General features: G+C 37.1%; 2 protein-coding genes, 1 long non-coding RNA gene and 1 pseudogene across 3 annotated transcripts in view; 3 read left to right on the top strand and 1 right to left on the bottom strand.

The window, feature by feature from the left end:
* The first annotated feature begins 21784 nt into the window (after positions 1-21784).
* Positions 21785-29424, top strand: LOC107798245 (uncharacterized). Its single transcript, XM_016621219.2, has 6 exons — positions 21785-22394; positions 26169-26331; positions 27937-28113; positions 28216-28299; positions 28625-28706; positions 28820-29424. The coding sequence occupies exons 1-6, from the start codon at positions 21973-21975 to the stop codon at positions 29257-29259; spliced, it is 1368 nt and encodes a 455-aa protein (XP_016476705.1). The 5' UTR covers positions 21785-21972; the 3' UTR covers positions 29260-29424.
* Positions 29425-30155: 731 nt separating this feature from the next.
* LOC107798246 (uncharacterized) lies at positions 30156-33896 on the bottom strand (annotated as a pseudogene).
* Positions 33897-66217: 32321 nt separating this feature from the next.
* On the top strand, positions 66218-68438 carry LOC107799742 (acetolactate synthase 2, chloroplastic). Its single transcript, NM_001425890.1, is given in 2 exon segments — positions 66218-66288; positions 66421-68438. Coding segments are annotated over 2 exon segments (1863 nt in total). The 5' UTR covers positions 66218-66235; the 3' UTR covers positions 68231-68438.
* A 2344-nt stretch (positions 68439-70782) lies between these two features.
* Positions 70783-72089, top strand: part of LOC107799744 (uncharacterized) — a 5618-nt gene continuing 4311 nt past the window's right edge. Inside the window, exon 1 of the long non-coding RNA XR_001651201.2 lies at positions 70783-71575. This is a non-coding gene — a long non-coding RNA (uncharacterized LOC107799744). The remainder of the gene's footprint in view (positions 71576-72089) is intronic.

Raw genomic sequence — 72089 nt, 5'->3', positions numbered from 1 at the left:
ACCCGTATTTTATGATTATGAAATGAGGTGTCACATGGTGACTTTTATTTGAAAGTATGTTATATTCGAAAGATATATATTTGAAAGAATTATATTCGAAAGATATCTATTCGAAAGAATTATATTTGAAAGATATTTATTTGAAGGAAGTATATCCGAAATATATTTATTGGAAAGGATTATATTCTAGAGATTTTTATTGAAAAACTTATAGATGAAAGGTGTATATTTTGAAGGGCTTGATTATTGGTTGTACTTGTTTTCATTATCTGTTTGAGCAATATTTATGGAGTTCTTGCTGCTTTGTTATTTATAGCACTAGTTGATTATTGTTGCTATTACTTCTATTTGTTTTCTATTACTTTTGTATACTATATTGCACAGGTTATTAGACTAGTGAGTATCTTGATTGTACCTCGTTACTACTCCACTGAGGTTAGTCTTGATACTTACTGGGTTTTGTCACGACCCAACTGGAGGGTCATGACTAGCACCCGGGCCATACTTGCCGAGCACCAACGTACATTTTATCTAACCTTCCTTATTATCTTTAAGGGCCGACAAGATCAATATAAATAGTAGACATGGATCATGAACATCCAACAATGAAAGATAATGTCATGAACATACATAACATGGGACGACAAGACTGTCAAGAAACTATATATAAGGTACGAGCTATCATGATGCCATGAAAGACTATACAACAAAAATCAGCCGAAAAGGCATTTTAAACCATACATAAGTCGACACCTGTCTATGAGCCTCTAAAGGAACATAAGTGCTACAACATTGCCGGAACAGGGCCCCGACATACCCATAATGTCTATAACAAAAATGCATACCAAGACCACGGCAAGTCCGGAGAAGGGATCTCGCCAATAACCGCTGAACTGGACAGCCTACTGTGGTGGGGGAGCTACGTCTACCTGTCTATCAGGGCCTGCAGCACGACATGCAGCGTCCACAAATAAAAAGGATGTCAGTACGAATAAAGTACTGAGTATGTGAGGCAAGAAAGCATAAGTAAGAACAGTAATGTAAACAGGGATAGAGAATATACAACCTGTGACATCTGGGTACCTCTGAGGGCTACTGACATGAAATACATGATACATACATATATATACATAAACTTTTAAAACATACGCCTTTGTGGGCATCACCATCATCATATCGTACCCGGCCATAATAGGCTCGGTAAAACGTACCCGGCCATCATAGGGCTCGGTAGAATCGTACCCGGCCACGTGGAGCTCGGTAAAACCCAACTGATCAGTGGTTGCACAATAGGTGTCGTACCCGGCCGACTATAGCGTGGCTCGATAGGTAGAGTAAAATAGATACATATATATATGATGCATGCTGGACTCATTGGAATCACATTTTGAACCTTTCGGAGTGACATAAGGTTGGTATCCTTCGTACACGTTATTAGGATTAACTCTTCATCAAGAATCTTATAAGAATCAGGAACTACCAACAACATTGATAATATAAGAATAAGAGAAGTAACATCAATATCAATCGTTTCATAAGAAGGGCAGCAATGTAAGTACTGCTAGCTTCTAAGAGTAGAGTATCTTTGGGAGCTCGTTCATTACATTATGTACAATCGGAGTCGTGCAAAAGAATGAAGGGGATAGCCTCACATACCTTGTATATACTGCCCAACCTCAAGCTATGCAAATGTCACGACTCCTTAGTCTACAATAAGACAAATGACACTATCATTATCGTTTAAGCGTCGTAACTATTATGTATCGACCACAACCTATTTTACGATGAAACGGACAGCACCTCCCCTATTTATATGACTTCCCACAAGTCAATACAATCACCAAACAGCCCAAACAACATCATTAATAATCATATTGAGCCTCCAAAACAGTCCACCAACCAACAACATTACTACCAAGCCTTTCGATATATATTTCACAAGTTCTAGCTTCAACGACTTAGCTGCAACTTGGATAATCTTAAATATATATAGAGTAAGAGGTTCCTTACCTTTAAACAGAAAGAACAACTCCAATTTGACCTTAATTTTCCACGAAATATTTCTTCAATTCTGCCACAAGAACAAGGAAGCGAAACTAGCAATTAATTCGGGTTTTTCGGCACTAGAATTACTTTAGAAGACTTGAAATCACCTAGGGTTGATATTAAAAACTTGAAGGTGTATTTACAGGACATAAAACACTTAAAACAACCTCCCACACGAGCTGGAACAACACAAAAATCAGCAACAACAAGAAGAACAAGAAACTTACTAGCGCCACGGGATTCCCGACATTTGATTTGTGTTGTTTGCCCTTTGTTTGGGTCTTGGATCATGAGAGAACCTTGAGAGACTGTTTTTAGGGTTATAAGGTCTGAATATACTGAAAAATAATGACTTAAAACGGGGTTGAGGTATCTTATATATGTCCATATGTCTTAAATCGCCTTTGTGGGCTCCATAGAAAGCAGCTTGGCGCACTCTCGCGAAAACGCAAATATCGCTCTATTCCGAGATCGTATCGACGAACGGTTTAATGAGTTGGAAACTAGAGTCATAGATCTTCAATTTTATAGGTAGATCACCCCATAATTCCAAGCACATTGGGAGAAAAATGCAGTAACATTCGACCTAAAGTTTAAGTAAAATTATAAACCTAAGTTGCGACAACTTTTATCGACTTTTGTTTCATAACTCGCTTGACTTCAAGACTTATGATGCGGATATTATATGATTCAAATACATTAAAATAAGACCTATTGGGACAATTAATCACCTTTAGTGTTACCCGAAAATACGGGTTACAACATCCTTGATTCGTTTAACTTCAAATACTTGTTAACCACTCTTATACACCCTTGTATCGTTTAAGACCAATAGGATTAACTTCTTATCATCTCAAAGATAATATCTTCTTGGATTTACGTCGACTAACTTACGGCGTGATCTATGGTATGCGAATTTGGGTTTTAACACCCTCTCCCCCTTAGGAACATTCGTCCTCGAATGTAAGGGATTTATGGGGTGTCTAACTCATTGTGGATTCCGATGGAGATTTCCGGCTGAGTTTCCCCTATAAAATGGACACTAGCCAAACTTGCAAGCAGTTAAACCTAACCTATGGCCTTACAAGACTATACAAAGCATTATGGATATGTACATTATCTGCATATTACCATTTTGTATTAAAAAAAGAGTATTCACAAGCTATTGCTTACCTCATAGAGCCGTTTCACCTTATAATGCGTCCTTCTTTCCCCCGGCATCCTCGTTATCTTCACTCTGGAATAGGTAAGGGTATTTATACTTCATCTCCTCTTCTGCTTCCCATGTCATTGCTTCTATATTCTTGTTCCTCCATAATACTTTCACGGACGCTACATCCTTTGTTCTCAGCTTGCGGACTTGTCGATCTAATATAGCCACTGGCACTTCATCATATGATAGATCCTTTGTAACTTGTACATCTTTGATAGGGATGACCCGAGAAGGGTCTCCAATACATTTCCTCAACATAGATACATGGAATACCGGGTGGACAAATTCCAATTCAGATGGCAATTCTAACTCGTAAGCAACCTGTCCAATTCGTCGAAGAATTTTGTACGGCCCAATATACCGCGGACTCAACTTACCCTTCTTCCCAAAACGCATAACACCCTTTATCGGCGAGATCTTCAGGAAAACCCAATCACCAACCTCAAATTCCAGATCACGATGTCGGACGTCGGAATAAAACTTTTGCCTGCTTTGTGCCGTCCTCAGTCGCTCTTGTATCACTTTCACCTTCTCAATGGCTTGGTGAATCAAATCTAGCCCATATAATTCTGTCTCACCGACTTCGAACCATCCAACTGGTGATCTACATCTCCTCCCGTACAGTGCCTCATACGGGGCCATTTTAATACTGGAATGGTAGCTATTATTGTAGGCAAATTCTATAAGTGCCAGATGGTCATCCCAATTCCCCTTGAAATCTAGAACACATGCTCGTAGCATATCTTCAAGCGTCTGGATGGTACGTTCAGCCTGTCCGTCAGTCTGTGGATGGAATGCAGTGCTGAGATTTACTTGTGTGCCTAAACCTTTCTGAAAAGACCTCCAAAAGTTAGCCGTAAATTGAGCTCCTCGGTCTGATATAATAGATACCGGCACACCATGAAGCCTAACAATCTCCTTGATATACAACTTCGCATAATCTTCAGCCGTGTAAGTTGTCTTAACTGGCAGAAAATGGGCAGATTTTGTAAGTCGATCAACTATCACCCAGATGGAGTCAAACTTATGATAAGAGCGAGGTAATCCAATAATGAAGTCCATATTAATCACCTCCCATTTCCAGGTCGGAATCTCTATATTCTGAATCAATACACTAGGTTTCTGATGCTCGATCTTTACTTGTTGACAATTAGGACACTGGGCTACAAATTCTGCAATAGACTTCTTCATGTTATCCCACCAATACTGCTCCTTAACGTCATGATACATCTTTGTCGAGCCAGGATGGATAGAATATCGGGACTGGTGAATCTCAATCATAATCTTCTCTCGCAACCCTGCCACACTAGGTACACATAATCGGCCCTGGTATCTCAGTGTCCCATCTCCTCCGATCTTGAAAGCTGTAATCTTACACTGCTGAATTCCCTCTCTCAATCTTACTAAGGTAGGATCTTCATATTGCCATGCTTTTACCTCGGCTACCAAAGATGATTCTGCTGTATTCTGTACAGTAACACCTCCGTCATCAGAGTCCAACAATCTGATTCTCATATTGGCCAGCTGGTGAAGCTCTTTGGTCAACCCTTGTCTACCTACCTCAATATGTATTAAGCTTTCCATTGACTTACGGCTGAGAGCGTCTGCCACAACATTAGCTTTACCGGGATGGTACAATATCTCGACATCGTAGTCTTTCAGTAATTCAAGCCACCTACGCTGCCTCAAATTCAACTCCTTCTGCTTGAAGATGTATTGTAAACTCTTGTGATCTGTGTAGATGTCAACATGGACGCCGTATAAGTAGTGCCGCCATATCTTCAAAGCATATATTACTGCAGCCAATTCCAAATCATGAGTCGGGTAATTCTTTTCATGCTTCTTCAATTGTCTTGATGCATAAGCAATCACCTTCCCACGTTGCATCAATACGCACCCCAAACCTATACCTGAGGCATCACAATATACCACATAACCTTCTGTTCCTTCTGGGAGAGTGAACACTGGCGCGGATGTCAATCGATTCTTTAGCTCCTGAAAACTATATTCACAAGCATCAGACCACTGGAACTTGGTAGCTTTCTGTGTTAACTTAGTCAATGGTGCTGATATAGAGGAAAACCCTTCTACAAACCGCCTATAATATCCTGCTAGCCCCAGGAAGCTGCGAACTTCTGACGGTGTTGTAGGTCTCGGCCAATTCTTTACTGCATCGATCTTCTGAGTGTCGACACTAATACCCTCATCAGATATCACATGGACAAGGAATGCTACTGAGTTCAGCCAGAATTCACATTTAAAGAGCTTAGCATATAACTTATGATCCTGAAGGGTCTGTAATACTATCCGTAAGTGGCTCGCATGTTCCGCCTCTGAACGAGAATACACCAGAATGTCATCAATGAATACGATCACGAACACATCAAGATAGGGCCTGAATACACTATTCATGAGATCCATAAAAGCTGCTGGGGCATTTGTTAGCCCGAATGACATCACCAAGAACTCAAAATGCCTATATCTTGTCCGGAAGGCCGTCTTTGGAATATCCTTCTCCTTAACCCTCACCTGATGATACCCTGAACGCAAGTCAATCTTGGAGAAATACTTGGCACCCTGGAGTTGGTCAAACAGGTCATCAATTCTTGGAAGTGGATACTTGTTCTTTATTGTAAACTTATTCAACTGTCGATAATTGATACACATCCTTAACGACCCATCTTTCTTCCGTACGAACAAGACTGGCGCACCCCAAGGTGAAGTGCTAGGCCTAATGAAACCCTTATCCAGTAAGTCCTTCAACTGTGCCTTCAACTCTCGCAACTCTGCCGGGACCATCCTGTATGGAGGGATAGAGATCGGTTGAGTGTCAGGCAATGCATCAATGCTAAACTCAATCTCCCTTTCAGGAGGAAGGCCTGGGAGTTCATCTGGGAAAACATCTGGAAATTCATTGACCACGGGGATTAATTGTAGAGTAGGCGGCTTCGCCTCCGCATCCCTAACGCGAACAAGATGATAAATGTAACCTTTTGAGATCATCTTCCTTGCCTTAAGATAGGAAATAAACCTACCTTTCGGCGTAGCAATGTTCCCCTTCCATTCAATGGCGGGTTCACAAGGAAACTGAAACCTAACCATCTTCGTACGACAGTCAACATTTGCATAGCATGAGGCCAACCAGTCCATTCCCATTATCACATCGAAATCAACCATTTCTAACTCAAATAAATTTGCCGAGGTTTGACGACTACAAATCATCACAGTGCAACCTTTATATACCCTTCTAGCAATCACAGAATCTCCTATCGGAGTGGATACCGCAAGTGGTTTACTTATCAATTCAGGTTCAATGCCAAACTTATTAGCCACAGAGGGTGTAACATATGATAAGGTAGATCCTGGATCAATTAGCGCATATACATCATAAGAAAACACAGACAATATACCTGTAACAACATCCGGAGATGACTCGAGATCTTGTCGACCTATTAGAGCATAGGTTTGATTTTGAGCACCACTCGAACTCGGCACTGAACCTCTACCTCTACCACGACCTGTCGACTGTTGAAAACCTTGTGCTGGAGGTCAAACTGATGAGGAAGAACCAGACACAGATCCAGTCAGTTGAGCCATACCACCACCTCCTCTGTTAGGACAATCCCGCATTATATGGCCACGCTGTCCGCAAGAATAGCACGCATCGAAACCTCGACGGCACAGTCCAAAGTGGGCCTTGCCGCACTGATCACAACGAGGTGTTGGGGGTCTCGTCTGACTAGTATCTCTATGAAATTGTGAGCCTGATGCCCTCAAACTCTGACCTGAACCAGAATAGGTAAATTGATCATACCGAGGCCTCTGAAACTCTGGAGGAGCACTAGCTACAGGTGGCGCCGAACTCCTCGAAGATTGGGGCCTGATACTGCCTCTGAACTCATCAGAATACCCTTCAAATCTCGCCCTCTTATGCTGGCCCCTATCCTGCTCCCTATCTGCCCTTTGCTGGCGCTTACGATCCTCTAGGGTCTGGGCATAAGCCTGAATACGAGAAATATCCATGCCCTCTACCAAGGAGGCTGTTGTGCACTCATTTATCAGATATGGTCCCAACCCATTCACGAACAGATGCACCCTATCACTCATCTCGGCCACCATATGGGGAGCATACCTTGCTAAAGAATCAAACTGTATACTATACTATCGTACACTCATATTACCTTGTCGAAGGTTCAAGAACTTATCAGCTCTAGCTCGTCGTATCTCAACTGGCAAGTAGTGACGAAGAAAGGCCTTAGAAAATTCCTTCCACACGGCTGGAGGAGCGTTCGGACCCCTAGATCTCTCCCATCTATCATACCAGAAAATCGCTAAATCCTATAACCGATAAGAAGCCAACTCTACTGCCTCTGTATCACTAGCATGCATAACCCGCAATGTACGATGAATCTGATCAATAAATGTTTGTGGGTCCTCCTTGGGGTCTGATCCGGTAAACACTGGAGGGTCTAGATTAATAAAATCACGAACTCTCGCACTAACCGGTTTATCAGCAGCACCGGTATTCTGCCTCTGAGCCTGAGCAGCTACCAAGCTAGTCAACAATTGCACCACACTGCGCATATCGTGGTCTGTAGTGCTAGACGGAGGAACTGGATGTACTGGGTGCCTCCTAATATCCTCTGGAGGAGATGGAGAGGTATGAGACGGCATCTCATTCTGAGCCTCACTTTGGCCTGCTCTGGCTGGAGGCACCTGAATGTTACCCTCTCCCACAGCTGTATCAAGCCGTTTACTAATTGCTTGCTTCCTAGTCGAAGGCATCGCTGAAAGAAAACAAGGTGAATATTAGATATGAACACTTACTACTCAACTCTACGCACGATCTAGATTCAGGAAGAAGGTAACAACCCTAGATGTCACATAGCCTCCTGATTATAAATGTGGCGCGCTACACATCCATAATCAAAACTCTACTAGACACGGCTCATAGACATCCCCTAGGACAGACTTTCTCTGATACCAAGTTTGTCACGACCCAACTGGAGGGTCATGACTAGCACCCGGGCCATACTTGCCGAGCACCAACGTACATTTTATCTAACCTTCCTTATTATCTTTAAGGGCCGACAAGATCAATATAAATAGTAGACATGGATCATGAACATCCAACAATGAAAGATAATGTCATGAACATACATAACATGGGACGACAAGACTGTCAAGAAACTATATATAAGGTACGAGCTATCATGATGCCATGAAAGACTATACAACAAAAATCAGCCGAAAAGGCATTCTAAACCATACATAAGTCGACACCTGTCTATGAGCCTCTAAAGGAACATAAGTGCTACAACATTGCCGGAACAGGGCCCCGACATACCCATAATGTCTATAACAAAAATGCATACCAAGACCACGGCAAGTCCGGAGAAGGGATCTCGCCAATAACCGCTGAACTGGACAGCCTACTGTGGTGGGGGAGCTACGTCTACCTGTCTATCAGGGCCTGCAGCACGACATGCAGCATCCACAAATAAAAAGGACGTCAGTACGAATAAAGTACTGAGTATGTGAGGCAAGAAAGCATAAGTAAGAACAGTAATGTAAACAGGGATAGAGAATATACAACCTGTGACATCTGGGTACCTTTGAGGGCTACTGACATAAAATACATGATACATACATATATATACATAAAATTTTAAAACATACGCCTTTGTGGGCATCACCATCATCATATCGTACCCGGCCATAATAGGCTCGGTAAAACGTACCCGGCCATCATAGGGCTCGGTAGAATCGTACCCGGCCACGTGGAGCTCGGTAAAACCCAACTGATCAGTGGTTGCACAATAGGTGCCGTACCCGGCCGACTATAGCGTGGCTCGATAGAGTAAAATAGATACATATATATATGATGCATGCTGGACTCATTGGAATCACATTTTGAACCTTTCGGAGTGACATAAGGTTGGTATCCTTCGTACACGTTATTAGGATTAACTCTTCATCAAGAATCTTATAAGAATCAGGAACTACCAACAACATTGATAATATAAGAATAAGAGAAGTAACATCAATATCAATCGTTTCATAAGAAGGGCAGCAATGTAAGTACTGCTAGCTTCTAAGAGTAGAGTATCTTTGGGAGCTCGTTCATTACATTATGTACAATCGGAGTCGTGCAAAAGAATGAAGGGGATAGCCTCACATACCTTGTATATACTGCCCAACCTCAAGCTATGCAAATGTCACGACTCCTTAGTCTACAATAAGACAAATGACACTATCATTATCGTTTAAGCGTCGTAACTATTATGTATCGACCACAACCTATTTTACGATGAAACGGACAGCACCTCCCCTATTTATATGACTTCCCACAAGTCAATACAATCACCAAACAGCCCAAACAACATCATTAATAATCATATTGAGCCTCCAAAACAGTCCACCAACCAACAACATTACTACCAAGCCTTTCGATATATATTTCACAAGTTCTAGCTTCAACGACTTAGCTGCAACTTGGATAATCTTAAATATATATAGAGTAAGAGGTTCCTTACCTTTAAACAGAAATAACAACTCCAATTTGACCTTAATTTTCCACGAAATATCCCTTCAATTCTGCCACAAGAACAAGGAAGCGAAACTAGCAATTAATTCGGGTTTTTCGGCACTAGAATTACTTTAGAAGACTTGAAATCACCTAGGGTTGATATTAAAAACTTGAAGGTGTATTTACAGGACATAAAACACTTAAAACAACCTCCCACACGAGCTGGAACAACACAAAAATCAGCAACAACAAGAAGAACAAGAAACTTACTAGCGCCACGGGATTCCCGACATTTGATTTGTGTTGTTTGCCCTTTGTTTGGGTCTTGGATCATGAGAGAACCTTGAGAGACTATTTTTAGGGTTATAAGGTCTGAATATACTGAAAAATAATGACTTAAAACGGGGTTGAGGTATCTTATATATGTCCATATGTCTTAAACCGCCTTTGTGGGCCCCATAGAGAGCAGCTTGGCGCACTCTCGCGAAAATGCAAATATCGCTCTATTCCGAGATCGTATCGACGAACGGTTTAATGCGTTGGAAAATAGAGTCATAGATATTCAATTTGATAGGTAGATCACCCCATAATTCCAAGCACATTGGGAGAAAAATGCAGTAACATTCGACCTAAAGTTTAAGTAAAATTATAAACCTAAGTTGCGACAACTTTTATCGACTTTTGTTTCATAACTCGCTTGACTTCAAGACTTATGATGCGGATATTATATGATTCAAATACATTAAAACAAGACCTCTTGGGACAATTAATCACCTTTAGTGTTACCCGAAAATACGGGTTACAACATCCTTGATTCGTTTAACTTCAAATACTTGTTAACCACTCTTATACACCCTTGTATCGTTTAAGACCAATAGGATTAACTTCTTATCATCTCAAAGATAATCTCTTCTTGGATTTACGTCGACTAACTTACGGCGTGATCTATGGTATGCGAATTTGGGTTGTAACAGGTTTCGACTGTGGTGTACTCATATTACACTTCTGTACATTTTTGTGTAAAGCCAGATATTGAAGATATCGGACTCGGACAAAGTTAGAGTGTGATCGCAAGGACTTAAGGTAGAGCTACTTGGTCGTCGCAGTCCCTTGGAGTATTTTCATTTTTATTGTACTGTTAATTTCTTATTAGAACAGTATTGTATATTCGGTCCTCGAGATCATTCCATGTATTCAGTTAGAGTTCGTGACTCAGTATTACCAGTCTTGGGAGGTTGTTTGAATATTTCTGTTGTTTGTTTTGATACTTGTGTTAAATTATATATTTTTAAAAAATGGCTTGAATCGTTATTATAATTGGCTTACCTAGTCTTAGAGACGAAGTGTCATCACGACACCTGTGGTGGGATTTTGGGTCATGACAAGTTGGTATCAGAGCTCTAGGTTCATAGGTTCTATGAGTCACGAATGCATTTAGTAGAGTCTTGTTGATCGGTACGGACACGTGCTACCAGGTCAGCTAAGCAGACACCCGCGCATACTGCTAGTGCCTCAAGAGGCCGGGGTCGAGGTAGAGGCCGAGGAAATGAATGTGTCACAGCTAGAATATCAGTCAGATGAGCAGTTCAAGAGCCGCCAGTAGCTCCAGTTGGGGGACAGGCACCAGAGACACCTATTGTTACCCCCGAACTTCAGGAGACTTTAGCACAGTTCCTGAACATGTTTGGTACATTAACACAGGCGGGATTGATCTCTGTTGCACTAAATATTTCACAGATTGGGGGAGTAGATCAGACTCCTACCGCCCATACTCCAGAACAGCAGGTTCACATTGGTCAGGTTCTGGGTATAGTACCGGTACATCATATTATCCCGGTTCAGCCTGAGGTCAGGCCAGAGGCATCAGAAGAAGAACAAACGAGACTTGAGAGATTTAAGAGGTATAGTCCACCTACCTTCAGTGGAACAGCTACCGAGAATGCCGAGGGATTTCTAGAAAAGTGTCACCGTATTCTTCGCACCATGGGTATTGTGGAAGTGAGCGGAGTTGCCTTTACTACATTTCAGTTGTCAGGAGTAGCGTATCGATGGTGGCAACATTATGAAGAGGGAAGACCAGCCGATGCAACACCGCCAACTTGGGCTCAGTTTTCGAAAATATTTTTTAAAGAGTTTGTTCCCCGGACTCTCCGGGATGCCTGGCGCATAGAGTTTGAACGGTTACATCAGGGCACCATGACGGTGTTAGAATATGCTATCAGGTTCAGTGAGTTAGCCCGTCATGCACCTATCTTGGTTCCTACAGTCAGAGAGTTTGCAGATTCATTGAAGGGCTCGATTATGATTTTAAAATAAGCATGGCTCGAGAGTTGCAGACTGACATTCCATTTTAGCAAGTAGTAGAGATTGCCAGAATGTTAGAACGTGTTCGAAGTGACAAAAAGGAATCTAAGGAGGTCAAAAGATCTCGGAACTCTGGAGGATTTAGTGGATTCTACTCTGCAGATATGACTCATCATGGCAGAGGCTCGGGCAGTCGGTCAGCCCAGTCCGTAATTCAGAGTACTCGGAGTGCTCCAGTTAATATTTATAGTGCACCACCGGCACGAGGTTCTTACAATGGTTATTCCAATTATCCGGCACAGATTCAGTACGAGCAGTCGCGACCTCATAGGGGTTGTTATGAGTGTGGTGATACCATGCACATCATGAGAGAATGTCCTAGACTTAGGAGAGGCAAATTTCATCAAGACACTCAGGCTACAGGCTTTATTCCAGTTAATACTCCACGTGCACAGCCAGTTAGGGGTGGAGGACAGGCGGGTAGAGGGCGCTCAAGAGGGGGAGGCCCGGCCCGTTGATATAATTTCTATGAACTGGTTGAGGCCGATACACCAGATAGTGTCGTCACAGGTATGAATTAATTTATAATAAAAGGAGCACTATTCATATTTTGATTTGATCTCGATTATCGAGGTGGGAACTCCTATCATGCTCCTTATATGGTGAATTTGTGAATTTGTACTCCACTCCCGTGTTTATCCCTGTTGGGAGACTTGGTGGTGTTAGCATGTGTCTATCATTTTTATTTTGTACATTATTGTGGGATATGAGTCCAAAAGGTGACTTTTTATTACTCACTATAGTGGGTTTTGATGTAATTTTGGGATAATTAATTATAATTTTATGAATTATATGCTACCAGTATGGGTTCATTATGTGTTGTGAAATTATTTCAAGAAATATTTTTAAAGAGAAGAAAGAAAAGAAATGGAAAATTTCAGTTGGCACAATGTGCAAAGTACATGTGATTCAGAGTTGAGGGCGAGATCCTCGCATTTTTTTATGATGTGAAATATTTAAACCGGGCTACAAGCCGCGGTGAAAGTTATATAAGGATGAGGTCCTTGTGATGAAAAATTATGTGTTTAAATTCTCTCTTGTGAAATTAAAATTGTACTATAGTACTAATAGGGAGTCATGCCTGTTAGGCTTATTTGATAATTCTTGTATGTGTTTTTCTCTGCATATTTAGTCATTTCGTGCTGTAATTATTGAGTTTTAGCCTACGAGGTGAGTGCCTAGGTGGCGTTAAATGTGACTCGTTAATTCGGGTAAGTAATTATGAGGTCTTCATACCTCGCGTGTTGTTGTCAGTGTTGTTTAAATTTGAAATGAGGTTTTGGATAATGTGAGGTTAATTGACGATGCTGAAATTAATTATGAACAACTATTATAACTAGAGATGTGGTTATGGGTATACGTATGATGTGTGCGCAGGCATGAAATCGCTACAACCGGTTGAGACTAATACCGTGTATTGATGTGAAAATTAGACCTTTTGAAAATGTTTGGAGTGTAAGAAATTGATTTTAAAGTTTATAAATATGGATAAAAGAAATAATTTTAACTGAGATGGTGTTGTCGGACCATGTTAAAATTTTGATGACATAGAATCACCGCGAGTAGGTGTGTAATAGTACACTCAGTAATTTAATATCCTCAGACAAGGCAGGGCAGCTGAACAAAGAGATACCTTCATTAGAGAAGAAGCTTGAAAATTTGAGGGTACAATTGCAGATTGCTCAAGGGAAACTTGATGTGGATCCATTTAATAGTCAGCTGATCTCAGAAGAAAAAGAGTTGTTGCTGCAGATAGAAAAATGGGGGAATTAATGAGCAAGTGATGCGGTAAAGATCTAGAGCAATATGGATAAAAGCTTGAGACCAAAATACTAAGTTCTTTCATGCGCATCTAAAGGCTAGGCAGGCTAAGAACAGAATTGGTTCCATCTACAATGATCAAGGATCCAGAATCACTGAGCCAAAACTGATAGAGCAAGAATTCACAGTATTCTTCTAATCTTTATTGGGAACTTGTGCTGCTGAATTGCCAGGTATTGATATCGATACAGCCAGAAATGTACCTTGTCTCACCAAAGAGCAACAAAGAGAACTTAATAGCCCAATAACATAAAATGACATAGATGAGACACTCAAAGAATTGCCTAATGAAAAAGCACCAGGTATAGATGGATTTCCTGCTGAATTCTTTAAAACATACAAAGGTCTTATTGGAGGAGAAGTCAAACAAGCTATACATGAACTCTTTGCAAATGGAAAAATGTTGAGAAGTATTAACTGTACCACAATTACACTGGTTCCCAAAGTTAACAGTCATATATCTGTTAAGGAGTTTAGACCCATAGCATGTTGCTCTACAGTTTACAAACTCATTGCAAAGATCATAACGGCAAAATTAAAGACTGTGGTTGACTACATTGTTAGGCCTTCTCAGTCAGCATTTACAGAAGGGAGGAACATATTGGACAATGTTATTATTGCACATAAGTTGGTTAAAGTACACTCAGAAAGGGGTCTCCCCAAGGTGTTTAATCAAAGTTGACATACGAAAAGCATATGACTCAGTCGAGTGGCCATTCCTAAAAATGATATTGATAGAATTTGAGATGCCTGTGAAATTTGTACAGCTTGTGATGGAGTGTATGACAACTGTCAGTTATTCTATGCTGATAAATGGAGGATTGGTTACCAAATTTCAAGCAAAGAATGGACTTAGGCAGGGACATCCAGTGTCTCCCTACCTATTTGTATTGGTGATGGAATACCTGAATTGATCACCGAAGACACTAGAGTGCATTCCAAACTTCAATTACCATCCGAGGTGTTCCAGAAAGAATATAGCCCATATATGTTTTGCTGATGACCTGATCATGTGCTGCAAAGCAGATAAGCTATCCATAAGCTTACTTATGAGCAGGTTTCAACATTTTTCAGAGGTGTCAGGGCTTAAAGCAAATATGAAAAAAAAATCCATTGTATCTTGCAGGGGTATCAAGGGAGTTCAAAGAATTGATCCTCACAGAAATGCAATTCACAGCAGGAGAGTTGCCATTCAAGTACCTTGGAGTTCCTTTGTCCTGTAAGAAGTTATTTATCCAACAATGCATGCCATTGATTGAAAGGATTACCGCACGACTCAATTGTTGGACTGCTAAACTCCTATCTTATAGTGGTCAGTTATAATTGATCAAGAGTGTGATATTTGAAATGTAGACCTACTAGGCGCATGTATTCTTATTGCCAAAAAAGATAACTAAGCTGATTGTGACTGCTTGTAGTACTTTCCTTTGGACTGGGAGTACTGAACCTTCTAGGAGAGCACTTATTGCTTGGGACAAAATCTGTATGCCACTTTGAGCTGGAGGTTTGAATGTCCTTGATGTGTCTAACTGGAACAAAGCTGCTTTATGTAAGCTTCTATGGGCAATCAATGCAAAAAAGGATACCTTATGGATCCAATGGATACACAGTTTCTATATCAAAGGGAAGGGCATACTGACTATGTATACTCCTAAGCAGACCTGTTGGCTAGTTAGGAAGATCTTTGACACTAAGGAATGGCTAATACAAAAAGATTCCTCTGCTGATCTGAATAAATATTGTATAAATGGGAAGTTCAACATTAAAAAGATGTATGCTGAAACAATGCCCTAGTGCCCTAAGTGTCATTGGAAAAGGATTGCAATTGATTCAAAAGCATTACCAAGGCATCAATTCATTCTGTGGTTGGCCATGCATAGAAAGCTAGCTACAATGGATCGCCTAAGGAAGTGAGGACTATATATAGCAAGTGATTGTGTGCTATGTGGGAAGGACTCTGAGGAGACAATGGAGCTCCTCTTCTTTGAATATGATTATTCCAGGAATATGTGGGAAGCATTGTTAAAATGGCTGGGTGAAAGACATCAAATTGGTAGCTGGAATGTTGAGATTGAATGGTTAACGAAGAGAAGTTCATGCAGAGTTCGAGCTCACATGCTAGGATTCATGTTTGCAACTGTGATTTACCATGTCTGGGTAGAGAGGAACTAATGAAGATTTCGGATATCAAGCCTTCATAGGATGAAGAATATTATACTAGAGCTACACATATAAGGGCAAAATGAATCCAAATGGCACAAGGAGTTAGAAAGACTGAGCAACTACCCTACTTAGAAGTGCATAGTTATATTTAGAGATAGTAAGTAGAGGAGATGTAGTAGATAAAAAGTAGTTGTTAATTCTGTTATTGCTCTAGCTTAAGAGTCCAATTAAGCTAGCGGGTTGTAAATATTATACTTGGTTAAATAAAAATTTTAACTGTTTAACCAAAAAAAACACTAACATATGATATTGTCACGACCCAAAATCCCACCACAGGCGTCGTGATGGCACTTAGTCTCTAAGACTAGGTAAGCCGATTATAATAACAATTCAAGCCATTTTTTTAAAACATAGAATTTAATACAAGTGTCAAAACAAATAGCGGAAATATTCAAACAACCTCCCAAGACTGGTAATACTGAGTCACGAATTCTAACTGAGTACATGGAATGATCTCGAGGACCAAATATACAATACTGTTCTAATAAGAAATTAACAGTACAATAAAAATGGAAAGACTCCAAGAGACTGCGATGACCAATAGCTCTACCATAAATCCTTGCGATCACACTCTAACTTTGTCCGAGTCCGATATCTTCAATACCTGGCTCTGCACAAAAATATGCAGAAGTGTAGTATGAGTACACCACAGTTGGTACCCAGTAAGTATCAAGACTAACCTCGATGGAGTAGTGACGAGGTACAATCAAGACACTCACTAGTCTAATAATATGTGCAATATAGTATACAAAAGTAATAGAAAACAAATAGCAGTGATAGCAACAATAATCAACTGGTGATGTAAATAGCAAAGCAGCAAGAACTCCATAAATATTGCTCAAACAGATAATGAACACAAGTACAACCAATAATTAAGCCCTTCAAAATATACACCTTTCATCTATAAGTTTTTCAATAAAAATCTCTAGAATATAATCCTTTCCAATAAATATATTTCGAATATACTTCTTTCAAATAGATATCTTTCGAATATAATTCTTTCAAATAAATATATTTCGATTATAACATTCTTTCAAATAAAAGTCACACTGGGACACCTCATTTCATAATCATAAAATACGGGTCTCAACCCACTTTTATATTTTCGTAATACGGGTCTCAACCCACTTTCATATTTCTGCGGCACCTCGTGCCCATATTTAAATCATTATCTGTACGGACAGTTCGCGTGCTAATAATAAAAACCATCATATTTTCCCCTGACACCTCGTGCCCACATTTCATATTTGTTGCGGCATGCAACCCGATACCATATAACATTAATCATATCTGTTGTGGCGTATAATCTGATTCCATATAATATTAATCATATTTGTTGCGGCGTGCAACCCGATCCCATATAAAATTATCTTCCCGACAATAACCACAAGCTCACGATTTCAACATAGATCAGACTATTATCAAGTTTACCGAAACAACAAGACAAGTTGCAAAATATATAAGGATAAACACAAGCAAAATCACAACATAACATAAAAATTACCAACACAATAATCCCACATCATCACATATCATCCATGGCAATAGCCACCCTTATCTCTCCTATAGCCACCCTTATCGCTCTCATAGTCGCCCTTATCGCTCCTATAACCGTACTTATCGCTTCGTATAATAGCCACTATTATCACTCTACCCAGATAATATTCCAACACACATAACTACAGTGAAATGCCACCCTTATACCACATAATGTCAACAATGGAATGCCACCCTTATATCCTCATAATAATAATTCAAATCACACAACAATTTACATGAACTATTATCACGACAACACAACACAATGAATTCATATCACAATTTGCCTAATGACCACAACCAATTCCAAAGATATAGCAAATCAATAAATTTTTTAACAAATAGCCCAAGACTCCACACAACATATATAAAATCTCAAAACAACAACAGAGATGGAAAAGTAACTCAACATAGGACAACGCCTTCATTAATCCAAATTTTAATAAATATAAATTAATGCCTCATTTTAAACTTATTTAATAATTATTTGCAGATAAAGATTCCATAATGAATTTAATTCCAAGAAAAATATCAAATCAACAACACACAAAATTCACATAAAAATTCAAGTGACAATAACAGCAAACTATCATATAAAATACAAATTCGACAAACAAGGAATGGGGCATGACAATTCAAGGACTTACTAAGTTCCAACAATTTTCTAATTTAATACATAAGGGAGTCTACAAATTTCAACCGATATAATTTGCACATATAAACCAAGTACGTACTCGGCACCTCGCGTACATGGCTTCCAATCATACAATATCCACATAAGACTCAATGCCTAAGGGGTAATTCTCCTACTCAAGGTTAGGCGTGATACTTATCTTTTTGAAGTTAGGCCGATATTTCAAAATTACCTTTTTGCTTGAATTGACCTCCGAACAGCTCAAATCTATCAAAATTAATTGTATAACTTCATTAAAATTTATCGAAAATAATTCTGGATACTAGAACGTCGACTTAGAATTTCACATTTAAAAAGTCAACCAAAGTCGACATGGGGCCCGCATCTCGGAACCCGGTAGAATTTTTACAAAATTCGAACACTCATTCCGATACGAGTTTAACCATACCAATTTTATCAAATTCCGATAACAACTCGGCCTCCAAATCTAAATTTTCCTTTTTTGAAAGATTTTGCAAAAATCTCAATTTCTTCCATTTAAATCTGAATTAAATGATGAATATAACCATGGATTTATGAAATATAATCACTTTTGGATATAGGACACTTACCCAAGTTGAAGTCTTGAAGAAATCCTCAAAATCGCCCAAGAACCGTGCTCCAAAAATCCAAAACGAAATGAAGAGAATGACCATTTTTGGTTCTTAAGTTTCTGCCTAATAAAAACACTATTCTTGTCGCTAAAAGTTTAATTCTCGTCGCTACAATCGCCAAATCTGGTCGCTAAAGGTGTGCACCAAGACTGTTTACACCATCAGTTTATGTTTCACTAAAAAGGCTCTAACTCCTTCATACGAACTCGAAATTCGACGATTCTTGTTCCTATGAGTCACAAATAATAATACGAACCTACTCGTTCAATAAAAACTCAATTCGGATCTCATTTGCTCAATACGATACAAATTTCGCTCGTTAAATAATTAACTCATGTTTCATGCTAAAAACCTAATCGCGACTTGATGAAATTAGACCAAATATTTCAGATCATTTCTATAATTCATTAGCAAATTTCTGGAAGTCTCAAAATCGATTTTTGATCTCTAGAACTAAAAATGGACCTTTGGATCATTACATGCTTATGCTCAAAACACCAAACTTTTTCAAAAACTCTTCCCAGATAGCCTGTAGTGTATTAACCACAACTTTTTGTATCCAACTCCATCTATCAAACGGTTTAAATTTATGAAAACTAGATACAAAGGGCTACAACTTTAATTTTTGGATCATCGCCAAATTCCTTACAGATTACGAGATATAAGCTTTCAAAGTTAGCCATGTGCGGCAGAAATTTCTGCGATGCGCACTACTGTAGTCAAAAACAAGCAGTTAAAAATGGCCTAGAAATGGTCCGAAACCATTTCGAAACTCACCCGAACCCTTCGGGACCCTGTACGAACATACCAACAAGTCTCAAAATATATTACAGACTTAGTCGAGACCTCAAATCACATCAAACAATGCTAAAAACACGAATCATACCCCAATTCAAGCCTAATGAAACTAACAAATTCCAACTTCTACATTTGATGCCGAAACATATCAAATCGAGTCTGATTGACCTGAAATTTTACACACAAATCACAAATGACATAACGGACCTATGAAAATTTTCAGAGTTGGATTCCGACCCCGATATCGAAAAGTCAACTCCCCGGTCAAACTTTCTAAAAATATTCCATTTTCCAACTTTCGCCAAAATGCGTCGAATTGTCCTACGGACTTCCAAATCCAAATCCAGACATACGCCTAAGTCCTAAATTACCATACGAAACTATTGACATCATCAAATTTTCATTCCGGAGTCGTTTTGCTCAAAAGTCAAACTCCGGCCAACTCTTTTCATTTAAGCTTCAAAAATAAGAATTGTTCTTTCAATTAAATTCTGAATCTTCCGAAAACCAAACTCGACCACACACGCAAGTCATAATGCACATTATAAAGCTGCTCAGGACCTTAAGTCACCTACATTGTTAAGAGGGCAAAAGAAAAATCTAATTGGACAGTCATGATTTTAACACCTTTTGTCTTTTTTCCCTCAATACTGCAATTAAAATTGTAACATTTGATAATTAAATTCTCCTACATGAATGGAACCTTTGATTAAATTAACTAAACATTTACCTAGTTAAAATTATCAAATGAATGTGTATCAAACTTATTTATCAGCTCTTTCTATTATCTCACAATTTTTCTTTCAAAGTACTACTCAAAAAATATTGCATTGCTGGAAATTGATGTTAAATACTTCTTACTTTTGTCATTTAGCAATAATATTTTAATCATTTTCAAAGACATCTTAGCTATAAAGCATTCTAAGTAAAGTACTAAAAAATCAATGTGCGAGTTTATGAACAAGATTAAGGGTGTGTTTGGTATGAATGAAAATATTTTAAGAAAAATATTTTTCGGAAAATATTTTTTTAATTTTTTCATGTTTGGTTGACTTAAATGTTTTGAAAAATATTTTCTTCATTGAACTCATTTTCCTCCGATTGGAGAAAAATATTTTTCCTTCTGAACTCATTTTCCCTATCAAGAGAAGGGAAAATATTTTCCAAAACTCTTTTTCAACCTTCCTCACCCTATTCTCCATCCCTACCAACCCCACCAACCCACCCTCAACCCCAACCCCCACCATAAATAAAAAAAATTATTAATGGTACTTTCATTTTTATGTTATAAATAAATTTTTTTTTCATTTCAACAAATGAGTATTTTCTTTTCATTTGGGGAGGAGGAGCAAGGAAACATGTAGACTTGGGGAATGGGGTGAGGAGAGTACCATAAAAAATATTTTCTACTCTCTAATAAAATCACTCATTTTTCATAAAAACATTTTACATAAAAAATATTTTCCTTCGTACCAAACATACCCTAAATGGTTTTCCTTCATACTTATAAATTTTATGTCTTTTCATACGCGGTAAAATTTAATAATTAATTAAAGTGAATTGCAATTTTATATTTAGTCATTTTCAATTATAATAAGTTTATCAGTATTTATTATCTTCAAATTAGCAGCAATAATTTTGTACTACTCTTTCTTCTTACTCAATCCAAAAGAAGAGAAGTCCCAACATTAAACAAAAGATCACAATTAAAGTTACAATCACGAAATAAAATCAAACTTCTCTAGCCAGGTATAGTATGTTAAGAAACTTCCTTTTTATTTTTCAGCAGAAACTCTTTCTTTAACCAAAAACAAAACAAAAAAATGAAACTTCTTTTCAACTTCAAGTCCCATCATCCTGCGTAGTCGCACGCGCCAATATCCAGATGATCGAAGAGTTCAGATATTACCACGTGTCTATTCCGTACAAAGATAAAAACAGTACTATCTATTTCAATTCCCTCCTACTTTTTTTCTTTTTTTCTTTTTTCTTTTTTGTCTTTCTTCTTCTTGTGTACACCGTCAAAGGCCAAAATTGAACTCTTCAATCTGCAAAATTCTATGTAGCTTCGTTCCAATGCAATCTCCAAACTACCTCTTCAATTAGCTCTTAGAATTAAGGCCCCAAAAGCCTTGTCAAATTGAACCAAAAAATGGAGGTGGAGAGGTGGGTTGGGTTGGTGGAATTGATAAACAAGCCAGCTATAATGGAAACATTTGTCGACATTTTGGTATGTATTGTCCCGATTTGGGTCGCGATCATGATCGGGTTAATGATCGGCTGGTCCTGGCGACCTCGTTGGACCGGTCTCGTGTTTTTAGGATTCCGGTCTAAACTCAATCGCTTTGTTTGGACCGTTCCTCCCGGTTTTGGTGCTCGCCGTCTTTGGTTAGCCTTTACTGCTCTTTCAGCATTCTCTGTTGGTAGGAAACTTTGGTTTAATTTCCAGGGCAGGACACGTAAGCCTTCCGCGGTGGCCGCGGATTCGGGTCAAGTGTCGGTGGATGAATTTGGATCATCTTCAGCGATTTCGGGTCCGGGTCCCGGTGAAGGGAATAATGATTCCGTCACCAGGTATGTTTTTAATTTGATTGTAGTATCATTTTTCAATATATACATATGCGTGCTTTTATTTCTAGGGTTTCCATATTTAATTTCGGTTTCATTTAGTGTGTACAATTTTACTGTTTCAATTATCATTGAATGATCTGTGCTGTTTCATTTTTATGGGAATAGTAGGCCATTAGTTGGTATAAACTTCAATAATTAACCGGAGAGTAGAACAAAAATCTTTTCCAATATAGAGTCAAATTTGGGGATTGATAATGTTGTGGTCTGTGCTGGTCGTTGGAAAAGAACAAAACGGCCCAACTATGTTTTTGCATTGAATTTGAGCTGATCTTAGCTGATTACAGTGCTTTTCAACACCTTATAATCTGCTTGTACATTATAGTGTTTCAGGGCCACCTACATGCTCCAATTATGTGAGGATGGTTAGAAAAAAGTAATGCTTTTTTTGATAATGAATTTGAATTTGAAGAAAGCAATGCTTCAAAATTTGAGATGTAAAATGAATTTGAACTTTTGAAAATTGTGAAAGTTATATCGTGTGTCATTTATTTCGTATTGTCGTAGATATTTCGGAACATCCCAAACTTTAGTGCATGTCACATAAGTTGGTACAAGAGAACATGTGTGATATTGTAAGTCAAATGAATATTGACTAGCTTGGATATTGTTTTGTAGTTTCCATTTGGTAAAAGTTTCTTGCTAAATTTTGACATGACTTTTTGCCCAAAAATGCAAACATTGCCATCATCAGACTGAAAGTAATTTTAATTTCTAGAAATCTAACTAAAAGGGAGCTAAGTTTCATTCAACTATATGCAGTTGTTATCTGTAAGATGAGGATATGAGCTTGGCCTTTTCATTGTTTAGAACGAGATGAAATTTTGCAACTATTACTCCCTCTGCCTAAAAAAGAATGACAGTGTTTAGGAAATGAGGATCAGGCCATCTAATTTTCGGTGTGAATACGGACGTTGATTCCTGATAATCACACTTTTTTGTAATTGGAATTTTTTAAAAATATTTGAAAGACTTGTAAACAGTAATAGTGTCGAGTAAATGGGACAGTGTTTTTAACCGAAAACTTTAACTCTAGTTTAATGGATTCTTTGGTATTTGAGAAGAATGAGGCCATAGTGCATTAATCTTGCCATATGTTTCATGTGATAGGAAAATACTAGCTTTTGTAGATGTTGCTAAAACAATTATTTGATGTCCTATGATGCTTGATATCCGTTTATGCCATGTCGACAAACTCTGACTAATTAATGTTGACTTGAATTGAATTGTGCATGAGGTACAAGTCTGGAAATTTCATTACATTTTGCTTTTGGGCAGACAAGAATAAGCATTTGCAACTCAGAAGGACTAGTTGAAAATTGAAGAAAGGATATACATTAATCAGAAGTAGTTCAAAATTCTGATGTAGTTGTTGTGCTAATATCCCTTCAAGTGAACCTTCCACAGGTTAATAATGATTGGGAGTTGCCATGATTGTTTTTTAAAAAGGTAATGAGGAAAGAGCTGGGAGAGTTTAGTTGTGTCTCTGTTTTTTTATCATTTGCTCTATATTTGAGAGAATTTACACTAAAACTAAAGAGAATGTCTTAGAAATAGGTCACTTTTATACCTAATGCACTGAAATGCCATTGTATAAGGTGAATGTTATGGCCAGTTTATGTGGCAAACACCAGTATATCTGTATGTATCACAAGGTAAAGATCAAGATTATGGTTATTTGTCCAATTTGTGCATGCAAGCTGCCCAGACATCAGGTCATTAAAAAAAGTAGTAGGAGGAGAAGGGTATACCACATTTTTGTTTTCAAACTCCTGCAACTTCCTCAATCGGGGAGGTATTCTGTGCAAGAAAGTCTTGTTTTGTTAATTAAACTGTAAACGAGGTAGAAGTCTATACTTCATTTTGCTTTAGACCCTTTTATTTACCCTAATCAAATGCTACACTTCTGTAGTTGAAATTAGGTAACAACAAGTTCGTATACGTGCTTTCCCAAAATAGAAAAGTTACTAGTTCATGCACAGTTCCACTCTTGCTGAAAGTATAGTTATTGCATTGTGTTGTAATGCTCAGTGTTGTGAAGAGCGTGAAGCGAGGAAAAGCGACAAGCCCCTTTTCTCTTAACCTTTTCTCTTAAAGCGAGAAACGAGAAGCGAAGCACTCGCTTTTTTGAAGTGAAGTGGAATTTTAAAAAAAAATATTAAAATAAATAATACTGCATAGACAACACATGTAACTGTAAGCAAATGTTTAATACTTCAATGTAAAAACTAAAGAGTAGTATCAATTAAAGCACAAAATGAGCATCCTATTCTTCTACAAGATTGTGAAATTCTTGTATACCACTATCATTATTATATTGCTCGTCAACTTCTTCTTCATCAACTAGGGACAAAGTAGCTGCTTCTTTTCCCTTCCTCTGTGAGCTTGAAACGAAAAAATTGGGCAGCATTTCAAACGAAAAAACAGTGCAAGAAGAAGAAGAAGAAGAGGAGAAGAATGAGAAAGAAAAACTGAAGGGAAAAAAAATTCGCCAGCATTTCGCTACTATTTGGACGCTGAAACATTGAAAGAAAAAGAAAAAGAGGAGGAGGAGGAGGAGGAAGAGGATCTTGAAGTTGAAAAGTGTAGAAAACTTGAACCCTAGGTCGCCTCTTTCTTTCTCTGTTGCTGCTGGTCGATGATGTTTTAAAAAAAGAACAACTTTTTTTAATTAAATAGGTTGGCAACCCTGTAATACAGAGAAACGCTCGCGTTCGATGGCTCGCTTCGCTTCTCACTTTAAGCGAGGAAGCGCTCGCTTTTCACAACACTGGTACTGCTATTATTGTGTGAGATGTAACAGACTGCAGATGTGGAAAAGTGGTTAAATACGTGGACATGTGTATGCTCCGTTATAAAAAAACGGTACGTATGTATGCTCATTTATAGCCCAGAATCATTGGCGACTTTTGCCACCTTTAGATATTGGAAATGGTTATACTATTTGAGGGATTAGAAAAGAGTAAGCTGCTTTGATAAATTGGGTTGCTCCAAGGGCAAGAGAAACTCCGTCCCCAACCAAGGGAGTTTTTGAATCACCAAGTGAGGGAAGTGGTCACCGAATGAAGCTTGGTATTTAAGTGGTAGCTGGGTATAGGGGCGTGCCCATACTCCTTCACAGTGTTTCAAACTTGAGGACCAACTGGGGTTGGCCAGCTAACTTGGCATTCTTACTAGACAGAAAAAAATACAAATAGATTACATTTTTTGTCTGTAGCATATGTATCTTTTCTTCACTGTATGATGCAATTTGATATTAAATTCATCTGGGAATAAGTCGTGATTGGCAACTGTCATTGTTCAATTTTTGCCAGACATGGAACTGTTTACTTTACCAGTAGTTCAATATAGTTTTCGTGTTGCATTATTACCTTTTTTTCCAATTAGATACCTTCTTTATGTGCAAATCATGGTTCTCAAGTATACGCGAAGAATGAAAAGTTTCTCTTTCTGCATTTATAACTTCTTCTGTAGTACTGAACAAGGCAGGAATAGTTGTTTTTAAGTCATTTAAGGCTAATATTTAGAAGAGGATTACTAGACACTTCTGGTGAAAATGAGAATGCTATCAAAACTAATTAATGGACTCCTAGTAATATGCATTCCTGCTGATTGTTAAACGAAAATTTCAATACTACAGAGAACTTTCATCACCCTTTTAGATGATTTTGGTCCCTTTATTTGGTTAGACACATAAGAGCATCTACTTTGTTCCTGTAGACATATTACTGGAACCTCGGAAAATGAGGGCATTGTGACAGAGAAAGATCTGGAGCACTTTCTGCATCTTCTAGATGGTAAAGATGGAGAGATGGCATGGCAAACCATGATGGACCGCTCTACATCAAACTTCACATATCAAGCTTGGCGGCATGAGCCTGAGGTCAAGTTTACCTAAATTGTGATATGGTTGTCAACATTTCTGGTTTCTAAAACCATTTTTCTTGAGAATTGCTTAATCCCAACTTTTACTTACATTATGAAACTTAATAAGCTACAAGGCTAAGACTGCAAGTGCGTGTTACATAACTGCAGGAGAAGCATTAGGATTCCTCAGAAAATATTATCTTCTTTTGACCTGTAATACGACTGGTATATGGGAGCATCTAGTCCACTTCTAAATAGTTATAGCTTAAACAATCCCCAGCACAACATAATCTGCGTTGAGCTATTTATATGTTTGGTACTTCTATTAGGACTCATGTCTAAGCTACGTTCTTTTGTCGGCTCAATTCCATTTGATGTCTTGATATTTTAACTTTTAAATGATCCAAAGGCGAAAAATTAGCCTTTACTTTTTCCAAGTCAAGGATCAAGTTATTTTTTCTCTTGAGGGTCAGGTCGCATAGGTTAGGGGTTCTTGTTTTGGGGGGCGAACTGAAGATGTCATCTGTTAATAACGTAGTAAATGACTTGATATCGGTTTTTCTTCTTCCTGCAACTTTTAGATGCATGAATTAGTAAAATATTTTCCAGTATTTCATATAATTGGACGGTCTTTTGTAGTAGAGTCACTGCTCTTCCACAATGAGTCCTGTTGCTGACACAATTTAGATGCTCATTTTAGGGAACGCCGGAATATATTATCATCTTTGCTTGCATTTGTATACTCTTCTGTACTGTTCCCTAAATAAAAACAGGGGAAGATCTTTTAGGTTAACTTCTTTGAGCTTTGATTTATAATATGTGCTTTCTTCCTCCTAGGAAATGGGGAGCACGTGTTTGTGTTCTACTATATCCATATTATTATTCTGACATGGCAAAATAACATCAAAGACCTAGCTTGAGGGAGATATGTACCTGCTTATTGCTCCTTTTTTTTAAAAACAAAATGTTTTTGTTGGTGTATCACTGCTTTATGGCTTTTATGACAGATTAATTCCTTTTGCTACTTTCAAATCCTCATTCAATTTGAAATATTACAGTTATATTACTGGGAAATTATCAAAAGTACAAAAAATGTTTTGTTAACTCTTGTAATCCTCCATTAACCAGACCCTTTCTATGCTCTTCAGCTAGATACCAAATTTGATGTTGTATCGCTGGATTAAGTATAAAATATTCTCTCTCTTTTTTTGAATTTTTTATGTACTCCCTCCGGTCCATAATAAATGACCTTTTGGCCTTTTAATTTTGGTCCAAAATAAGTGTCCTTTTACATAATTGAGAAGGAATTAACTTTATTTTTCCAAAATTTGCCCTTATTTACATATTCCAATGTGTCTAGTTAACAATATGCAAATTTTAATTAAGGGTAATTTAGTCGAAATATCTTTTTTCTCAAGGAGTTAGTATTTTCTTAAGGGGTGTGCCAAAGGCCAAAAGGGCACTTATTATGGACCGGAGGGAGTATTTCCCAAGCCGTAATTGCTTGTTTTGTTGCATGATTTGCTAGGTGACTTTGTCTATGACCAAGGTTTTTCTATCCATACAGTTAAGCTTCCCTGTTATCTCTTACTAATTCTAACAGAACCATTCTATTTGTCAGATGGGACCAACAATCTACCGAACCAAAACTGTTTTCGAGGATGCAACTCCTGAGTTAGTCAGAGATTTCTTCTGGGATGATGAGTTCAGACTAAAATGGGATCCTATGCTTGCTTATTTCAAGATATTGCAGGAATCCCCACATACAGGATCTATGATTATCCACTGGATTAAAAAGGTTTGTTGCTCATCACTGTGGCAATGTTGCTGTGAGAAACTCCTTGTGATTCATTTCTTCCATTAGCTTTTGTACTCACGAAAATTGTTTTTGCTGCTACAGTTCCCGTTCTTCTGCAGTGATCGTGAATATATCATTGGTAGAAGAATATGGGAATCTGGGAAAACATACTACTGTGTAACAAAGGTGAGCTTTAGGGGGCACGTGTAAATTTGATTGTTGCGAATGCTTCTAATACAAGTTTTAATGACTGATCTGTGTAATTTTTTTTTTTTTGTTAGTGCTTCCACCCAATATTATTCAGGCCTTCTTGGACTTGTGAGGCTTCCGTGTCTAAAAACCTTTAGTGGCTCCCATGAAATTCATAAATTTACTTATTTGTACTTGGAAAAATTTCTCCAATATTACACTTTTTCTTGATGGCTTGTTTAGTTGGCTTGTTAATAACTCTACTTTTCAGAAACCATGTAGTTACACATCATGTTCACATCTTTAACATGATCTTCCACAGAGTGTACCATATCCAGCTTTGCAAAGACGTGACAAGCCTAGGCGTGTGGACCTGTACTTCTCAAGTTGGATTGTTAAGCCGGGTAGGTAGCACCATTAATAACGGGTGTTCAAAAAGGATTAACTTTGCAATATTCCTACTGCATGTTGCTTAAGTTGATTTTTACTCAAGTTTATACTTCTAAAATGGATGCAGTGGAATCGAACAAGGGAGATGGACAGTTATCTGCATGCGAGGTCACTCTTACTCACTATGAAGATATGGGCATCCCTAAAGATGTTGCTAAATTGGGAGTTCGGCATGGAATGTGGGGAACAGTCAAAAAATTGCACAACGGCTTCAGAGCATACCAGAATGCAAGAAAATCAGAGGCAGCAGTTTCTAGGTGTGCAATGATGGCACGAATCACTACAAAAATCTCGCTTGATGAAGGTGTTGATGCTTTTGAGCGAGTTTCTGCTGAAGGTAGAGCTGGGGAAATCCAAGGCCAGAGAGGAGATGGTGGGATAGATTGGAAATGGGTAGCTATTGGAGCAACAGTTGCTGTAGTCTGCGGCCTTCGAACCGGCATGATAGGAAAAGCAGTGTTACTTGGAGCAGGGCAAAGGATTGCTCGGAGAGGCAGAAATGCGTAGTGGGGAGTGGTAGCCAGCACCTATTTGTAGCAATACGACCTTATTATTATTGTATTATTCTTTATTGTTTTACACTAAAGCCTTTCGTGCACAGAACCAGGCATTATGAAATCATTTTCAACTCTTGGCATAAATATTTTATTTTATGTCAAATATTTTGCCCTGCAACCTAAAGTATCTTTGATTCTTATGGTTATGGGTCGGTCGCTTACCCTAGTGTTCTCCACTTATTCTTTGTGTGATTCAAACCTAGCTTATGAGTTTGCTAGGGATGGTGTTTGGTTCCATTTGAGTCGGTTTTATGTGGAGAATGTATACTGAGACAATGTTTGTTTACACTTGATGGAAGTATGAATATGACTGAATGAATCAAATCTCACATTAAGTCTGAAAATCGTTCAAACCTTTCAAATTCCTTGCTCTTGTATTTTCTTCAAATAATAAATTATAATTAATAGTATCCTCCTTTTCCCGATCTATCTCCCGGTAGAAGCACGACATCCATGGCGAAGGACTCCTCAATCTCCCTCTTAATATCTCACATCTCCTCAGTCGTCAGCTCAGTGGATGAAGTAAATTACGGATTCAGCCTTAACACAAGGGAAGCATGAAACAATAAATGGAAATTGCCACAACCATCCATTTTCAGTTCCTTATATCAATTTCCATTCACTGTGACAAAACATGACCAATCAGTCAATCAACTCCAGCAGGTGCTCTCTCTGTGTCTGTCTTTCTGTGTGTGTGTGTGTGTGTGTGTGCGTGTGTGTGTGTGTGTGTGTGAGAGAGAGAGAGAGAGAGAGAGAGAGAGAGAGAGAGAGAGAGAGAGAGAGAGAGAGAGAGAGAGAGAGAGAGAGAGAGAGAGAGAGAGAGAGAGAGAGAGAGAGAGAGAGAGAGAGAGAGAGATTTTAAGCTTTTAGCATCAACACAGAAGTAGTTTATAGAAAACATATAAACAAATCATGGAACAACAATTAAACATGCCATAGATCCACACCATAAAAGAAACGAAAATTTTAAAGTATAGTTTGTTCCAACTTGGTTTTTCGTCTGCCAATCTAACTGAATCTTTCAAAATGCATTCCTTCCATTGAGAAGCAGTCGCTTCACTTCTACACTTCTACTCGGGAAAAGATGGCTGTGTGCTGAAGAAGAGAGATTGTCGTCACCATATTTATGATGTTTGCATTCAAGGTGAATAACAGGAAGAAACATGATGGAGCAAAATCACACCTAGCGGACTTCGGACCTAATTGCTCCAAACAAAACTGATTCCTTGAGCTTTTACGAAATTCATCAGAGAATTTAGCATCCAATAAACAACGCGCAGGTTCAAGTATTCAACTCACTCCCTCATGCTATCATTGTCAGCTTCCTCTTCACTTAAATCAAGATCAGCCAACAATTCCTCCAATGCGACAGTAGGGGCATCATCCCCATCAGTCACAGAAGCCATTTCTGATGGCTGATACTCCCTGTTGCGATAAAGAGATATGTTGAACCTCAAATCAGGATTCTCCTCTAAATCTCTTAAGAATTGTTCATACTCAGAGCTCATCTTCTCTTCATGGTCTCTACCCTTTACATTGTCATCAATCTCCATATTTAGAGATTTCAGTTTCCATGAACGAGCCTTCCCACGCTTCTTCTGCCATTTCTCTTCGTAGCTTTTCTTAACCAGTATCACATCTGGGAGAACAAAACCTTTATACTTGTCCAGCTCATTATCATTACTATTAGCAGCATATAAGTCATACCCAAGTGCATAATCCCCAGGATTTAGAAGATGCCCCAGATGTGTTCGTACGTTGAAAATTGTATCATTCTTGCCAAAATCAGATACACGAGCTACTTGGACATCTGCCAAAGCGTACTTAGATCCACCAATATTGACCTCAGAAGAAACACTCTCAACATCTAGAACTATATATTCCACAAGCTGCCTACTCGAAAGTAGGGACTTAAAAGACGCCCTCCAATACTGTTCCGCGTCCAGAAAACAGTTCCTGAGAGTAAATGGGTCAAGTAAAGCAATGTTATTACTCACCTTGGTGCAGATCACAAGTGGCCCTAGATTCCCCAAACCATCTTTAACTTTTGGCGGAAGACAAATCAAGTCCTCACGGCAAACTGGGCAAATTTCAACTGAAAAAGTATACTTGTAGTTGTAAATGCTGCTCTTGGTATCATGAGACACCAGTTGTTTGTCATTACGGCTCCGAATTGGAACCACTTTCCCTATAAACTCCACAAATTTCACAGCATGACTGCGATTAGAGAAGAAAATATCAATTCCTTGATCCATTTGCTTAATCCTTATAGCACGAGCAGCGGCATCATGCTTAAGAATAAGCTGTTCCAAATAGAAGAACGTCCGCCTGTGAGAAACATGCTGTCGCAGTTGCACTGCAGCCACCCACTGGTCAGGATTAGCCTGAACCCTCGTACAAGATTCACACATTTGGTCTTGGATAACATATTCAACAGTGTAGGCCTGCTCAAGGATAGCTCCGTGAAGAACCTCTTTCTGAACCTTCAGCTTGACTTTGATTCTCTTGGAGTGAGGTTCAGTCCAAATGAACTCTGCATGTACTAAACGAACTTTATTCAAATTCTTCAACCTCTTCACACAGAATGTCAGTAGCTCCTTTGATTCTAATTGGGCTTTAAGCCAAGTCCTCGGAGGCTGCAAATAGCTATCACATTCAGGGCAATGACATATGATAACATGCTTCTGGAGACCTTCTGTTATGTCAACTTCAGACCTCAAGCAGTTGGCACACATATTGGCAGCATTTGGTTGCATAGAAATACCACATTTGCAGCATAAAACACTTCCAATTGTTCGATGCACTGTAAACATGCCCGTGTCTTGTGCCATGGCTAGTAAGAGACAGACAAGACATTAGTAAGCATAATAAGGACCAAAACATTATGAAATATGCATCAACAATTTTAAGTTACCAAATCAAACTAACAAGTATGTGATAATTTGCAACGCAAAAGTCTACGGTCATATCTGGTCGGTAAAAGATTTTTTTTATGTACTGCAGCTCCAAATTACCATAGAAGCTACAAGGCGCCAAGGACAAGCTACTGGAAATTTAATTCCAGTAATCTCAATGCTATGGCTTAAAAAATAAGTGAAAAGGAAATATAAAGGTGGAATACATTTTAAAGCCATGATCAAGAGTTTTTTAATTTTTCAGTTAACTTTAAGGCTTTAGTCCAAGGATAGAAGAAGCACAAATAAGTGCACGTCTTGAACAGATTTAAATTAAAACCAGATAAAATTTTAAACATCACCTACAGTTTAGATTCCCCATTAATTAATTTCTTCTATCTTTCCTTAGATAACAGCTTAAGACAAAAAGGAGAAAACCGTGATTGTGTCTGTAAAAAGGATCTAACTTTATGTTTCCTTTTCACTTCGTTTTAGAAAAAAAGAACACCTTCATCAGAAAATGGTACATAGATAGAACCAAGTATCTTTCCTTTTTAGTTCGACTGTTCATTTCAAAATTGAGGCCACATACATATACAAACACATATAAGAGCATTCTTTTACAGATCAACAACATATAAGGCAACTGAGCAAGACAAACAAATATTAGCATTTATTGTTCTGAAAGCTCAAGTGACACATATAAGTCAATGTCTTTGTTCTAGTACCTCAAAAGCCAAAAAAAAAGTGCCACCGTCGGTATTTCATCCAAATGTGAAATGAATTCCAGTATCACCCAAAGTATACAGCAATGGCTTGGGCTGATCCTAAATATAGCCACCAGTTCCATAGATTTCGACATCAAACCTAAAATAAGTTTCAGGGGATAAAAATAGCCGCAAGGCTTTGGTTTAACAGAAAAGGTAATCCAACATGAGATGCATGGTATTCGCATGTTGCAAGTCCGCATCCTGACTGGTATTTAAGTGGAGAAGGGTAAAGGGAAACGTTCATTATCCACACAGTTCTGAAACTAGAAGCCATGGATCTCTCAATTATCAAACAACAACAACAACAATACATCTCAATTCCAAGCTATTTGGAGTCAGCTATATGAACCCTCACTATCCATGTTGATCCATTTAGAACGGTCTCAATCCAATATTCAATAATTTCTTTAACACTAGAATTTCTCTACATTTTCTACTGATATACAAATCTCTAACAAGATCAAGAGACTCCTAGAGATATAGGACCTAAAGTAAGTAAAAAAAGTATTTTGTCTTGAGGAGCAAAAGGAAAAATAGAGAAAACACATACAAAACAAAACAACAAAACGAGTTGTCAGTTGAATAGAGCATACATCAATCAACCACGGCTTAATCCAAAACTTGTTTTGCTCCGCTAAATGAATCCTTTATATATGTTAACAGTTTCTTAAATAAAATGAACTTTATCAAAGAAACTCATGTATTAACTGTGAAATTAAAAACCCAAAATTAACTCAAAATGAATGGAAATCAAGTAGAGAAATTACCTGTGGAAGTAGAGTCGTAGGCGGAGAGACGGAAAGAGGCAAAGAGAGCAGAAATGAGAAAGATACCTAAGTCCTTTTGGGGGATTTTAGTCACTTTTTATTTTTTGTAAAATCAGGATAAGTAAAAAATATCATAAGCCGAACCAGGTAGTGTATGATATTGTAAATAATATTAATATTCATAAATAAAGTTTTGAATAAAAAATTGTACACGAAAAACTAAAGTATAAAATTTTACGAATAATCAATGTGAATTATTGTATGATAACTTGTTTGCCGTGGATAATTCTTTAATAGAATACAGCTGTTTTTCCTATTGACAAAGAATTAGTAAGAAGAAATTTTTTTTTTTTTATCGAAATTTAGAATCTGATAATTACTCGATTATCTCCATACACCCACATGGATATAATAGAAGGAAGCAATATGGAGAAGAATATAGCTAAATTATGTAAGAAAAATAATTAAGTAGAATCGGGGACTGCCCGACGAATTTTGTGGCCAAAAGTCAAATTTTATAAGGGGCCTTAACTTTTTTTAAAAAATATTTATTTATTTATTTAAAGTCTATTTTTTAAATTTTTCTTAGATACAAAGTAATTAATAATTTTGTAATAATCAATAACTCCTAATAAGCATTTCTCAGTTGACAATATAGCTAATCCATTTAATCTTTCTCGAGACGTTGTTGATGTTAGGTAAGATTTTATCAATTTTAATTTTGACAACTTCTTTCCGCTGAAGCAACGGTAATAAGATCAGTTATTAGCATTATTCCGTAAGCAATATAGACATCTGGAAAAGAATCAAATTTTTATATTTGATTGAGTGTATCAATTAAACTGCTACTCCATCTTCTAATTATACTATTTTCTTTGATACTTTTAATTCAGAAAATAAATCTAAACCATCAATATCGAATTGATTATTATGCTTTAAGGAACATTCAAGATTGAGGTAATATTTTTTCAAATTTTCATCATCTAGTGATCTTAGTTTTTACTGCTAAATAGAAAATTTAAAATAATTTCATATGCTTAGAATTGTTCAAATCTATTTTGAAGTGAAAAAATAGTCTTGTCTACTATGTATAAAAGTAATCAACTCTAAAGGACTCTTCGAAAGATTATGAGATTTCATTATCAACATTCTCATCAAATTGTTACATCCTATATATTACACGTTTCTTACGAAATTCGAGTTCGATATTCATTTCAAGTGCAATTTTCTTGGCAGAAATCATAGTAGTTACATATCCTTCTTCTCTATATTTGTTAAAGAAAGAAATCAAACTTTTTTACTTCATAAATTTTTTTAAACTTAGATATAACCTATTAGTCGTAACAAAAACTGGGACATTCACAAATATAGGGCCTAAAGCAGTTGCTTTTCTTGCTTTATGGAAGGGCCGCCCGTGACATTAGAAAAAAAGCTAGCTAGCATAGTTCTTTGCAGTTCAACATTTTTGTGTATGTCCAGTGCATATAGCGAGCCGAATGCGTGAATTTTTTAATTTTGTCAGCAATTAGAGTCTTTATATTTCCAAAAATAATATATTTAATTTGGTATCTGTCACGTACATGAATTATTTTGAATTTTACATTTTCCGTCTCCCAGCATTTTCTTTTCGTTAAATTCTCTTCGCAGAAAGCTAGATGCTGTTTGGACACATTTCGTGGATTTTAATTCTAATTTCCTTTATGGTTTTGTTCATTTGATTTTTTCATTTTTTCCAGTTAATTAGGTTTCTCAATATTTTGAATCATTCATATAACATATAACTTTTCCAGCACGTTCATTGTTCGTATTAATTGATCCCCCAATATTTATTTTGTTGTCGCAGATCAAATACCTTATTCAAACATATATTCATAAGTCAAATCAACATTGATGAAGAGTAATTCATGTATAACGAACAAAAGGAATCAGGAGGTACAAAAGAGTAACACAATCATCAATTGAATCAGACAAGATACACGTAATTCAAAAAACTTCTCTAACCTAGAACCCAACAATCTAAACAAGGCATAATATTTCTTTAAAAAACTCAGCGTCAAATATAATCACTTACCTAATGTTTATTTTTATTTTAAGTTTTGGCTTCAACTGTGAACCATACTTATTTTATGTGATATTTCTAATCTCTAGATGCCCCGTCCAGGAAAAAGTTGCAAAAGAGAGCAGGATATAAATAAAATTATCTTGTCAAGTATTCATTATTTTTAGAATCTTCCAAACATTTTGCAACCGTGCTCCTACTTAGGCAAACAAATGCAATTTTCTAAAGCCTAAACAATAACAAAGATGTCCATGTGTTCATTAATGTAATTAGTACACTAATTAGTAATGTTAGTTCTTTTTTGAAGGATTGTGACTTTTAATAAAGGAATATGAAGGATGTCTCGATTATATGAAAAGTGAATCAAACGGAATTGGGGGTTGCTAACAGGAAGCAAAGACTAAAGTGGTGATTGTTCCTTTCAAAAGTTAACAGACACGTCCCATAAGAAATATTTTCCTGTAAGTAAAATATTAAATAATTATTTAAAAGAACATTTTAGTAATTTAACTTTTTATTTTGGGACTCTCATTTTTAATATAATATAAATAATATAGATAAATGATCAACCGATAAATAAGAGAGATGTTACATAAGGCGGTAAGGAAAATGATATACTATTGGAACTCTCCGTTACAATCGATTATTTTATATTATATTATACTATAATTCTTTATAACTATTTTTTTTACCTATGATAGCAATATATATTATTGAATGACAGTCTTGGAGTAACGATAAAGTTATCTTAGTGTAACCTATAGGTCACGGATTCGAACTATGGAAGCAACCACTAATACTTGCATTATGATAGGTTGTTTACATCTCATCCCTCGGGGTTGAGCTCTTTCCCGGGTCGTGCATAAATACGGAATGCATTATACATTATTGTATAATTCTTAAATTATCTCTATTTGTGGACATACTTTTAGCACATGCGATCTCGTTTTTGCGAGCCAAAACGTTGCATTTGCATCCTTCACTGACTTGTCCAATTTGCGCACCTGCGAGATATTTTTCGCATCTGCGATATCGCAGAAGCGAGCACAACTCCGCAGAAGCGGACGATCACCTTGAGCTGCATTTTTCGCATTTGTGGTCAATCTTCCGCAGACGCGACCTCGCACATGCAGTCCCCAATCCGCAAAAGCGAATCAACAGGGCTCACATCACTTCGCATAAGCGACCAGCTTCACGCAGCAGCGGTCACGCACCTGCGCACCAAAATTCGCAGTTGCGACGCACCAGCACCAGCAGCCTAGAAATTCACCAAGTCCAAATTCCGAACTGTTAACCGTCCGAAATCCACTCGAGCGACTCAGGAACTCGTCCGAATATACCAACAAGTTTTATAACATAACACGAACCTACTCGAGGTCTCTAATCGCATCAAATAACGTCAAAATTATGAATTGCACATCGAATCGAACTTATGAATTTTCAAACTTTCCATTACAAAACTCGTGCCGAAACGCATCAAATCAATTCGGAATCACTTCAAATTTTGCGCACGAGTCATAAATGACATAATGGAGTTGTTTCAATTTTTGAAATCGAAATCCAAACTTGTTATCAGCTGAGTCAACTCCCGGTCAAACTTATGAATATTTCAAATCTTCAACTTTCTATTTTTTTTTGCCAAAATGCATCGAATTGTCCTACGGACCTTCAAATCCAAATCCGGACATACGCCTAAGTCCGTAATCACTATACGAAGCTATTGAAATCATCAAAACTTCATTCCGGAGTCGTTTTGCTCAAAAGTCAAACAAGAATTGTTCTTTCGATTTAATTCCGAACCTTCCGAAAACCAAACTCGACCGCACACACAAATCATAATATATATTACGAAGGTTCTCGGGACCTTAAATCGTTGAACGTGACACTAATTCTTAAAAAGACAAGTCGGGTTGTTACATTATGGTTCCAATTTACTTGTTTTAGTAGTATTGGCTTGCTATTTCACATTGCATCTTGTTCATTTTTTAGTTAGAATTGATATATTAGATTTGTCAAGCATTTGAATAATGTTATGACATTATATTTATAAATATTAATTTATTTTATCAAACATGCATTCTATGACATTCTTACAAACTACTTAGTTCTTATAATTTATTAAACTAAATATTATTAATTTAAAAAAATATATCAATTATTTTTGCAATATTAGTTATAAATATATGATTACTAATTAATGTATATTCAAGAAAATATGCATCTTAAATACCAAATATAATATCATTTATACTCATAAAAATAATTTATAGGCATATATTTATTATTTTAACTTTTAAGTTTTGATAATTACTTCATTTAAAATTTAATCTAACTGTGTAATTACACTTGTGCAACCAAACAGTACGCTTGTAATTACACTGTAATTACGTTATGACAAACAAATAGGTCTTCGTAATTATAATACTGTATAATTACTAGGATGTGTAATTACTACCCTAGTAATTACACCAATTCCAAATATTGGGTAACTTTTCAAACATACCCTTAACTAATTCACCCACATTAATATGCTTTCACATTCACTTATGACAAGAGTGGGTTGCTCTAGTGGTGAGCATCCTCCACTTTCAACCAAGAGGTTGTGAGTTCGAGTCACCCCAAGAGCAAGGTGGGGAGTTCTTGGAGGGAGGGAGCCGAGGGTCTATCGGAAACAGCCTCTTTACCCTAGGGTAGGGGTAAGGCCTGCGTACAAACTACCCTCCCCAGACCCCACTAGTGGGATTATACTGGGTTGTTGTTGTTGTATTCTTTTTTTAAAAACATTACTCTAATGGTTTTGAAACATTAAAAACATTACTAGTACCTGCGGATAGTATTATGATCCTGCCAAATTATATAAATTAAAATAAATAAATTTGTGATGACCTAAAATGTCATTTTAAATTTAATAATTAATTTTGTGTTCTAAGATTTCGAAAACACTATTTATTATTTTCTTGAATTGCGTGCACAGTTCATAAAATTTTTCAAAAAGTTTTTATGTGAAAAATAGATTAAAATATGAATTAGAGCTTTAAAACTAAACTGAGGTGACTTTGGTCGACATTTTGAGCAAACAGGCTCGGATTAGTATTTTGACAGTTCCGGTAGGTCCGTATAGTGATTTTAAACTTGAGTGTATGCCCGAAATCAAATTCCGAGGTCCCTAGCCCGAGATATGGAATTTTGATGAAAAATTAAAAGTTTAAGTTCTAGTAGTGACTGGATGTCGAATTATATGCAAACGACCTCAGAATAGAATTTTGATGATTCCAACAGCTCCGTATGGTGATTTTGGACTTATGAGCTTGATCAGAATTTTATTTGGAAGTTCGTAGTTGAATTAGGCTTGAAATGCCAAAAGTTAAATTTTTGGGAAGTTTGATCGGGGAGTGACTTTTTGATATCGAGGTCGAAATCCGATTCTAGAAATTGGAATAGGTCTCTTATATCATTTATGACTTGTGTGCAAAATTTGAAGTCATTTCGAATTGATTTGATGTATTTTGGCACAAAATATAGAATTTGAAAGTTCAAAGTTTATAGATTTTTATTTGAGGTGTGATTCGTCGTTTTGATATTGTTTGATATGGTCTGAAGCCTCGACTAAGTTCGTATTATATTTTGGGACATGTTGGTATAATTAGTTAAGGTCCCGAGCATCTCGGGTGGATTTCGGAAGGTAAACAGAATGGATTTCGGACAAAGAGAGTTGCTGGAAATTTTTGTTGCAGAGTTGTTCGCCAGAAATTTCTGGTGCGTGGAGCCAACTTTGGAAGCTTATATCTCGCAATCTATAAGGAATCAAAAAGTTTTCAAAACATAAAAGTTGTAGCTCTTTGATTCTAGTTTCTAGAAAGTTAAACCATTTATTATTTGAACATTTGTACAGAAAGTTATTATAGATTGAATGAAGGCTGGTAGAGCAGTTTTGCCAGAAATTTCTGATGCATGGAGCCGATCTTGGAAGCGTATATCTCACAATTCATAAGGAATCGGAAAATTTTCAAAACATGAAAGTTGTATTCGTTTGATTCTAGTTTCCAAAAAGTTAAACCATTCATCATTTGGACATTTTTACATAAAGTTATGATCGATTGAAAGAAGGCTGGTAGAGCAGTTTCTTGTGAACTTTTAGTGACGGAAAATGGACTTTTAGTGACAGAAAATGGACTTTTAGTGACGGATGGGCAGAAACTTAAGGATCAAAAATGGTCATTTTCTTCATTTCATTTTGGATTTTTGGAGCACGGTTCTTGGGTGATTTTTGGGCGATTTTCAGGGGAAAACACTGGGGTAAGTGTTCTTTATCCTATATTGATTATATTTCATGATTCCATACTCATTTACATCATGAATCCGTGAATTTATGGAAGAAAAATCAAGATTTTTGTAAAATCTTCCAAAAACGAAAATTTAAGATTTGGAGGTCGAGTTGTTATCGGAATTTGATAAAATTGGTATGGGTGGACTCATAATTGAATGGGTTGTCGAATTTTGTGAGTTTCGTCAGATTCTGAGATGTGGGCCCCACGGGCGATTTTTGAATTAAATTTTGAATTTTGTTGGAAAATTAGTATTTTCATATAGAATTAATTCCTATAATTAGTATTCACTGAATTGAATTAATTTGGTTAGATTTGAACTGTCTGGAGGTCAATTCAAGTAAGAAGGCGATTTTAAAATATCGGTCTAACTTTAAAAAGGTAAGTGACTTGTCTAACTTTGTGTGGGGGAAAATTCCCCTAGGATTGATAATTGTAATATGTGGAAAGTCGTGTACACGAGGTGACGAGTGTGTACACGGGCTAAATATGAAAGATTATGTTTTAAATTGTGTAGATCACTATTGCGCATTAATTAAATTATTTCATTTTGTTATATTTTTTATTATTGATTTAATGTTTATATTTTAAATTTGCTTGACATTTTTTTGCTAATTATTTTATCTGTTTAGTTGGAACTTGTTTTCTTTTATTCTGTGCATTATTTGAAGTTGATTTTCTTTAAATTAAATATTATTAATATGAAGTATTTGACATTTTTAAATTTGGTATTGAAGCAACTTATTAAAGATTTTGAAATATTATTTTGCTGAATTATTTATTCCTGAATATTTTATAAGATTTTCGTACTCATTGTGATGGAGCAGTTAACTCTTTATTGTGGAAAAATAATATTGTTGAATTATTTTGACATGAGCTGTGAGCTCTTTATTGTGAAAAAATATTGTTGTTGAATTATTTTGGCAAGTTAAATTATTTGAGCACTTGAGGTGCAAATTGTGATATATTGTGATGTTGATACGCATGCGGTGGTATAAGGTCTGGGTATTAAAACGCATGCGGTAAGATAAGAGTGGCTTGATACGCGTGACTAGTAGGGAAAACTACTAGAAGTCATGCAGTGTGATAAGAATGGCTAAAACGCGGGATGCTATTTCGGAAAAAATATTTTCTTTAAAATAAATTATGAAGGCTCCCGCGGTGAGATAAGAAAATGAGATATTGTGAATTTATTTATGATTTGGGACTACGAGACGGTACCTCGGGAGTGCCCTTGTTGATATTGATTTATGGCTGTAGTTGCATTTGATTTTTGTTGTGATCTATCTTAAAGTTGAAAAGAAATTATGTTTTATTTTCACAAGGTATTTATTTGCCATTATTTGGTGCAATTAAATGTGACATACTACTTGATTCATTTCCATTGTCATTTTATCTTATTGTATTATTTAAATATTTTTGCCATGTCATTATTTATTCTCCAGTAGGGCATGACCTTACCTCGGCACTACTCTACCGAGATTAGGCTTGACACTTACTGGGTACCACTGTGGCGTACTCATACTACACTTCTGCACATCTTTTTGTGCAGATCCAGGTACATCTTATCAGATCACGCATCAGTAAACTAGCTGTACGAGGAGATTTTGAGGTATATCTGCCAGCGTCTGCAAACTCCGGAGTCCCTTTCTATCTTACTATATTGTCTTCCTTATTTGCTTTAGACTCTGATGTATAGAGACATAGAGAATAAATTCTTAGAAGCTTGTGACTTATTTCTACCGGGTTTTGGAAGTTGAAATTGTTTGAATTGTAGTTTATTTATTTCAGATATTTATTATTATTCTGCATTGATAGGCTTACCTAGTCTTAGAGACTAGGTGCCATCACGACATCCTACGGAGGGAATTTGGGGTCGTGACAATTACCAAGAATGTCTCTGGACATAAAAGGGTTATTGAGAAGCTCAAATATAGTCGGTAATACAAACAAATAAAGATATATATGATTCAAAAGTAAATACTCCTTCCCTTTCAGTTTACATGAAGTATTTTTCTTATTAGTCTGTTCCAAAAGAATGACACATTTATATATTTGAAAATAATTAACTTTAAATTTTTTATTTTATTCATTTTACCCGTAATGTGAAGCTCTTATAGCCACACAAATATCATGGCCCCACAAAGCTTTTAGGACCATAAATTTTAAAAGTTTTCTTTTTCGTTCTTAAACTCCATTCAAAATCAAACTATCTCATCTAAATTGAAATAAGGTGAAGTAATACTATATAGAGTAATAACTAATAAAATACATTTAGTAATATCTTAATTTAAATTATAAAATATAAAGTATATTATTATCTCAACATAATGACTTCTTACATCAATATCAACTTCTACCAATCTAAAATTACACAATGACAATTTAATATATACATACACGATGATTTATTGACAATCAACATATTCTAACTTTTAGCAGTTACCAACATATAGAACAGGTAGATTGTAATTTGCTCGATAATTTTAAAGTCACTTTATTTTTAACAATTTAAATAAGACATTTAGGAAATAGTGGGTTGTTCAAATCATATTTGTAAGTAAGAATATTGAAAAACTAATCAATTTTACGAATTTCAATTTTATTTAGCAATTCACTTTGTAATAATTAATATTTATAATTAAATAAATGTTAACCTACTTTAAATATTTTTCTTCTACCATGCACATGTCCTAAAAGAAGATGAGCTCTTACAGGTAATTCTTAATTAAGTGAATCTTATCTTATAATTTTTGTAATTCACTTTATTTTGTGTAAATAACAATCCCAACTAATACAATTATATTCATCTGTATACTTATCTTATCCAAATCTATTTTATTCTAATTGACATATATATACCGGCCATAAGGGTTGCTCATCAATTGACTTATACAATTTGAGAGAACATAAATATCAACAACTACTAAAGAGTCATTAGAGAAGAATCCATCCTCCCCTTCCTATCTATTTAGCATATCAACTGCCAGCACTAATAGAAAAAATAAAAACAAAAAAAAAAGTGTATGTATTGCTTCCAAACAATTGAGATATAAAATAAATTATAAAATATTATGGATAATTAATTTTACCGAAGGCAACACAATTCAATACAATTGATATTTAGTTCACTTGATGTTTGAGTAGCTTGTGTAAGTTTATGATTGATTAACTTACTTCCAACATTATTAGAATTACTTTAAAATTGATCAAATCGAACTGTATTTCTATGACCATTCTCTTTTTTAGAATCACTTTAAAATTATTCGAATCTAAACTACATATGTCACATATCTTGAGTCTCAAAACTGAAATGTTAATTGAGCAGGAGATATAAATTTATTTTTAAATTAATTCAAAGTATCAATTTACTCACACTATCTCTATACTCCATCTCTTTCTATATTATTTCCTCTACTATAAAATTTTGTATAATTATTTCATTCATACAAAAGTTTGACTTTAAATTTCCATTTAAATTAACTATATAATAATTTAAATTATATTTTTTATTTTTTATTTTATTTTCTGGAATTATATCAATTGTCTATATTTTTTTAGTTTTATCTATTATAACAGTTTTAAATATGTGTATCTTATCCATATAGTATTACTTATCTCATTATTATTTAAAAACTTTCTCTTGTCAAATATCAAATAAGTCTTATTCTTCGATATAACCCTACTATTGAAATTGTTTATTTACATATTTTATCTTCTTTATTTGATTCCTTGTTCATGTTATTGCATTACCCCTAACTTAGAGTTGTTCATATTATTATCCACAATTCCCGTTAACAGATGAATTTAATTTTTTTTCTTGTAATAAAAATTATTATTCATTACTTTTTTATTCAACTACTCAGATTAATATTTAAAGTTTTTAGAAATATTTTTTAGTATTCTTTATTTTATATTTTAGCTGGATGGAGTAGTGATACTTGTACTGATAATACCTCCATATATATCTTTATAATTAGTTAAGATGGGGTGTTATTTCTATCTTTCAATTTAATTTTTTTTGGTCAAAACCTTATTAGTTAAGATACGATAGTTGGCTATATCATTATAAAAATATTATCTTTCTTTCCATTCAGATTCAAAAGAATCTTATTTACTATCTTTCCATTTATACTAAAAAAATTATCTTCCGGTTTTTAAATTAGATTAAATATTATTATAAATATTATCCTAAATTGTCAAATGACTTTATAGTAGCATGCGTCTACTTAACTTAACCACAATGCAAATTTTATTTTTTTAATAGATGTAAATATAAATATAGATTGATTTGAAATTGAGTTTACTGGTTGGTAGGGGTGTCAATGGTTCGGTTCGGCCGGTTATTTTATAAAATTTATACCATACTAATTTTTTGGTTGTTATATTATGTATAACCAAAATTAGACTTTTCGAAACCGTCCTAATCATGTTGGTTTCTCTTCGGTATTGGTACAGTTCGGTTAATTTTCGGTATTTTTTTAAAATATTATATAAAAGTCACTAGTAGAAGTATACAATAACATACATACTTTTATAGGACTTAGCAAATTTGTCCACATATTTTTACTGTTTAAAAAGTGATGAATTAAGAAAATATGAAAGATAGTCGAAGTATAGATCCATTAACTATTCTACTGCAACGTAAAAGAAACTAAGCAGAGACAAAGAAAATATAAATCACACGAGTGGAAAGATATTAACCAAGTCGGTACTCAAGAATAAAGTCTATAGAAGATTAAATATTCAAAAATATAAATCTAAATCATACGAAACAAAACATATTCAATACATTGTAGTTTGCAGTATAATCGCTAGAATACTTTGTATCTTGCTAGTGAATATGTTGAAAATAGTAGGAGTAACATAATAGGTTTGTGAATTAACATTTTGAGTTTAATTACTTGTTGACTTGTAACCGTTTTCATCATTCCAAAGGCCAAAGGAAAAATTTAATGCTTTATTATTTTTAAACTTAATATATAAATATATTTTCCGTGTGTAAATTTATTCGGTACGGTTCGGTATTTTTTCGGTTTATTTTCATAAAATAAAAAACTTACCCTAATTATCGGTATGGTTATAGATTTATATAAAAACTTATAGTTTTATTAAAAGAAACCTAAAAATCGATTCGATGCGCTACAATTCGGTCGATTTAGTCGTTTTTAAATATCCATTGACACCCCTACTAGTCGGTGAAGAAAGTGCTCTATCACCAAGGCAATTTTCACTTATTAATTACCACATAAGATGCTACTTCAATTTGTATTTTCATTCTTCTGTTATCACTACTAATATAATATAAATCCTAATTTCATATATATTTATCATACTTAAATCTATTGAATTAACGTCTTAAGGGCACACAGAGAAGTGAACACTATTGATCACCTAAGGTAGTTATGAAAGTTAAGTTTTGATCCAACAATTCGGTGATTATGGGTTCAAACTTAGAATTTTTAATCTTCTTTCTCGTAACGAAGTATTTTTTTTCTTTTTTCAGTTGTTTTTTTGTTTTAACTCAAATTTTAAAAACTCTTCTCATTATTTAGAACAATCTGCCTCAATCATTGGGCCTCTCGTTTGAATTGGAACATTTATGTTTGATTAGCCTTCTTAATTAATTAATCAATCAATTCAAATTTAACTTTCTTTCCGTTCAAATTCAAAAGAATTGAATTTACTATCTTTCTATTTAAATTAGTTAAATATCCTATCTTTCAATTTTAATTAAATACTTCATTCAAAATTTAATCTAACTGTATAACTAAACAGTACGCTTGTAATTACACTGTAATTACGTTATGACAAACAGACAGGTCGTTGTAATTACAATATTATGTAATTACTACCCTAGTATAAGGGTGGCAAGTGGGCCGGTTCCGGGCCTAAACGGGCTAAGTGGGCCGGTCCAAACAGTCCCGGACCGGTCCCAAATTAAACGGGCTAAACGGTCCCGGGCTAAACAGTCTTTTTGCAGGGACCGGTCCGGGACCGGGACCGTTTGGTCCCGGGCTAAACGGTCCCGACCTGCGGGCTAAATGGGCTAAGTGGGCCAAATAGATTTTTTAAAAAAATTAAATAGAAATTAGAGATAAAAGGATGTTAAAAATAATATTTAAGTCTAAAGACAAAAATATTGTAAAGAGATATGCCTTGTAATTTTATTATAGCATTAAAAAATATAGCAATATCTTTCTTAGTCTTCATCCCCCTATGGAATGAGTACAACAAGGTGCTAATACCACCATTGAGAAGAAAAAGAAACTAATCAAGATGTGTCAAAATATAAGTTACATAATACATACTAATTTTTGTTCATACAAGTTACATGGTATCTCTTACAAACTTCATAAATCTACCAAGGTCCGGAGGAATTTTTGTTGGTGGTGGCGGAAAAGTAGCTTGGCCATCGCCACTTCCGGGCGAAGCAACATCCTCCGCAAGTTCAACTAGCATTTCTTTGTAAGCTTCGTCTTCATCTGGTTGTGATTCAGCAAGTCCAAAATTTCTTCTTTCCGACCGAATCCAATCTCTGAAAAATACTGATTTGAAGTCTTGCTTGACTGAAAGCACTCTCTGATGCCATTGTTGAAGCTTGAATAGTTAAAATGTCTCGGGCCATCCTTGAAAGAACCGGAAAGTGTTTTCCTTTATCCTTCCACCATTCCAAAAGATTAAAGGAGCCGTCGGGATTCACTTCCTCAATTACCTATGACAAATAAACTTCAAGCTTATTTAGTTATGAAAAATCACTACTACTAGAACCTTGAGAACCCCTAAACCCCGCCCAAGCACTAAGTGCTCTTACTCCCGCAGTTCTTTTAGATGATTGAGAATCAGAAGATTAAGGAGTTGGAATATTTGGTCTAGCATGATTTAATGCAACTTGATAAGTATTAAAAATAGTTTGAGCATTTATTCTAATTGAGGCTATTGCTTCCGGAAGTTGAGACAATTCTTCATCTTCAAGTGCTAAACCATTATAAACAGTTTTATACCAAAAATGAGGACATCCTAATTTCATACAAGGATTTAACAAAGCAGAAACACCATAAATAGGGTGAATAGGGAAAAAATATTTTTTATACTTTTTTCTCATAGAATCAATAGCAAGTTTATAAATTTCTCCATCCTCTGAAAAATGAGCAAACAAATTTGCAAGTTTTGCAATATAAACTAAACAGTTAAAAATAGTAGGATAATATTGCCCATAAAATTCATTTGTAGCAATATGAAATTTTTCTAAAAAATCTACAAGTATTTTAACATTAGCCCAATCCCCATTTGTAAGGTGCTCATCATCATCACTTACATGTGCATTAAATGTTGAGTTTATGGAGTTTCTATATTCATATGCAACAACCAAACTTTCATACATGTAATTCCATCTAGTTGGACAAAGTTTATGAACCTTTCTTTCTCTTAGGCCAAATTCATCGCATCTTTTAAAATATTCTCTAAGTCTACTTCTACGGTTTGAATAAAAAAGCCAGTTAAGAGCCATTTTAACCTTTTCAATTTCAATATTTAAAATTCTCATACCATCACCCACAATTAAATGGTAAATATGACAAATACATCTAACATGAAAAATATCACTAAATGCAGGATTTAGCGTAGTGGTAAGCAAGACTATATCATTTGTGTTACTAGTAGCATTATCCATTGAAATTAATATTATTTTATCACTAATACAAAAATATCTACAAATATCTGTAACTGTGCTAGCAATAAACTGCCCTGTGTGACGTGAATTAATTATTCTATAAGAAATAATGCGCTTTTGCATTATCCAATCCTCATCAATCCAATGTCTGGTAACAGTAAGGTAATCACAGTCGTTACAACTTCTACCAATATCAGTTGTAATAGCAACACGATAATTTATATGAGTAAATAAATAGCGCAAATATTGTTCATATTCATGTTTATATTTATAAATATCGGTCTTTACAGTTGTGCGAGGAAAACCTTTATAAGTAGGATTAAAAAAATTTCTAATATAATGCACAAAGTTAAGGTCAGAAGGAAAACTATAGGGTAAACGCATAACAGTTACCATTTTTGCCAGCTCTTCCCGATCTTTTTTTGAATCACAATATAAAATACCACCGGTAACAGTATTAATTCCCGGTTGAAATTGATTTGAACCGGTACTAGGGTCAACCTGACTAGGAGTAGGTAGACTTTTCCCTTCGGTCAAAGCTTTCAGACGAAGATATCTCACTCTATCTTGAGAGTGTTTCATTATGTGTCTAGCCAAAGTTTCCCCCCTCCCCCTGCGATCCAAAATATTTAAAAACTAACTCCGTTCCACAAGTTTTACACTTAGCCTTATTTTCTGGAATTAGTTGAGTAAAAAATGGCCAAACTGGAGATTTTTCCGTCCGTTTGCTAGGTTGTCTAGAAAAAAGTAGGGGTAGTAACAAGAGTATTAGATGGGGCATCATTTGGATTAGCATGGTTATCACTAGTTGGGTTAACATCAGGAGCAAGACTAGTTGGTGTATCATCATCCGGTTGAGTTTCATCAAAATCTATTTCCTCGTCATCATTTTCATCAATAGTTGGATTAGAATAAAGAGCATTCATTAATTCATGATCTAATTGTTCACCAGCTCTAATATTATGGCAAAATTGACTTTCAGTAAATTGTAATAAATTATTATCGCTATCAAGAATAGCAGGTGTATGATGAATATGGAGTTTGATTCGGGGAGCCCGGGGCAGTGGATGAGGAACAAATTGAGCACTAGATTCGTCACTCTTGGATTTTCCCTTATTTTTACCAAAATATTTTTTTAAGGAAGTCATCTTAATCAATAAAGTAATAGAAAATAAATAAAACAAACAAAATTATAATATTAAAACTTAAGAGTTGGAACGAGTTTACCGAATTGACGAACAACTTATTGAAAATTGATTATCGTTGAAGACTTCAATTCACCAACTTCACAATTGTTTCACAAATTGTAACAATAAAGTAAGCAATAGTAGCAATTATAGAAGAAAATTAGAGAAAGATTGTGATAGATTGATGATTTTGTAAGAAAAATGAAAGAATGAGGGGGTATTTATAGTTGAAAATAGGGAAAAGGTATAATTATAAAAAGTTTGGGATTAAAACAAAGTTGGGGGGTTAAATGACTATTTTATAAATAGCCAACGACTATTTTTGACAGCCCAACGACTAATTTTTAATTTTTTTTTATGCCGTTGGGACCGTTTGGCCCGCTAAGGGACCGGTCCCTAGCGAGCTAAATGGTCCCGGGCCTGGCAGGCCCAAATCATAGAACCGACTCGCGAGACCGGCCCACACCCACTAAAAACGGACCAAACGGTTCTGGCCCGTTTAGCCCGTTTGGCCCGCGGTCCCGGACCGGTCCCGGACCTGGACCGGCCTACTTACTACCCTTACCCTAGTAATTACATCAATTCCAATTACAGTAACTTTCCAAACAGACTGTAATGACCCAACCAGTCATTTTAACTTTTAAAACCCCGTTCCCTAAAATAAAACTTTATGTAGATGCTTGTAATGATTAATGACTTGCGGGGATGGTTGGTTCGGGATTTGGAAGTGTTTGAGGTGAAACCGGAATACTTGGTTCCTTAAGTTGGCCTTAATGTGCTAAGTTTGACTTCGGTCAATATTTTTATAAAACGACCCCAGAATAGAATTTTGATGATTCCAACAGCTCCGTAAGGTGATTTTGGACTTAGGAGCATGATCGAAATTTTATTTGGAAGTCCGTAGTGAAATTAGGCTTGAAATGGCTAAAATAGGAATTTAAAGTTTGAAAGTTTGACCGGGGAGTTGACTTTTTGATACCGGAATCGGAATCCAGTTCTGAAAATTTTCATAGCTCCGTTATGTAATTTATGACTTGCGTGTAAAATTTGAGGTCAATCAGAGTTGATTTGATAAGTTCTGACATTGAATGTAGAAGTTGAAAACTCTTAGTTTCATTAAGCTTGAATTGGGGTATGATTCATGGTTTTAGCGTTGTTTGATGTGATTTAGAGGTTCGACTAAGTTCGTATGATGTTTTAGGACTTGTTGGTATATTTGGTTGAGGTCCCGAGGGCCTCGGGTGAGTTTCGGATGGTTAACGGATCAAAAGTTGGACTTAAAAAGCTGCTGCAATTTTCTCTTCTGCTGCATATTTTGGGCTGTGATCGAGCCTCAGATCGAGCCCCAGATATCGAGCCTCAGATCGAGCCTCAGATATCGAGCCTCAGATCGATCCCCAGATATCGAGCCCACGATCGAGGCCTGAGTCGAAGCCAGGGACGAGGCTCAGTATCGAAGCCTCGATCGAAGGCAAGGCTCGAGGGCATGATCGAAGGTAAGGCTCGAGACCCATGCTCGATGCCCTGATCGAAGGCTCAAGCTCGATGCCATGATTGAGGCTATGATCGAAGGCCCAACCTCGATGCCCTGATCGAGGCCATGACCGAGGTCCAGACTCGAGCCTGTGATCGAAGCCCCGATCGAGGCCCAGTTTGAGGACCAGTTCCGAAGGCTGCTAGACAGTTTTATAAAAAGAGGGCATTCGTCCCATTTGCCATTTTTTATGAACTTAAGCTTTAGCAGAGACAACTTTTGGCAGATTTTCAAGGGAAAAATATTGGGGTAAGTGATTCTAACTCGGATTTGGTCTATATATATAAGTATATCATTGTTTTTACCATAAATTAGTGTTTTGAGATTGAAATTTGGAAAAGTTTAGAAATCTCATAGAAACGAAATTTTGAGATTTCGGTATCGATTCGGAGTCGGGTTTGAGTGAAACTAGTATGGTTGGACTCGTAATTGAATGAGTTGTCTAATTTCATAACTTTCGCCGGATTCCGAGATGTGGGCCCCGCGGGCGAATTTTTAATTAATTTCGGGATTTTTATTAAAAATGTAGTATTTCCTTATAGAATTTATTTCCTATAATTTTTAGTGATTGTATCGAATTATTTTGGCTAGATTCGAGCCAGACAGAGTTGGATAATCGTGGAAAAGGCAAAATTGTGGATTAAATTGGAGCAAGACGAGGTAAGTCTCTTGTCTAATCTTGTGAGGGGGAAATTACCTCATAGGTGATTAAAATTAAATAATTATTGCTAATTGTGGGGGGCTACGTACGCACGAGGTGACGAGAGTCCGTGCGTAGCTACTATTAATGCTAAAGTCCGGGTAGTTTAGGACTCAAAGCATGCCTTACTTGTGTAAATTGTATTCTTTGATTTATTTATATTAATTGATATCTATATGAATATATTGTGAATTGTTAGATAAAGATATTAAAGGATAGAAATCTCATAGGCTTTATTGTCTGTTTAAATCAATTAATTATTAAAAAAAATTGTTCTCCTCCCAAATTCATCTCATAATTAATATACTCTCCTTCCGGAGGCACATAAGAAAATGTCCTCCTTTCTTGTGGAGCGGGCCGAACGCCTAGGCAGGATAGATGCATCTATGGATCGTGTCGCACGTCCCTCGGCAGTGTACACGACACTCTGGATCGGGCCGTACATCCTCGGCAAAAATCGTGCTTAATAATAATAATTACACGATACTTTAATAAATTATTTCAGCTTGTGAAGCTAATTAATAAATTGAAAAATCCTTGAAATTTAATAAATTATTATTCTTGCTTGTTAAGGAATTAATTGTTACTCTTATAAAGGAGATTTAATTGATAAATTGGAAATTATTTGAGTTGAAGGAATTTAATTAATATATTGAGAATTGTTACATTTGAAGAAATTTGATTATTTCCGCTGATTAAATAAATTATTTATAAATTCTGTAAATCATGCTGATTTGAATATCTTAGTTTTATTTCAATTATTATTGACCTATAGTGAGTGTCAAAGTCGGCCATCTCGTTTCTACTACTTTGAGATCAGGCTTGATATTTACTGGGTACACGTTATTTACGTACTCATACTACACTTGCTGTACTTTTTGTGCAGGATCTGAGACAAGTACTAGTGGAGGACCTATCATCACATACCCACGTCATCCCGAGGCATAGTGGTGAGCTGCCTTTCTGAGCCGTTCTGCAGCTACCAATGTCTCTTCTGATATTTCTATTCTGTCTATTTTATTTCAGACAGTATTTGGAGTTTTGTATAATCTACTAGATGCTCATGCACTTGTGACATCGGGTCTTGGCATACACATTAGTAGAAATTGGTATTTTATTATCTTCTTGGAATAAAAGTTTAACCAATGTATGTTTGACTTATTAGTTGGCTTGCCTAGCTGTAGTGTTGGGCGTCATCACGACCTATAGGTGAAATTGGGTCGTGACAACATGGTATTAGAGCACTAGGTTCACGTAGGTCTCACAAGTTATGAGCAGACCTAATAGAGTCTTGCGGATCGGTACGGAGACGTCTGTACTTATCTTCGAGAGGCTATATGGTGTTAGGAAACTACCTTTCTTCATATTCTATCGTGCAATTGATGTAGTACTAAATATCCTTCTCTTATTCTCTCACAGATGGTGAGAACACGCTCTAATGAGATTCTAGACCAGGGAAGAGCTACTCCCCAGTTGCTAGAGGCCGAGGCAGAGGCCGAGAGAGGGCCCCAGCCCGTGGTAGAGGGCGAGGACGTCCCAAGACTATTCCGCTTATGCTGCCAGTGGATCCAGCAGAGAATCCCATTATTGAGGAGCAGGGTGAGGTGCATGTGGCAGAGCCAGCTCCGGTGGACTTCACACCTGCACCGGGATTTCAGGATGTCTTGGGTCGTATGCTGCGATTCATGGACAATATGACTCAGGCCGGTTTATTTCCGGCAGACCCAGCCACATCTCAGGCGGGCGGGGGAGCACAGACCCCTACTGCGCAGGCTCATGGACAGGCAGCTGTTGTATATCAGACCCAGGGTGCACTACCCGTGGGTGGAGTCCAGCCAGTGGCAGCAGCTACACCTGAGCCCAAGCCAGCTGTAGCCGCCGATCCTCAGAAACTATTGGACAGATGGACTAGGATACATCCTCCTATCTTCGGGGGCGAGCGACATGAGGATCCATAGGATTTCATTGATCGTTGCAAGGATAGACTGTACAACATGAGGATATTGGAATCCCATGGGGTTGATTTTGCTACTTTTCAACTAGAGGGTAGAGCCCGTAGATGGTGGCAGTCTTATGCTCTTGGCAGACCAGCAGATTCTCCTCCCATGACTTGGGACAGGTTCACCCGTATCTTCTTGGACAGGTATATTCCACCCTCCCAGAGGGAAGAGTTGCGGTTTCAGTTTGAGCAGCTCCAGCAGGGTTAGATGTCAGTGACCGATTATGAGGCGAGGTTTTCTGAATTATCTCGCCATGCACTAATGATACTCCCTACCGAGGCGGAGAGAGTGCGAAGGTTTGTAGCCGGTTTACATACTGGTATTTAGGCTACTATGGCTCGAGAGGTTGAGATGGGTACTTCTTATGAGCGAGTTGTGGAGATAGCCCGGAGGATTGAGGGTGTACGTCAGCGGAGCCGAGAGCAGATTATGAGAGATAAGCGGTTCAGGTACTCTGGAGAGTTCAGAGGTGCTCCGTCCGGGGGCAGAGGTCAGTTCGTGAGGGGACAGTCCAGCAGACCCCCATATCCAGCACCACCACCTCCTCGAGGTGCTCCAGTGCGACCTTATCTCAATGCTATCCCAGAGAGTTCTTACCGCCCACTAGCTATTCAGGGTCCTCCCAGTGGGTATTCAGGTCCCCAGGGCCAGACACTTAGTCAGCAGCCCATCGCACCGAAGAGTTATTATGAGTGTGGGGATCCCAGTCACATGTGGAGGTTTTGCCTCAGGCTTCGGGGTAGACCAGTACAGCAGGGTCAGCAGCCTATGATTACCGGACCAGTTGCTCCACCGGTAGTCTGACCACCCAGAGGTGGAGGACAGGTGGGTATGGGCCGTCCTAAAGGTGAAGGTCAGCCAGGCGGAGGCCAGCCAGTTGGCGCTCCAGCTTGGTTCTATGCTTTTCCGGCTAGACCAGATGCAGAGGCCTCAGATGCCGTGATTACAGGTATTATTTCTGTTTGTGGCAAAGATGCCTCAGTATTATTTGATCCAGGATCTACGTATTCATATGTGTCATCTCTATTTGCTCCATTCCTGGGTGTTTCTCGTGAGTCCTTGAGTACTCCTGTATATGTGTCCACTCCTGTGGGAGATTCTGTTGTCGTGAACCGGATCTACCGGTCTTGTATTATTACATTCTGTGGTTATAAAACTAGAGCAGATCTCCTATTGCTTGAGATGACTGATTTTGAAATTATTCTGGGTATGGACTGGTTATCTCCATATCATGCTATTCTAGATTGTCATGCCAAGACTGTTACCTTGGCTATTCCAGCATTGCCTAAGCTGGAGTGGAAGGGTTTGCCTGTTAGTTCATTTAATCGAGTTATTTCTTTTATAAAGGCTCAACACATGGCTGAGAAGGGTTGTTTGGCTTATCTAGCCTATGTTCGGGATACTACTGCAGAGACTCCAGCTATTGATTCAGTGCCTGTAGTTCGGGAGTTCCCCGATGTATTTTCGTCAGGTCTTCCAGGTATGCCACCTGATCGTGATATTGATTTCTGTATTGACTTGGCTTCAGATACCCAGCCTATATCTATCCCACCATATCGCATGGCTTCGAAAGAATTGAAAGAACAGCTTGAAGAGTTACTAGCCAAAGGGTTTGTCAGACCGAGTGTATCGCCTTGGGGTGCACCGGTATTATTTGTGAAAAAGAAGGATGGAACAATGCTGATGTGTATTGATTATCGCCAATTGAACAAAGTCACTATTAAGAACAAGTAACCGTTGCCGCGTATTGATGATCTATTTGACCAGTTGCAAGGTGCTAGGGTATTCTCTAAGATCGACTTGAGGTCGGGGTACCATCAGTTGAAGATTCGGGATTCGGATGTTCCGAAGACTGCTTTCCGTACTAGATATGGTCATTATGAGTTTCTGGTAATGTCTTTTGGTTTAACTAATGCACCGGCAGCATTTATGGATATGATGAACAGGGTATTCAGGCCATATATTGACTCATTTGTTATTGTCTTCATTGATGACATTTTGATCTACTCACGTAGTAAGGAGGAGCATGAGCAGCATATGAGAGTAGTGCTTCAGACATTGCGGGAACAAAAGTTATATGCTAAGTTCTCTAAATGTGAGTTTTGGCTAGAGTCTGTAGCATTTTTGGGACATATCGTATCGGGCGAAGGTATTAAAGTTGATCCCAAAAAGATTGAGGCAGTTCAGAATTGGCATCGTCCCACTTTGGCGACGGAGATCAGGAGTTTTCTGGGTTTGGCAGGTTATTATCGTCGGTTCGTGGAAGGTTTTTCATCTATTGCAGCACCTTTGACCAAATTAACCCGGAAGGGTGCTCCATTCCGATGGTCCGATGATTGTGAGGTGAGCTTTCAGAAGCTCAAGACATCATTGACTACAGCACCAGTGTTAGTGTTGCCTTCTGGTTCGGGGATGTATATAGTGTATTGCGACGCTTCGCGCGTTGGCTTGGGTTGTGTATTGATGCAGGAAGGGCAAGTTATTGCATATGCTTCACGTTAGCTGAAGCCCCACGAAAAGAATTATCCGGTACATGATTTGGAGTTAGCTGCGATTGTTCATGCTCTTAAGATTTGGAGGCATTATCTTTATGGGGTGTCTTGTGAAGTTTACACTGATCATCGTAGTTTGCAGCATTTGTTCAAGCAGAGGGATCTAAATTTGAGGCAGCGCAGATGGCTGGAGTTACTAAAAGATTATGATATTACTATCTTGTATCATCCGGGCAAAGCAAATGTGGTTGCAGATGCCTTGAGCAGAAAGGCGAAGAGTATGGGTAGCTTGGCTTTCATTTTAGCAAAAGAAAGGCCATTAGCCTCAGATATTCAATCCTTGGCTAACAGACTTGTGAGGCTGGATATTTCAGAGCCCAGCCGAGTTCTTGCATGTGTTGTGGCCCAATCTTCACTATTTGAGCAGATCAAGGCTCGCCAGTATAATGACCCACACCTGGTGGTTCTTCGTGAAACGGTACTACGAGGTGATGCCAAGGAAGTTACTATTAGAGCGGATGGTGTTCTGCGACTCCAGGATCGTCTGTGTGTTCCTAATATGGATGAACTGAGGAAAAAGATCCTAGAAGAGGCACACAGTTCTCGATATTCTATTCATCCAGGTGCTACTAAGATGTATCGTGACTTGAGGCAACATTATTGGTGGCGACGAATGAAAAAGGACATAGTTGAGTATGTAGCTCGGTGTCTAAATTGTCAGCAAGTTAAATATGAGCACCAGAGGCCAGGTGGCCTACTTCAGCAGATGACCATACCAGAGTGGAAATGGGGACGAATTACTATGGATTTTGTAGTTGGGTTGCCGCAGACCTTGAGGAAATTTGATGCAGTTTGGGTGATTGTTGACAGGTTGACTAAGTCGGCACATTTTATTCCTGTTGTGACTACGTATACTTCAGAGATGTTGGCCCAGATTTATATTCAGGAGATAGTTCGGTTGCACGGTGTGCCAATTTCCATCATATCAGATAGAGGTCCTCAGTTTACTTTGCATTTCTAGAGAGCAGTACAGAGTGAGTTGGGGACCCGTGTAGAGCTCAGCACAGCCTTTCATCCGCAGACCGATGGGCAGTCAGAGAGAACAATTCAGATTTTGGAGGATATGCTCAGGGCATGTGTGATTGACTTTGGAGGTCAGTGGGATCGTTTCCTGCCTTTGGTCGAGTTTGCTCATAATAACAGTTACCAATCCAGCATTGAGATGGCTCCATTTGAGGCTTTATATGGTCGGCGATGTCGTTCACCTATCAGATGGTTTGAGCCAGGTGAGGCTAAGTTATATGGTACTGATTTGGTAAGGGATGCCTTGGAAAAGGTAAAGTTGATTTAGGAGCGACTTCGTACAGCACAGTCCAGACAAAAGAGTTACGCGGATCAGAAAGCGCGTGATATATCATTTATGGTAGGTGAAAAAGTTCTCTTGAAGGTTTCGCCGATGAAGGAAATTATGAGATTCGGGAAGAAGGGCAAATTGAGCCCAAGGTTTATAGGCCCATTTGAGGTGTTAAAACGAGTTGAGGAGGTTGCTTATGAGCTTGCCTTGCCTCCCAGCCTATCGGGAGTTCATCCGGTATTTCACGTATCTATGCTCTGAAAGTATCATGCCGACCTATCACATGAGTTAGACTACAGCACGGTTCAGCTAGATAATAGCTTGGGTTATGAAGAGGAACCAATTGCCATTGTTGATAAATGGGTTCGCCAGTTGAGGTCCAAGAGGATTTCTGCAGTAAAAGTCCAGTGGAGGGGCCAACCAGTCGAGGAAGCGACTTGGGAGATCGAGGAAAACATGCGGAGCAGATATCCAGACTTATTCAGCACTTCAGGTATAATTCTAAACCCGTTCGAGGACGAACGTTTGTTTAAGAGGTGGAGAATGTAATGACCCAACCAGTCATTTTAATTTTTAGAACCCCATTCCCTAAAATAAAACATTCCGAAGGTGCTTGTAATGATTTATGACTTGCGGGGATGGTTGGTTCGGGATTTGGAAGTGTTTGAGGTGAAACCGGAACACTTGGTTCCTTAAGTTGGCCTTAATATGCTAAGTTTGACTTCGGTCAACATTTTTATAAAACGACCCTAGAATAGAATTTTGATGATTCCAACAGCTCCGTATGGTGATTTTGGACTTAGGAGCATGATCGGAATTTTATTTGGAAGTCCGTAGTGAAATTAGGCTTGAAATGGCTAAAATAGGAATTTAAAGTTTGAAAATTTGACCGGGGAGTTGACTTTTTGATACCGGAGTCGGAATCCAGTTTTGAAAATTTTCATAGCTCCGTTACGTAATTTATGACTTGTGTGTAAAATTTGAGGTCAATCAGAGTTGATTTGATAAGTTCCGATATTGAATGTAGAAGTTAAAAACTCTTAGTTTCATTAAGCTTGAATTGGGGGTATGATTCATGGTTTTAGTGTTGTTTGATGTGATTTAGAGGTTCGACTAAGTTCGTATGATGTTTTAGGACTTGTTGGTATATTTGGTTGAGGTCCCGAGGGCCTCGGGTGAGTTTCGGATGGTTAACGGATCAAAAGTTGGACTTAAAAAGTTGCTGCAATTTTCTCTTCTGCTGCATATTTTGGGCTGTGATCGAGCCTCAGATCGAGCCCCAGATATCGAGCCTCAGATATCGAGCCTCAGATCGATCCCCAAATATCGAGCCCACGATCGAGGCCTGAGTCGAAGCCAGGGATGAGGCTCAGTATCGAAGCCTCGATCGAAGGCAAGGCTCGAGGGCATGATCGAAGGTAAGGCTCGAGACCCATGCTCGATGCCCTGATCGAAGGCTCAAGCTCGATGCCATGATTGAGGCTATGATCGAAGGCCCAACCTCGATGCCCTGATCGAGGCCATGACCGAGGTCCAGACTCGAGCCTGTGATCGAAGCCCCGATCGAGGCCCAGTTTGAGGACCAGTTCCGAAGGCTGCTGGGCAGTTTTATAAAAAGAGGGCATTCGTCCCATTTGCCATTTTTGACGAACTTAAGCTTTAGCAGAGACGACCTTTGGCAGATTTTCAAGGAAAAAATATTGGGGTAAGTGATTCTAACTCGGATTTGGTCTACATATACAAGTATATCATTGTTTTCACCATAAATTAGTGTTTTGAGATTGAAATTTGGAAAAGTTTAGAAATCTCATAGAAATGAAATTTTGAGATTTCGGTATTGATTCGGAGTCGGGTTTGAGTGAAACTGGTATGGTTGGATTCGTAATTGAATGGGTTGTCGGATTTCATAACTTTTGCCGGATTCCGAGATGTGGGCCCCGCGGGCGAATTTTTAATTAATTTCGGAATTTTTATTAAAAATGTAGTATTTCCTTATAGAATTTATTTCCTATAATTTTTAGTGATTGTATCGAATTATTTTGGCTAGATTAGAGCCAGAAAGAGTTGGATAATTGTGGAAAAGGCAAAATTGTGGATTTAATTGGAGCAAGACGAGGTAAGTCTCTTGTCTAATCTTGTGAGGGGAAAATTACCTCATAGGTGATTAAAATTAAATAATTGTTGCTAATTGTGGGGGGGCTACGTACGCACGAGGTGATGAGAGTCCGTGCGTAGCTACTATTAATGCTAAAGTCCGGGCAGTTTAGGATTCAAAACATGCCTTACTTGTGTAAATTGTATTCTTTGATTTATTTATATTAATTGATATCTATATGAATATATTGTGAATTGTTAGATAAAGATATTAAAGGATGGAAATTTCATAGGCTTTATTGTCTGTTTAAATCAATTAATTGTTAAAAGAAATTGTTCTCCTCCCAAATTCATCTCATAATTAATATACTCTCCTTCTGGAGGCACATAAGAAAATGTCCTCCTTTCTTGTGGAGCGGGCCGAACGCCTCAGCAGGATAGATGTATCTATGGATCGCGCCGCACGTCCCTCGGCAGTGTACACGACACTCTGGATCGGGTCGTACGTCCTCGAAAGAAATCATGCTTAATAATAATAATTACACGATACTTTAATAAATTATTTCAGCTTGTGAAGCTAATTAATAAATTGGAAAATCCTTGGAATTTAATAACTTATTATTCTTGCTTGTTAAGGAATTAATTGTTACTCCTGTAAATGAGATTTAATTGATAAATTGAAAATTATTTGAGTTGAAGGAATTTAATTAATATATTGAGAATTGTTACATTTGAAGGAATTTGATTATTTTCGCTGATTAAATAAATTATTTATAATTTCTGTAAATCATGCTGATTTGAATATCTTAGTTTTATTTCAATTATTATTGATATATAGTGAGTGTCAAAGTCGGCCATCTCGTCTCTACCACTTTGAGATCAGGCTTGATATTTACTGGGTACATGTTGTTTACGTACTCATACTACACTTGCTGCACTTTTTGTGCAGGATCTGAGACAAGTACTAGTGGAGGACCTATCATCACATATCCACGTCATCCCGAGGCATAGTGGTGAGCTGCCTTTCTGAGCCGTTCTGCAGCTACCAGTGTCTCTTTTGATATTTCTATTCTGTCTATTTTATTTCAGACAGTATTTGGAGTTTTGTATAATCTACTAGATGCTCATGCACTTGTGACATCGGGTCTTGGCACACACATTAGTAGAAATTGGTATTTTATTATCTTCTTGGAATAAAAGTCTAACCAATGTATGTTTGACTTATTAGTTGGCTTGCCTAGCTGTAGCGTTGGGCGCCATCACGACCTATAGGTGAAATTAGGTCGAGGTACATTATCTATGGACATCCAAGGGGGAGTGTTATAAGAAAAATTAAATTATGGTGGATGTCTACTCTTCCTCCATGATCTTCTCAAATGCTTAATGACATATTCAATGACATATTTCTATGCTTAATGACATATTCAATGACATATTTTTCTTCACTTTTCATGCCTATATAAAGGCCTTGTAATAGATAGGAAAATACACACAATTGAAGAAGAAATAAAAATCTCTCATCTCTTTCTCTCTATATTTCTTAACTTATTTTTTTTCTTGTTCTATATTGTTACTTTGAGCTATATTTCATAACATGTTATCAGCATGAAGTCTCTAACCTCAAGGTTGAATTCCACTTATGTATTACAGGCACGTCTTTCTGCTACAGCAACAAGTCCGAACTTTAAACCATATAAGTTTATACCAATATTTGGAATAAGCAATGGTCGGGTTATTAGAAAATTAATATTTATGCGGCTGATAAGGATGTCACCTTGTTAAATTTTTATGAACTAAATAATAGATGACATGCGGTATACTAAATAATCTACAAAATTAAAATTATACTTTATTATGTATGCTTATGATTTTACCTTATAATACGATTTTAGTATGCCTAGTATAATGATTATACATTAGCTTACTGTTAAATATAATAATATAATGATAATAATACTCGTAACTATTTTATTTTAATAAGATAAAATATTAATACAAGAAGTATGTACTACACCAAATTTTTCATTGATGATAGTTCTTATCAAATTAACATGTTGAATCATTTCTATATGGAAAGCATATAGTAGTAGATAAATGCTATATCTCTTTATTTTTCTAGAGAGTATAATACTTAGTTTCCACAAAAGTGCATGGTAACTAGTAGTACTATATTATTCTATTTGATACATTATTTTTCTTTAATGTTTTGGTCATATCACTTTCATCTTGAAGTAAGCTTATTGCAGCAAAGACCACATGTGAAATTTCAATATTATTTTTTATTTTCATATATCTCTTTGACACTAATTACTTAGCTGATTTGAGTAAATGAAAGTCTATTGTTGAGAATTATATCCAAATGACATTATGAAAAGTTTAACTCAAGAGGTAAGCATTTTCTTCGTATTTGAAATTACTTTTGTCCTTTACTATTAATGATATCAACTTCAATGAGTTCAAGTCTCAATGCACCATGAGGGTAAAACATCAAGATCAAGTTTTGATGCTCCATGATGATAAGAGTTGGGTTTGAGTCCCAATTCATTATGGCCTAACATGCCTTTATGTTTGAGTCCCATTATACCATATTGATGATATAATGATGACTAAAGAAAAATAATATATTTTTCATGAAAAGGCATGAATATTGCCCCACTTGATCTGCTCCATTATTGAAGTGAATGTGGTAGCGGCGCATAATAAGTCTAAATGAAGACAAGTGGTTGAATAATGAACGTGGACATTTCAAAGACCAAAATAATAATAATCACCACTATGATTATAAAAGGAGAACAATAAGGGTTCTCAAAATAGTCCTTCAAAATGTGAAGGCAATGTTTACCATCAAATTGATATGAAAAATAATAAAGTACGCCGCTGATTATGATCCATTCCTTGAAGAGAATGTGACTTGTGATAAGCATTGAGAATGTAGACCCATTCCTAAAGGTGAATGTGGTAATATGTGATAAAAGTAATGAATAAAGACATGAAATGCATGATTAGATGAATACCACACAACTCACCTCTAAGGGTGGTTTGAGTAAAATAAAGAGAATAAATATTATTGTGTGGTTACATGAATATGTCATTGGTCGCGTACATGTGATACGCCAAAAAATAATTTAGTGTGCCTTATAAAAAGTTATTAAAGGCAAAATTAAAGCAAGAAATAATTTTGCTTATGATGATTTTTACCATGATAATTTGTTATGATATAATTTTCTCCGTGAAGGAGACATTTACCATATGAATGGTGTGACAAAAGATCTTGTAGTACAAAATTTGTTAAGAGCTCCGGAAAAATTAATTTGTTACTACCCAGATGAATAAAATTATTCACGACATTGATATTGTAAAGTCTCAAAAGAAATTTTTTGAGTTTCAAATATATAAGTCAAAGTGGTTTGGATATTGAGACTATAAATGAAAGGAATATTGAATATCTTCATATTTCTATAATCATAACGGGTAAATATGAAAGATTACCCGATTTTCTTTCTATTTGTACTACATAAATATAAGCATGATGATGGAATCATATGTAACAAGTAAACTAGAGGTTTACTGAAACAAATATTAATTGGCATGACCGGTTGACCATCTCAGTTCAATTATGATGCGAAAAATTAATTGAGAATTACATTGGCATATATTGAAGAAATATAAGATTCTTCAAGAATTCTCTTGTGCTGCTTATTCTCATGATATACCAGTTAAGGTTGGGATTGAATCCCTTAATTTTCGGAACGAATAAAAGGTGATAAATATATGGGCTCAGTCACCTTCCATGTGGACCGTTTACTATTATATAATTTTAATAGATGTATTTATTCTTTGGTCACATGTGCATTTGTTATCAACTTGCAGTTTGGCTTTTGCAAGATTGATTGCTCAAATTATTAGAGCACAGTTCCAGAAATATAAATTATGATGATTTATCTTGATAATACTGGTTTAAATCCAAGTTGGTTTAGCAGAAATTTTATGCCTCCAATTATATCTAAACCATTGGTTATGAGAACAAAACTGCCAAAATAAAATTTGGTATGTGATGTATTATTTAATATACAACAGCACTTGTATGCATCTAGCCAAGTTATGATAAGTTCTCCCTATCACAATTGGTTCAGGGTCAGGAACCAAATAATTTTTATCTAGAAATATGAATGTGCTATATGATTTAATTGTTCCACCACAATGCACAAAGATGGATCCCCAAATAAAGCTAGGGATATGTGTTGGTGAACCCAATAATAGGGAGAGAAAATGGGCAGCTGAAAAAGTAATGCATGTAATGAATTATTATGAGTACATTTAGATCCTCGTACGAGAAAATGTGAACTTGAAGTTCAAGTGATAATTCATTTGCAAAATATTATCAGTCGTATTTACTGACCCAAAGCTAAATGTCATATTCAGCTGTCAATGCTCCAAATAAAATTAAGTTCATAATGAATAAAGTCTATGGTATGCATGAAGCATAATAGACTAATCAGTTCCAAAGATAAAACTCCTTGAAGAAGGAGATGAACAAATGTTCAAGATAGTCATAATAAGGAGGCAAGTGCTCTAGAAGAGCACCACGACATAACACTTCATAAGACCTCATGGGAGAGGCTCAGGTACCTGAAAATAATAAGATAAAGAGATCTCAATAAGTTATGTTTTTATTGGGTAATAGTAGAACCGATATAAAATGACCGTCGACGATATTGTTAATATAATGTAGCGCTCAATATTATTAATATTGACGAGGATCTTGAGCTCAAATCTGTCATGAAATTTGGACAGATAAATGATTGGCCAAATGAAAAATACGCAATGAAAATTGATTTCACCTGAAAAATATGAAGTTGGACGGATAGTCCCAACACCTAAAAGTATAAAGCCATTGGAGATATAAATGTGTTCTTGTGCGAAACAAAAAGGTCAAGTCGATAGACATAAAGATGACTTGTGTCACAAGAAGATTTGTAAATATCCTGGCGTTGATTATATAGAGACATGTTCTCCTGTGGTGGATGTCGCCATTTCAAGTTTTAATCTTGCAATACAAGAAAAACGTGATATGCGTATAATGGAAATCATTGAAGGATTTAAATTGTTCTAAAACATATTAAGGTTTCCAAGAAATTTATTAAATAAAGCTTCAAAAATTCTTATACGGTTTGAAACAATTAAGGCGCATGTGGTATAATCGCCTGAGTGAGTACCTGTTGAAAGAAGGGTACAAGAATGATTCAATTTGTCCTTGTGTCTTTATAAAAAGATCTGGATCTAAATTTGTTATAATCACCGTGTATGTTGATGATTTAAATATCATTGGAACTCCTAGGGAGCTTCCTAAAGCAGTAGACTATTTAAAGAAAGAATTTGAAATGAAAGATCTTGGAAAGACAAAATTTTGACTTGGTCTACAAATTGAGTATATGAAAGATGGATTTTTTGTCCATCAATCAACATACACTAAAAAGATTTTAAAGCGATTTTATATGGATAAAGCACATCCAATCCGACCTCGTGAAAATAATGAAGAGCTTCTTGGTCCCGAAGTACCATATCTTAGTGCAATTAGTTCACTAACGTATCTTTCTAACATTACAAGGTTTGACATAACTTTTTTAATTAATGTCTTAACAAGATATAACTCTGCTCCTAGAAGGAGACATTGGAATGGAATCAAACACATATTGCGGTATCTAAAAAGGACTACCGATATGGGATTATTTTATGGCAATGATTATAGTCCCGATCTTGTTGGTTATGCCGATACTGGATATTTATCTGGCCCACATAAGGCTCAATCTCAAACAGGCTATGTGTTTACATATGGAGGCACTGCCATATCTTGGCGATCGACTAAGCAATCATTCGTGGATACTTCATCTAATCATGCTGAGATAATTGTTATTCATGAAGCAAGTCGAGAATGTGTATGATTGAGGTCTATAATACACCTTATTCGAGACAAATGTGGTTTGAAGTGTGACAAACTACCCACAGTTTTATATGAAGACAATGCAGCATGCATAGCCCAATTGAAGGGAGGATTCATAAAACGGGATAGGACAAAGCAAATTTCACCAGGGTTATTTTTCACACATGATCTTCAAAAGAATGGTGATATCAATGTGCAACAGATCCGTTCTAGTTATAATATGGCTGATTTATTCACCAAATCTCTACCGATGTCAACCTTCAAGAAACTAGTGTACAAGATTGGGATGTGAAGGCTCAAGGATGTGAATTGATACTCTCATCAGGGGGAGTTAATACGTGTTGTACTCTTTTTTCCTTACAAGATTTTGACCCACTGGGTTTTTCTTGCAAGGTTTTTAACGAGGCAACCAAAAGGCGTATTTCTAAACATGTGTACTTTTTTTCCTTCACTAGGATTTTTTTCCTATATGATTTTTTCCTAATAAGGTTTTAACGAGGCACATTATCTATGGACATCCAAGGGGGAGTGTTATAAGAAAAATCAAATTATGGTGGATGTCTACTCTTCCTCCATGATCTTCTCAAATGCTTAATGACATATTCAATGACATATTTCTATGCTTAATGACATATTTTTCTTCACTTTTCATGCCTATATAAAGGCCTTGTAATAGATAGGAAAATACACACAATTGAAGAAGAAAATCTCTTCCTTCTCTCTATCTCCATTTCTTGTTCATTTTTTGTTCTATATTGTTACTTTGAGCTATATTTCATAACAGCATTCACATTCTTTTTCCATAGTCTTTTTTCCCTTTTATATTTTAATTTACTGAAGTAACAAATACTTCCACTTCTTTCTTCTTCCCACCCTCCTAAATATATCCAACATCTCATTTTTCTTTTCCCCAATTCTCAGACATTTTAATCTTTCTTTTCTATTTATTTTCTTCATATTTTGATCTCTCTTCCATTTGTTCTCATCCATTTTCGCTATTCACGTGAATTCAATCAAGTAGGACCCTTTCAGTTTCGTGGCGCTCTCGTCTTCTCAGCTTAATATAAAACCAACCACACACCATCTACATTGCCCTTTCCTTTCAGTTTCGTCTCTCACTGCTCTCATTCAACAATAATGGCGGCGGCTGCGGCGGCTCCATCTCCCTCTTTCTCCAAAACCCTATCGTCCTCCTCCTCCAAATCCTCCACCCTCCTCCCTAGATCCACCTTCCCTTTCCCCCACCACCCCCACAAAACCACCCCACCACCCCTCCACCTCACCCCCACCCACATTCACAGCCAACGCCGTCGTTTCACCATCTCCAATGTCATTTCCACTACCCAAAAAGTTTCCGAGACCCAAAAAGCCGAAACTTTCGTTTCCCGTTTTGCCCCTGACGAACCCAGAAAGGGTTCCGACGTTCTCGTGGAGGCCCTCGAAAGAGAAGGGGTTACGGACGTTTTTGCGTACCCAGGCGGCGCTTCCATGGAGATTCACCAAGCTTTGACGCGCTCAAGCATCATCCGCAACGTGCTACCACGTCACGAGCAGGGTGGTGTCTTCGCCGCTGAGGGTTACGCACGCGCCACCGGCTTCCCCGGCGTTTGCATTGCCACCTCCGGCCCTGGCGCCACCAATCTCGTCAGTGGCCTCGCGGACGCCCTACTGGATAGCGTCCCCATTGTTGCTATAACCGGTCAAGTGCCACGTAGGATGATCGGTACTGATGCTTTTCAGGAAACTCCGATTGTTGAGGTAACTAGATCGATTACCAAGCATAATTATCTCGTTATGGACGTAGAGGATATTCCTAGGGTTGTACGTGAGGCTTTTTTCCTTGCGAGATCGGGCCGGCCTGGCCCTGTTTTGATTGATGTACCTAAGGATATTCAGCAACAATTGGTGATACCTGACTGGGATCAGCCAATGAGGTTGCCTGGTTACATGTCTAGGTTACCTAAATTGCCCAATGAGATGCTTTTAGAACAAATTGTTAGGCTTATTTCTGAGTCAAAGAAGCCTGTTTTGTATGTGGGGGGTGGGTGTTCGCAATCGAGTGAGGAGTTGAGACGATTCGTGGAGCTCACCGGTATCCCCGTGGCAAGTACTTTGATGGGTCTTGGAGCTTTTCCAACTGGGGATGAGCTTTCCCTTTCAATGTTGGGTATGCATGGTACTGTTTATGCTAATTATGCTGTGGACAGTAGTGATTTATTGCTCGCATTTGGGGTGAGGTTTGATGATAGAGTTACTGGAAAGTTAGAAGCTTTTGCTAGCCGAGCGAAAATTGTTCACATTGATATTGATTCAGCTGAGATTGGAAAGAACAAGCAGCCTCATGTTTCCATTTGTGCGGATATCAAGTTGGCGTTACAGGGTTTGAATTCGATATTGGAGAGTAAGGAAGGTAAACTGAAGTTGGATTTTTCTGCTTGGAGGCAGGAGTTGACGGTGCAGAAAGTGAAGTACCCGTTGAATTTTAAAACTTTTGGTGATGCTATTCCTCCGCAATATGCTATCCAGGTTCTAGATGAGTTAACTAATGGGAGTGCTATTATAAGTACCGGTGTTGGGCAGCACCAGATGTGGGCTGCTCAATATTATAAGTACAGAAAGCCACGCCAATGGTTGACATCTGGTGGATTAGGAGCGATGGGATTTGGTTTGCCCGCTGCTATTGGTGCGGCTGTTGGAAGACCTGATGAAGTTGTGGTTGACATTGATGGTGATGGCAGTTTCATCATGAATGTGCAGGAGCTAGCAACTATTAAGGTGGAGAATCTCCCAGTTAAGATTATGTTACTGAATAATCAACACTTGGGAATGGTGGTTCAATGGGAGGATCGGTTCTATAAGGCTAACAGAGCACACACATACCTGGGGAATCCTTCTAATGAGGCGGAGATCTTTCCTAATATGTTGAAATTTGCAGAGGCTTGTGGCGTACCTGCTGCGAGAGTGACACACAGGGATGATCTTAGAGCGGCTATTCAAAAGATGTTAGACACTCCTGGGCCATACTTGTTGGATGTGATTGTACCTCATCAGGAACATGTTCTACCTATGATTCCCAGTGGCGGGGCTTTCAAAGATGTGATCACAGAGGGTGACGGGAGAAGTTCCTATTGACTTTGAGGTGCTACAGAGCTAGTTCTAGGCCTTGTATTATCTAAAATAAACTTCTATTAAACCAAAAATGTTATGTCTATTAGTTTGTTATTAGTTTTTCCGTGGCTTTGCTCATTGTCAGTGTTGTACTATTAAGTAGTTGATATTTATGTTTGCTTTAAGTTTTGCATCATCTCGCTTTGGTTTTGAATGTGAAGGATTTCAGCAATGTTTCATTCTCTATTCGCAACATCCAGTCGGTATCCGGAGCTCTATGTAGTATGTCTGGAGATTAATTTCTAGTGGAGTAGTTTAGTGCGATAAAGTTAGCTTGTTCCACATTTTTATTTCGTAACCTGGGTCAGATTGGAACTTCCTCTTTAGGTTGGATGCAATCCCTATTTGGGCTTTCTCTTAATTTCATTATTGAAATTGTTGGCTTTTAATCTGAGCAAGTTGATTTGCAGCTTTCTCTCTTGAGTCCTAGCGAGCAATACGTTATCTCTGTCTCCTATTTCTTAGTGGATAATCTTATGATGGAAATCTGTGGAGATAGGAAACTGTTGACTGCTCATTCTCTCTTTGTGAGGCGTCTGACAGTTACGCTTTCAATCTATAGCAGTTCGATCAGACTTTCTTTGCTTATAACAATACTAGATACAGTTGGACCGTGTAGCACGGGCCCAACAATTTGTGTAACGTTATCTTTAATTCAAAATATCTTTCATGATTTTTGTAATTTTATTAAGAAAATCAGTTAATAACATAAATGACTAAGTTAGAGTAGCATCTTTGTACCATTTTGCCCATTGCTTTTTATTTTCTTGTTTCAATGTTATTTGACAATATAGATGTATTTTCCTGCATCTATAGCATTAGCAGTCTTGTTAATATGAGCTAGTATATTGGTTTTTATGGCAATACTTCAATATCTTATTAGTTACTGCACCATGAAAAGAAATAAAGTTCTCTAATAGAAAATAAGAAACTGTGTTACAGCTCAAATATTCTCATTAGATTGATACTTACTTCAGGAAAGAAAATATTGTACACAACTCCTACATTTTGTTATATTCTGGGAAAACTTCAACAATATGAAGTCCAACAAAAATCATTCTATCATCAAGAATAAAGGGAAGTCGCATTGGAAAAACAGCAGCATCAACTTGTCAATTCTATTCTAGAGCTCTCTATTGGCAGAATCATGTGGTCCAGGTTTCTCTCTATCTGCACAAACTTTTGGTTCAGGTTTTTCTTGCCGATAATTTTCTGTAATTCAACTATAACTATCCTGGATGGTAGTGTGTAAGCACAGTGGATGTCATGGTCAGAATAGAACAACTGCTGCGGATTTTTTGCATCAAATGTGAGTTCTTTTTTGGACGTCTACATCAAATGTGAGTTCTACCACAACCATCTTTTCACCGTTTCCTTGAGCTGAAAAGGGAGATGGGGAAGCAAACAAGGAAAGCTATAGGAAACAAAAGTAGACTCACATTAGAAAGAAAACAGGAACCAAAAGTAGATTCGCACAACAAAGATAAGAAGAGAGAAACCAAATGTGGGGTTGAAAGAAGAAAGAAACCAAACGTGCGTCATTAGTTTTGTGAGGTAAAACTTTAAAAAGTGTGACAGAGGTTCTAGTGGTGGATCTGTCTTTTTATTCTTCCTTCCAACTGCAGACACATCCTTCTCATTCATGTCAGTCTACCTTATGCACACTATTTCTGCACTAAAATCCCCCCTGCTCTCATCATATCTATTGCCCTATTCAATATATTACCACCGCTGTAAACATTGCCAGAATATCATTCATGAAATTCACAGAGAGACAGCTATATCTATTTCAACTTATGGCCAAATATTAGTGCAGTTCCCTTTTGCTTTCTGGGGCATGTACTATCCTCCTTTTTCCCTGTTTCAGGAATGACTAAAATACACATCTAACAATATAATGGATAGATGCCAAATTTAGCAGGCTCAATGAGGCCAAGCAATTTTGTCACACATGTTGCTCTCACAGTGTGTATTTAATGCAGACCCTGCATTACAAAAACAAAGAAAAGCAAAGGTCTGAAATTGAGTAACCATTATCAATCTTCCTAGAGTTCAGCCTTGTCTCAAATCTCAATGTTAGGTCATTTTCAAACTAAGCCACAAATTTGACCTTGACCAAGGCCAAGATTCCATGTCCAAAGGACTCTGGAGGCAGGACTTTGGCATCATCGATCATGTTCTAAAATTGCATCAAGAGTAAAACTCATATTATGTTATAACTAACAGCTAGCACATCTAAAATTTGCCAGCTTTATTTATCACTTTTCTCTGCAATTTCTTTCTTTTCAACCTTGACTCCTATCTCTATGTAAGTTTCACAATTCTTCTGCGCTGTGATATGTTTTTCATAATATCAGAAACTGAGACAAAGAAGACATTTGGCCTCTATGCTTTTTGAGATAATACCATACCGAAGGAATGAGAGAACTTGCTAAGTTAACTGACTGGGTAGCTTTCTGTTTTTCTTTTTCTTTCTATGGACATTATTTCAACAGTGAAACCATTCTGCAAACTGAATTATTTTCACACTTTGCGTTGTGTTACTTTCAGCACCTGTAATAGCCCGCTTTCTGAACCCATGACCATTTAATTACCATGTGTATTGGGGTCGTCCGGGGGTATTTTGGGAAAACTGCAAATATTTTGGCAAAAGTCACGTGTTAACCCTACTTTAGTTTTGACACGTTGCTTTACACCGCTCAAACGAACATCTCATCTACACTCTGTTTCCTCCCGATTTGCACAGTCTGCATTTTCTTATTCAAAATTTCCAGCATTGCTCACCTCCTCTTCCAATTTCCCTTGTCATTATACCTTTTCGAATCACTTGCTAGTCTTTTTCATTTTATTTCTACCTTCTCTTTAATTTTACTGTTCCTTACACGGATAATTGTATATCTTTTTTATTGATTTTTACTTCTGTCTCTGGTTACTAAGTATTTAAATGTAAATCTAATTTGTAGATACTGAAATACTTACATAAAGCAAGAGTTATGAAATGAAATATTCAAGGCACCTTATCAAGATATGAAAAGATAAGATATTAGATTGAAGAATTTAGCTTTAGACTGATAGAATAAAGTAGCAACTCAGTAAACTTCCACCGTTTCTGAAACTCTCCTCCTACTTCCTCACTCCTTTGTTCTTATCTTCAAAGCTTTGTGGGTTTCCCGTTTTAATCTTTGTTTTCCCGTAGTTGTTCTGCTTTTATATTCCTCTGTTCAGTACTATCTTTGTTTCTAGTTGAGGGGGAAATAAATCATAACTTTGGTCAGCTGTTGGGTTTTTCGCTGCTACACCCGTGAACTGGTCAGTTTACATTTTCTACAATTTTTTTCCTTTCTTCCATTTACAATTTTGCCTTGGTAATTCTGCATAAGGGTCTTATTTTGTACTCCAATTTGCCTTCTCTGAAACTCTATGTCGGCTATGGGAGCCTGGAGGAGTAGTGGGGACGCGAGCACTATGTGGTCAACGACATCAGACTATATAAGGGAGGTTGCGAGAGAGGTGTTAGGGGTCTCGGCGGGTGTCTCTGGAGGGCACAAAGGAGACTGGTGGTGGAATGAAGTGGTCCAAGGTAAAGTGGAAGCGAAGAAGGCGGTGTACCTGAAGTTAGTAGGGAGCATAAGTGAGGAGCTGAGGCAAGCCTACATGGAGAGGTATAAGGTAGCTAGGAAGGAAGCTAAGCTGGCGGTCACAGAGGCTAAGATTGCGGCTTATGGTCGTATGTACGAGGAACTGGGGGAGAAAGGCGGGGAGAAGAAGTTATTCCGGCTGGCCAAGACGAGAGAGAGGAAGGCTCGGGATTTGGATCAAGTGA

The sequence above is a fragment of the Nicotiana tabacum genome, chromosome 22 (genome assembly GCF_000715075.1).
Source record: "Nicotiana tabacum cultivar K326 chromosome 22, ASM71507v2, whole genome shotgun sequence".
Lineage (NCBI taxonomy): Eukaryota > Viridiplantae > Streptophyta > Magnoliopsida > Solanales > Solanaceae > Nicotiana > Nicotiana tabacum.
The sequence above is the reverse complement of the archived record's forward strand: the minus strand, read 5'-3'. Positions and strand labels throughout refer to the sequence as shown.

What these genes read in the sequence shown, in the direction of transcription:
- LOC107798245 (XM_016621219.2), top strand. Translation starts at nt 21,973, where the DNA reads ATGGAGGTGGAGAGGTGGGTTGGGTTGGTGGAATTGATAAACAAGCCA. An exon ending in TTATCCACTGGATTAAAAAG is followed by an intron (nt 28,114 to 28,215) that starts GTTTGTTGCTCA and finishes TTGCTGCTACAG; the next exon opens with TTCCCGTTCTTCTGCAGTGA. An exon ending in CATACTACTGTGTAACAAAG is followed by an intron (nt 28,300 to 28,624) that starts GTGAGCTTTAGG and finishes GATCTTCCACAG; the next exon opens with AGTGTACCATATCCAGCTTT.